Source organism: Carcharhinus amblyrhynchos, chromosome 13 (assembly GCF_965287045.1).
Source record: "Carcharhinus amblyrhynchos chromosome 13, sCarAmb.v2.hapA, whole genome shotgun sequence".
Taxonomy (NCBI): Eukaryota; Metazoa; Chordata; class Chondrichthyes; order Carcharhiniformes; family Carcharhinidae; genus Carcharhinus; species Carcharhinus amblyrhynchos.
Genome location: NC_137336.1, coordinates 48,995,468 through 49,067,556, shown reverse-complemented (window position 1 = coordinate 49,067,556; position 72,089 = coordinate 48,995,468).

The following is a 72,089-nucleotide window of genomic DNA, read 5'->3' as shown; positions in this document are numbered from 1 at the left end:
CAGTGCCTACGGAAATGTTAAAGGCTATTTTTCTAGGATGCTGGTATTTTATTTTACCCATGGGAAGCAATGACTGACTTTTCCAGTTAATGCATGAAAGAATAACATAAGTTATTAGTAACCGCAGTGAAGTATGTCACTCTGAACCTCGTTTTGATATTATTTTTACGTAGTTGATTTATCCTTTATTCACATGGCATCAGTTGCTAGCTGATTTACCTTATATAAACAAAATGCATTTTTCTTCCAGCAGCATGGCTCAAAATTACTTCCTCTGCTTTAAGTCTGCATGCCTGCTCTTTTCTTCATTGGCGAAAGCCAAAAGAAATTACTTTGTTTTATGATACTGATAGCATCAGTGTATTATTAAATTCCATGTAGTTGTCCATGCAGGGTAAACTGAACTCTTTAATGGAACATTTTCCACTTGGTACAGAGCTAATGGCTCATTTAAAATCACTGTGATCTTAAAGTTGATGTAAGAGATTTTAACAAAGCTAATTCTCATGCAATTCTGGGAAAGTTTGGTGACTAAAATCACAGAACCGTGTGGGAAAGATCTTCAGACCGTACATTCGAAACAGCTGTTGTATCAGAAGCTGAGCCAAAACATATTTTTAGGGTATGAATTCTGGGTACTTGGAAATAACTCCGAATATGTTAGTTGCAGATAATAGGGGAAAAAAAATCACAAGGTACTGAGTAAAATAACCTCTATACTTAGAATATTGACAGGCCCTGAGATGGAGGATACAGGTTCTTCAATTTGTTGTGCCATCAAGCCGCAGGATATAGGTATATAATAATGAATTGCTATAATTGAAGGCACGATAGCACCAGGGATATAAATTGGCAGAGTCTAAACAACGTTTGTTTTGTACAGCAACCCAGGCTTCTCTTGGCAGCTTATTATAGTCACTTAATTGGCTGACATAGATACCTTGTAGCGCAGCGGTAGTGCCCCTGTCACTGGTCCAGTAGCTCCAGGTTTGAGTCCAATGCCAGGATGTGTTGGCCAGGGAAGGAGTGTTCAATGCAGTTCAACAAGAAAGTAACCAGCTCAGAAATCCTTTCGCCACTTCCCCCACTATCCCTCAAAGGGTAAAAAAAAGCATGGGTGAAGATACGCTAACAATAGGCTGACATGGACAACATAATGGCACATTTTATCATGGGCACACATTTATACTTTCTCATTATATGGTATTACACATTGGAGTTCTAGCATAGTGCAGAAACCAGTGTCAGTGGCTAAAGACTTCCCTATAGGAGAAGGAAGACTATGATTTTTATAGTGTACACCCCTTGCTTCAGGATGGAATTAACTGTGATTTGGGAGAAACTTGCCTATATACATTCTCAGAGGGGGAATAATGTAGGATAGGATTTTCTGCCTGTGCTTTCCCCAAGACCGGAAAATGCCGCCTGAGGCCAACAGGCCTTTGCATGGTCTGCCCTCTGCCTACGATTCCTATGGCGGGTGAGTTGGGAAAATTTAGCCAGTAGAGTCTAATTGAAATTGGTAGCCAATGAAAAAGAAAAAAATATAAAAACAAAGCTAAAATGATGACGTTCAGGCTACAAGCTCCCTCTACAAAAACAATGTACAGTCAAAATAGACAACAGAAAATAGTGAATGATGCACAATATAGAAATGATCATTCAAAAGTTAACTGTGGTGAGTATAGTATTTTGGGAGAATTCTTGTTTGTCCACTCACCCACAATGTCAAATTTTCAGCTGCTTTTGGAATCAGCACAATCCCTTAGTTGTTCTGTGAACTGTTGAAATAAATTATCAGCATTTAAAACCCTACATTTATATAGGGAAGAACAGGCCTTGGGGGTTAACTCAATGACTTAGCTGTGGGATGGAGAATGAGTAAGTAAGGCCCAGATCAATGTCTAAGAGTTATAATAGTGCATTCTGATTTGTAGAACAGGAGTGCTGTCTTTTATGAGGTAGAAGTGCACAAAGGTAGGTTTTGAGAAAATTGCTGAAAACATAGATGTTACAGAAACAAGTGAGAGGACTTTGTTACAAATTATTAGGAAAATGACTGACTTGCAGAAAAATGTTAAGGCTGAAGTATGGTTTTGAATTCTAAGTGCCTGACTCAGAAATTGTTACATCCTGATAAACTGAAAATAGTTTTATGCTGAACCATCTCAAGATTTAATAGGTTGTCAGCTAAAGTGTTAGCTTGACCCAGCCGTAGCATTATTTATGGGTCAGAAGTCATTTGATTAAACCTGATTTCAGACGCTTAGCTTTTGGTTAGGCTGACATGACAGTGCAACAGTGAATGAATGCTGAATTAAGAAGATGCTAGTTTTCAGATGAGATGTTAAACCAAGGTCCATCTGCATCTCTTGGCTGGGATGCATCTCTCAACTAATGCATAGGATGTTTCTGGGATCTCTCTGTGCACAGAATATGACTGCAATGCTTCATGACAAAACTACACTTCAAAAGATAATTCGTTGACTTTGGAGTACAACAAAATGAAGGACATTGTCATCAGTAAGTGTAGAGGAGAGCATGCCCCTGTCTACATCAATGGAGATGAAGTAGAAATGGTCGAGAGCTTCAAGTTTTTAGGTGTCCAGATCACCAACAACCTGGCCTGATGCCCCCATGTCTACACTATAGTTAAGAAAGCCCACCAATGCCTCTAATTTCTCAGAAGACTAAGGAAATTTGGCATGTCAGCTACGACTCTCACCACCTTTTACAGATGCACCATAGAAAGCATTCTTTCTGGTTGTATCACAGCTTGATATGGCTCCTGCTCTGCCCAACACTGCAAAAAACTACAAAAGGTCATGAATGTAGTTCAATCCATTACGCAAACCAGCCTCCCATCCATTAACTCTGCCTACAATTCCCAATGCCTCTATAAAGTAGCCAGCATAATTAAGGACCCACACACGCCAGGCAATCTCTCATCTTCTTCCATCTGAAAAATTACATAAAATCCTAAGATCATGTACCAACCGATGCAAGAACAGCTTCTTCCTTGCTGTCATCAGACTTTTGAATGGACCCACCTTGCATTAAGTTGATCTTTCTCCACACCCTAGCTCTGACTTTAACACTATGTTCTGCTCTCTGTCTCGTTTCCTTCTCAATGAACAGTATGTTTTGTCAGTATAGCACGCAAGAAACAATATTTTTCACTGTATGCTAATACATGTGATATTAAATCAAATCAAATCAAAAAAGCAGGGAACTCATGTCAGAGTTGTACAGCACCTTGGTAAGGCCACAGCTCGAGCACTGTGTGCAGTTCTGATTGCCACGGCACAGAAAGAATGTGATTGCACTGGATGAGGTGCCGAGGAGATTCACCAGAATTCTGCCTGGGATGGAACTCTTAAGTCACGATGAGGTTGGATTGTATTCGTTGGAGCAGAGAAGACTGAGGAGCAGCTTGATTGAGGTGTACAACATTATGAGGGACATGGACAGAGTGGATAAGGGGCAACTGTTCCACTTAGTTGTAGGTTCTGTCATGAGGGGGCATAGATTCAAGGTGAGGGGCAGGAGGTTTTGGAGGGATGTGAAGAAAAGTTCTTATAGCCAAGGATGATGATGGTCTGGAATGCGCTGCTGGGCACAGTGGTAGCGGCGGATTGCCTCACATCCTTTTAAAAGTGTCTGGATATGCACCTGGCCCATCATAACCTTCATGGTTATGGACCAAGTGCTGGCAGATGGGATTAGGTGAGAGTTCAGGTGTTTCTAATGTATCGGTGTGGACTCGATGGGCTGAATCTGTGCATAATGATTCTGTGATATGATTTCTCTATTCCCCATTATGAATTCTACTGACTCCACATGCAATAGACTCATAAATTGTCAGGACCCCCAAAGAATGACCCCGTCCTCAACACTAAGTTCATCTTTCTTAATAAGGTAGGGTTTCATTTCTTTGGAGAGTTGTCCTTGGAATCCTTGTGTTGTCTGGTATCATGTGCCTTACTTTCAATAAGAGGTCACATGACACCAGGTTACAGTCCAACATGTTTATTTGAAATCACAAGCCTTCAGAGCAGCTCCTTTTGGGTATTAGGTCATTTATGCAACATACTTATCTGTCTTGCAAGTTTTCATTAAGAGGAGGTCCGAATTCACAGTGTTCAGCTAGTTTCTGCAACCCAGCCAAGAACTCAGTGATAGGTTTCCCAAGGGTTCTCCCAGCCATGTTGAAGTAATAACTCTGGAAGATTACAGAAGGCTTCAGATGGTAATAGCTTTTCACCAGGTCGATCAGAGAATTCCTACAATGCAGAAGAAGCCATTTGGCCCATCGAGCCTGCACTGACAACAATCCCACGCAAGCCCTATCCCTCTAACCCCTGCTAATCCCCTTGACATTAAGGGGCAATTTAGTATGACCAATCTCCCTAACCTGCACATCTTTGGACTGTGGGAGGAAACCGGAGCACTCAGAGGAAACCCATGCAGACATGGGGAGAATGTGCAAAATCTACACAAGCAATGACTCCAGGCTGGAATTGAACCTGGGTCCATAGTGCTTTAAGTCTGCAGTACTAACTACTGTACCACCACGCTGTCTACTAACTTATTAAAAGTTTTTGAGTCAGGGGATCCAGAATAGTGAGACCTTTTATCATGCTGAAAGTCAGACCCTGCATGCCGTTGACAATATCACCTTTTTTTATCACCTCCTTCAGTGTTGTTAACACAGAAGAAGTAACACATGCACTCCATATATTCCTCCACAAGTTCCCCACTTGTGTCATGGGTTTCATGTTTCCCGAAAAGATGCATAATGGTTTTTTTCTTCCCAGAGAAGACTCTTGAATTATGGAGGCAGTCTAGAGAAAAAAAGAATTCTCCTCATCACCAAATGCCTGTTTCCTGTCACCAAACACCCTTTATTGTGGAGCTTCTAGCAAGGCCATGCATTCAGCTCACAGCTGAGACAGTCTACAACTCGGGACCTACAACACCAATCTGGGTTGGACAGCAGGTTTAAAACCCCTCACTGACTGCTACTCATTGGGCGATACCCCACTTGCTCAATAAGAAAGCTCGTACTATAAAAATCCCACGGGGAGATCCATCAGCGATTCCCCCGTGACTTTCTCGGCCATCATGGTTGTTACTTTGAATCCATGCAAGCAAGCCATGTTCTTTTCTTTATTGCCTGCAACTCCAAACATAGTTAGGACATTACATCCATCCAAACAGAAACCACATTTTTTTCTTTCAACCTCAGTCCCTTCCTTACCAATGTATTCATCCCATCCCTTATTGTCAGCACAAATCCACCTTCTTATCTTTTTTTCCTGTCCTTCCTAAGCGTTGAATAAACTTGAATATTCAGTTCCCATTCTTGGTCACCCTGCAGTCATATTTTTGTAATGGCAGTTAGATCATGCCCATTTACCTCTATTTGTGCCTTGAGGCATCTACCTTGTTACAAATGCTGCATGCATTCAAGTCAAGTGCACTTAACTATACCTTTTTAATATTACTTTGCATTCTAACTCCAGTTGGTGCTTGCCTTCATTTTGCCTGCCTTCTACTTTTACTGTCTATGTTTCTACATCTTGTTATTAGCTTTACTTCCTTCCATGGGTGAGCTATTCCATGGGTTCCCAGTTCCTGGCAAGTTTGGTCAACTCTTCCCAACAGTACTAGCAAATCTCCCTGTGAGGATATTGCTCCCAGTCCTCAGGAATCTGATGCCTTCCACCTACACCAATTCTCCAGCCGTACAGGCCAGAATTCTCTGGCTGTTCGTGCCTGCAGTGCACTCACCCACCACCTCCACCCCACTTCCCCGCCAATGATTTCCCACCACCATGGGGTGATGTCAGTGGGAATTCCCATTGAGAGCAGCGGAAGCAGAGAATTCCGCCACCAGTAAACGATGCACCACCTCCTATGGCAGGAAGCACGTGACTGGGAGGCCAGAGAATCTCTCCCATTGTGTTCAACCACTCAGTCACCCTATTCCTATGCTTATTAGCACATGGCACTGGGAGTAATCCTGAGATCACTGCTTTTTAATTTCAGTCCTAATTTCCTAAAGTCTGGTCTCAGGACCTTATTCCTCCTCCAACCTGTTTCATTGGTGCCAATGTGGAACTGGACCTCTGGCTATTCACCCTCTAAACACAGTAAAAAGTCTGACAACACCAGGTTTTAGTCCAACCGATTTATTTGATAATACTCACAAGCTTTCGAGGTTTCCCTCTTCGTCAGGTGAATGGAGAGTTCTGGCCTCAGACAGAGCATATAAAGCACAGACAGTTTAGAGATTACTGATTAGAATGCGAATCCTTACACCTAACCTGCTGTTCAAGACCTGAAGCGGCTGACAATGTGAGTGGAAGGAGCACTGATCACAGGTTAAAGGGATGTGTATTGTCTCCAGACAGTACAGTAAGTGAGGTTTTGCAAACCCAGGCAAGTCACGGGGGTTACAGATAGTGCGACATGAACCCAAGATCCCTGTTGAGACCGTCCTCATGTGTGCGGAACTTGGCTGTCAGTCTCTGTTCAGCGACTCTGCGCTGTCGTGCGTCGTGAAGGCCGCCTTGGAGAATGCTTACCCGAAGGTCAGAGGCTGAATGCCCGTGACCACTGAAGTGTTCGCCAACAGGAAGGGAACAGTCTCGCCTGGTGATTGTCGAGCGATGTTCATTCATCTGTTGTCGTTTTTGGGCATACAAGTCCAGTCGAGGGCAGCGGCCTTCCGGAGGAGTCCAATTGGATTCCTTCCTCTTAGGTTGTTGCACTGCGGATCTCTCTGTCGGTTGTTCTGGTTCATCGGCTGTCTCATTGTGTTCGCTGTAGGCCTCTTGGGGTTTGTGGAAAAACTCCCGCAGCCTCATTCGCCTGATGAATTCCTCTGTGTCCGCTGCAAGACTGATGGGATCCATTTTGGTGTTGGGGCAGAAATTGAGCCCTCGGCTGAGAACTTCGATTTCATCTGGTTGAAGTGTGTAGTCCGACAAGTTGACAATAGACCTCCCTGCATCATATTCACCCTCTCCCAGAAAGATATCCTGCAGCAGTTCCATGACATCCTTGGCCCTGGCACCAGACAGACAACACACCATTGCAGAGTCATGGATATTGCCAGAGAGACACTGGTCTGATCTCTATCAAATTCCCTTTCACTATCGTTCTTCCTTCCATGCTGTGCAGCGGAGCCTAAAATAGTGGGATGGGCAGATTTATGGAACCCACAAGAGTGGGAAATGTGGTAACCTAATTAGGTAGGAGAACTTTCAGTTCCCCAGTAGCAGATTGAGATGTAGAAATGAAGTAAGCAGCATGTCTGCAGCCTGTCTAGCCTCACACCAGCCTGTGGTGGGTTCATACTTGTAATTTGCATTCCATGTATACTCCTTAGTGTAAAACATTTTAAAAATTATGTCCGACCTTCAAATTAAGTCAATGGCACATGAGAATCTGTGGCACCCAGTTGATGTTTGTTTCAAAGTGACATGTAACAGTCAGCTTTGTGCAGTTGTGTCTGAGGTCAGCACTGCTCCTTGTTTCATTCATGGCATAAGGGCAGGGAGCAGGAGGGTAGCAGCTTGTATGGAGGTCTGAGACCATCATGGGTGAGTCAGAAGTAGGGATGGGAATTTGGGGAGGAGTGGAGGGGGTTGGGACACGAAGGAATGAAATGGGAAAGGCCTGGCATCCTGAGTTTGGTATGGAAAAGGGATGTTGGGAACAGTCAGTTAAAGTTTGCATGATACACAGTGCAAAATGAACTGATCAGGGTAACCATTATCTTGCATCAAAGGCATCCTGGCTTCTTCACTGAGCAAGTGGCTTGATTGTTAAACTTTTCCTATATTAAACAAAATGTTTTTGATCCCTACTGGATTTCACCAACAGCTTATGGATTGGATCAAGGATCATAGCATATGAATAAAGTAAAAGCAATAATTTGGAATATTTGTAAGTGAAATTTAGTGTTGAAAAAACCCTTTATGCTGTCAAATCTTATGTTAACGGCAATGATGTTAGGCAGAAAAGTTTTAGCTGTGATGTCGGGGCTCCCTGTTTGACCAGGGCATACTTTTATAGCCTATCCATAACTGCAGTATTGTCAGCTGACAGCAGATTTTATCAATGAAAAGCATCCTCTGCCACGTGATTGTATATGACTCCCGTGCACACTGCCTGCACTTTAAATTTGGAAAGTAATCATGTGGGAAATCGAAAAAGAGAATGGGAGTGATGCATGCATCCAGTTACATCACTGGGGGTGACACATGATTAGCAATGTCTCCTGCATCCCCCCTTCCCACCCACCATTCGAAATGTGGACTCACCAAAGCCTTGTACATGTAATAAGAATTATTTAGCCCTGCATTCCAATCCTTTTGCAATAAAGGCTAACATGCCATTTACCTTCCAAATTGCCTACTGTACCTGGATGCTAACTTTCTTTGTTTCACGTACAAGCACTCCAAGTATCTTTGCACAGCAGCATTTACAAATTTCACACTTTTAATATTCTGCTTTTTTATTCTTATGACTAAAGCAAATGACTTCACATTTCCCATGTTAAATGGATGGCACAGTGGAACAATGGTTAGCACTGCTGCCTCAAGTGCCAAGGACCCAGGCTTGATTCCCTAACTTGAATCACTGTCTGTGTGGAGTCTGCATGTTCTTCTCGTGCCTGCGTGGGTTTCCTCTGGATGCTCTGGTTTCCTCTCATAGTCCAAAAGAATTGCTGGTTAGGTGCATTGGCCATGGTAAATTCTCCCTCAGTGTACCCAAACAGGCACCGGAGCATGGCAACTAGGGATTTTCACAGTAACTTCATTGCAGTGTTAATGTAAGCCTACTTGTGACAGTAAGAAACAAACTTTAAACTTTTAAGCTTTAAACTTGCTGCCCACTCACTTAACCTGTCTATATCTCTTTGCAGCCTCTCTGTTTCCTCTCCACAACTTGCGTTTCAAAGTACCTTTGTATCACCAGCAAACCTAGACACATTACTCTTTATCTCAGCGTCAAAGACATCACTATAGTTAATAAATGGTTGAGGCCCCAGCGCTGATCCTGGCAGTACTCCGCTATTCACAGACTGCCAACTTGAAAAATGCTACATTTCTGCCCACTCTCTGCTTCCCATCCCTTAATAATCCTCTATCTGTGCTGATGCATTACCCAACTGCATAGACTTTTATCTTGTGTTTTAACCTTTTGTATGGCACCTTATTGTATACCATTTGGAAATCTGAGTATACTACATCCACTGGTTTTCCTTTATCTGCCTTACTACTTACATCATTAATGAACTCTAATAAATTTGTTAAACAGGGTTTCTGTTTGGTAAAACCATGTTAACTTGTTCTAACCATACCATACTTTACTAATTGCATTGTAAAGACTTCATTAATAATACATTCCAGCATTTTCTCAACAATCGTTGATAGGCCAACCGGCCTGTAGTTTCTTGTTTTCTCCATCTCTCCTTTCTGCAAAGTGCCAAACATTTGCCAATTTTCAATCTTATGGGACTGTTCTTGAATCTAAGGAATTTTGGAAAATCATAGCTAGCACATCCACTATTTTTGCAGCTATTTCTTTTAGACTCCTAGGGTGTAGGCCATCAGGTTCCAGGGATTTGCACATTTTAATCCCCTAAATTTCTCAAAAACTTATTTTCGGCTGATGTTAATTTCCTGAATGTCCTCACTCTTTGTAGCCCTAAGTTACCCTTTTCTTCTGGTGTGCAACCGTAAAGATAAATATAAAATATTAATTCAATATCTCTGACATTTCCTCATTCCAAATGATGATTTTTCCTGTCTCTGTTTCTAAAGGACACGTGTTTATTTTAGCTACCCTTTTCCTTTTCATATATTTATAAAAATTCTTAAAATCTTAAAATTCTTAAATTCTTAAAATTTTTATATTTCTGGCTAGTTTACTTTCATATTCTATTCTTCCCCCTTTTATCAACTTTCTGGTGACCCTGTGCTGGTTTATAAAACACTCCCATTCCTCAGATTTATTACTGTTTGCAACATTTTAAGTCTCTTCTTTTAACCTAATACTATCCCTAAGAGGCACCAAATCTGGAGAGGAAATTGATCAGTGTTGCTGGAGATTTTCACGTCACTTTTCTCGCCAGAACTGACACTTTGCCAATTTCTGCTAAGACCACCCCCAAAATCTGTTTACCCATATTTGTATCACATGTTCATTTGTCTTATTGCCGATTTTCTGTGCTTTCAGCTTAAGAGCCTTTGATTTCATTTATATACTTGTATTCATTGCAATGACCTTATTCACTGAGACATAATTTATATTAAATTCTCCATCCTTTCCTGTTGGTCTTTACTTGTCATTGCGCTTGTCCATTGCCTTGATCTTTCCCTTTGGATTGTTTATTTATTGCAGTTTTCAGGGGATTTATAAGTTTGGAGCTCAGGCCTATTGTAGTTCGGATTAACTCACATAATGTAAAACCCAACAGCTTTCAGAAAGAACAGATGGAGCTGCTTATTTTAAATCTCAATCCAGTAAGTATGAAAAACTGGACCCATAGTTAAACAAAATTATTACAGTTAACAGCTGAAAGAGATCTAACAAATACAGGCACAGATCCTCTCCACAAATCCAAGTAATAAATGATTTAAAAATAAAGCAACACATGTTCCATCAGGCAAGTTTAATAATATGTTTCCTGTCACTTACCGCAATGCTTTCATGATTAATTTGTCTTAAATACAATGAGATTTCACATCATAAATCATAAGTGTTAGTGTGTTGATATTTTAAAATATTTTATTAGCCTTCAAATGGAAATAAAATATTCTGTGTAAATGCTGAAGCTCTGCAGATTAAACTCCTGTCTTCCCAATGAGATTTGTGCTGGAGTACATTAGGCTGAAGCAATGTGGTTCATGCCACTGCAAACAACAGCACCCTGCATTGATGTGGTAAAACGTCCCAAGCCAAGTCACAGGAGTGTTACCAAACAAACATTTGTCATACTATTTGACAATTTATCGCCTATATCACCCATAAATAGGGCGGAATTTTCCCATCCTGCCCAGCACAGGAATCGGAGCGGGTGGGGAGGGGTTGCAGCATGCAAAAGTTCGTTAACCTCTGGCAGGCTTTTCTGGGTTTGAGGCCAGCACGGCTCAAAAATCCCGCCCAGATGGGACTGCATGAAGTTGAAGAAACATTTTCATTGTGGGGGCGTGACCATTATTTTCAATTAGATTCTTGTCATAAATTGACCTTTGACCTGCTTTTTCTTTCTGCCAGGGTGATGGAAGTGATTTGATTAGTCTCTGGTTTTAAGGTGATTCTGGCTAAATTATTCACTGGCACAATTGTTTTTTTTTGTTCCATAAACTTGACCATCGATTGTGATGATGACAATTAACCTGAATATAAATGCAAAACAAATACGTGGAAATGATCTCTACAGGAGAATAGAAGAGAGCAATAGTATAAACTCATCCTCTAGGGACATCTAAAGTTGGCGGAAAGGTTACAAAGAGGAGGCTGGATTTCCTGAAGGGAGAGGGCTAGGTGGGGTGGGTATATTGTTCTCTTCGTCTCCTCATCACCCGCCTCCCCTCTCCCCGCCCCCACCCCACCACCCTGCAACCCCACCCCACTACAGCCATAGAAAAGTCATACCTGCCCTGCAATGGGAGTAGTTTGTACAAGCTAGCTGTGAGACTTCCATCCCTCAGGGAAAAGAACTTGTACCCTCAAGAAGCAAGGCATTATCACTGCTGGGACTGCAAGGAAGATCCCTGGAAGAAGTGTGTCAGGGCAGGGAGGAATGAGGAGCTCTAGGGAGTGGGAAGATGAGGGATGGGGGGAGGAGGATGGGTGGGATCAAGTTTTGGAGGCCCCGGGGAGTTACAAAGGGGAGGAGGCATCTTGGGAGGGAGGGAGGCAGAGGTCTGGTGCATAAAGAACACTCCCCCGCCTTTCCACAACCCAACTACATGAAAGATACCTCCTTCCTTCCCGCCTTTTTGCCTCTGATGGTGAATAAGTGAGCTGGTCACTTTCCTCTGCATTCCATCATCCACCCTTTATGATGGCAGAGATGGAATTGGGCCTTTAACTGGCTCTTAAGTAGTCATTTAAGGGCCTCAATGAATATGAGGTTGGATGGGCTGACTGATGCCTTACCTGCTCACTCTATCATGGGGATCAACCTGTAAGTGGATGAGAAGGCAGTTGGCTCGCTACCCGTCCTATTTTAAATGCCTTCTCTCCACCCAGCCTCAAACCTACCTTGCTGGGAATTGCAAAGCTCCCCCTAGAGGATTAGGAGACAATTCAGGAGGAATTTGTCTTACAGATAGGAAGAAACCTGATCTAAAAGAAACCTAAAAATAAAAGATTGCACCGTCAGATAAAGTAGGAGTGCTTCAGTTGCTTCACAAGCATTGCTGTTAATTTACTCCCGGCAAATTTATATTAAACTTGTGCAAACATTCATGAACAGCACATCACACCCACGATAAATTGAAACATTGGCATGTGTTTCCCATTAAATATATATACATTGGCTTCAGGCCTGATAACCTGACAATGCCGACAGCACATAAAATTGTTTAGCTATAACACTTTAGGAGCTTTGGTCACAGGGGAAAATTAATAGCCCATGTAAACAATTACAGATCCCAAAGTACGGCTCTGCAGCATCTCCTGTACAGTTCCTAATATGTGAGGATTTATTTCCATTACATTGTCAGCGGGCACCGGTTGAAACTGATCAGAAATGAGGCAAAGTGTAAAAAAATTGATGCACCAAATGGTGACATTTAAACTTAGTTCTGATTCAAGTATTTTTTTGTATGCAATATATGTTTTTTTATGTTGACATCAGCAATTCAAGGTAGAGTTTAATTCTAACCACTTACAAGAGGGGTTACTGATAACTGAGAGAATTGGAGCCTGATTTGTTTCTTCCTCTCTCTATTTTAGGGGCACAATGAGCAATTTTCAGGGGCACTGTTGTTAATAGTCCCACAGTCATCACAGCTCTGGGAATGAACTCAGGACCTTCTTGGTGAGTGTCATGTCACACCATGTCTACTGTGCAGGGAGCGGGGGGAAGTTGGAGTGGCATGGTGGCAGGGTGGTTAGCACTGCTGCCTCACAGCATCAGGGACTCAGCCTTGGGTCACTGTCTGTGTGGAGTCTGCACATTCTCACAGTGTCATAGGAACATAAGAACATAAACATAAGAACATGTTATGTTCTTATGTTCTTATGTTTCCCAGTGGTGGAAATGCAGGCTGCGATTGGAGCCTCCCCCCATCAATGTTGGGACAAGTTTATTGCTCTTGAACATGGGGAACACCAGTATAATAAAATTGCAACTAATTATAGAGGCCACATGTCAGAATTATTCCCCAACTCAAATTTAAATCCCACACTAGCATGGGAATGGTGCAATGCACAAATTGTTTCAAAAGGCATGCATCTGGCAAGCTGAAATCTGAGATGCTAGCATGACACTTGCGGATCTCAATTCGAGGAAGCAACTCGACGTATTCGGTTAGGGAGGTGTCACAGGCAAATCTTCACAGCAGCTTCTTGGTTGTTGCCTTGTAGGTGTCATGGCAAGGGGAACTCTGCAGGCCGGAGCACGGGGAACTCTGCAGTGGACAAGGGAGGCGAGAGAGCCCCGAGGCACAGGGAAATCTATAGGGGGCAAGGGAGGCAAAGGAACACTGGAGGCACAGGGAACTCTGCAAGGAACAAGGGAAGTGAGGGAACGCTAGGGCTAACCTAAGATGTTGGTGAAAGCTGACCATCAGCGTAAGTAAAGCTGGCAATACTCTCAAAAATCTGACAGCTCTAACGTCAAAGTAACTGTCGCCTCTATGACACATGATGACCAGAGTTAGGCTCCAAATGCAGCGGGTCAAAGAATTGTCATTATTCAACTCGGAAGTATATCAAAACATTCAATCATTTCTATTGCAATGGGGGAGAAAAAATCTGGTTGTGCAAAATCACAGTTGCACCTGTAAATAATTTAGAAATTACTTAGAGGGACATGCAAATGTTGAAAGCTTCACATTTATGTTCCAGTGAAGCCTGGGACCATGCCTTTGCCCCTCCACCACCAGCACAGCAGCTGGACACCAGTATTCCAAAGATTTCTTTATAAAAATTGGAAGGAATCATATTGAGCAACGTAGGTCGCGGCCACTGTCTAGAGAGCTGGATGAGTGATGGCAGAGAGGTGGGGTGTGTGTGGGGGTGGAGTGGGGTGGTGGGGGTGGGGGGGGGGGGCAGGAGTGGGGGTTGGTAAGCCAACAGCAAGCGCAGGGTCTGGCACTCAGTGTCTCTCTCTCTCCATTTCCCAATAATAGATCCGTTGATCAGGCATGAATGCCCCTGGAAGCCTGGAAGCAATCCCACATGGGTTTGCTTGCAGTGGTCCCTGCAAGGCCAGCACCCCCCTGCACCTACCACAGGGTTAATACCACCAACAGAGCGGAGAGGCCCTTAAGTCAACATATGGCTCAATTGGCTTTTATCCATATATTTTACTGTACCACAGCTGAAATGGATGAAATATTCAGTCATCATGTAGTTATTTGAGAAGCTGACAGAGAGCACAAATACATTCTATCAACGCATTGGGAGCTCATTTTGTATAAGCACTAAAATTATTTTGAGCTGGAGACATACAAAGAGCCTGCATCATAGAATCATGCAGTGCAGAAGGAGGCCACTCAGCCAATCGAGTCTGCACCGACAATAATCCCACCCAGGCCCAATCCCGATAACCCCACATATTTACCCTGATGATCCCACTGATACTAAGGGGCAATTTAGCATGGCTTATCAACCTAACCCGCACATCTTTGGAGTGTAGGAGGAAATGGAGCACCCGGAGGAAACACACACAAACACGAGGGGAACATGCAAACTCCACACAGACAGTCACCCAAGGCTGGAATTGAACTCGGGTCCCTGGCGCTGTGAGGCAGCACTGTTAACCACTGTGCTAGCATGTTGCCCCTTAATGCTTGATGTGCATTAGTTAAAATTTCAATGATTATTTGTGTATTAAAATATTAAAGCAAAGTTCATGTTTCCTTGTCTTATTTTAAAATTTCCCTTTCTTTCCCTGCCTCACATTAGTTTTCATTTCACTATTTTATGACCAACAAGGTTATGTGCTTTCTTACTTCCCATCACTGGCAGTTGCTGTATTATTGCAGGCAATGAGACATAAGTCTGTACATCACAGCACTCACTGACTCAAGACCCAATGTGCTTTCATTTACATCTGTAGAAATGTCCTACACTGATGATCATCTGTGGACAATAGTGGACCCAAATCTCTTCCCCCCGCCAGCTACTGCCATGGTGCCATGGCATGACAAATGTATCGTGACAATAAATGATCATGCCTTTATTTGATTTCTTGGCACTTTTTTTACCTACATCTCCGCATGTTCTACTCAGGGACGTTTTTACAATGCCTCTTTTTTGTAGCCAATAAGATGCTCCACCCCACATGTACTCGTTTCTAAAATAGTTCATGACTTGTAACATGAAACTAGTAACTGCCACTGCTTAAACTGCTCCCAAAACGGTTCATTTAACAAATTGTAGCCCCTCTGTTGGCCAAGGATATTAAAGAAAATAAATATCGGTTTCCTGAACTCATAAAATGATCTTACTGTGGTTTAATTCTTTTGATTTATTATGTAGGATGTGAATTCTCTCTCTAAATCCTTGCTTCCTTGTTGCCATGAATTGTTTTTGCCATACTTTTGAACCAATATTTCAGATCAAATTCTTCCATGTCAATGTCTTGGGCAAGAATTCCATCTTCCCACCAACAGGGCACTCAAATACCAGCAACCCCATTATTGAACTCCATCACTGCTGTCGGAAATGTCAAATTTTTCTCTTTATCCACATTCTTTTCTTAATCAGGCAAGTGATTCATTGTTTTGCATTTTTAAATTGGAAATTTTCCTCCCCATTAATTTGTTTTCTTCCCTGCTTTCCCTGGTGCCCCATTTCCTTTTTGGCCTATTTTCAAGCATTCAGAGACATCTAAAGTGCTCACCCTGTTGCCAGACACTTCCAAAATGTTGACAACCTGAGTAGGCTACACCTGCTTCCGCTAACAATTTTCTCATTCACCCACCACTTGTGTCAGTTGGCTTGCCTTGCTCCTTCTTGTGTTGTGCCAGTTCTGTGCTGCTATGCCATACATGCTGAATTCCCTTCTACCACCATTTTCCTTCCTACCTGCCCTCCAACTTGTAGATCATGAAAAGGACTGTTGAGTGAAAGATTAGGGGGAAGTGGGTGGTGGTGGTGGAGGTGGGGGGGTGTGCAGTTTGACTCAGGGTGGGGAAGGGGATCAGGTCAGATGTGAGCAAGTTGCGTTGGGGGAATGTTTGGGACCTCCACTGTATGTGGTCGGCGACGTGGCAGGCTTGATTGGCAGTCGTGCTTGGCATTTGGAATGGGGCTCGTGTTGTAAGGGAGGGGGTGTCAGATTGTTGGGGGGGGTGGGGTTTGGGGCCCAGATCAGAGGGTCAGGTTGATACTGGTGGGGGTCAGGTTGAGGTAGGGAGAATGGGTGTTAGATCATGGTTGGGAGTCAGTCGTGAGTGTGGAGGTCAGGTCATTTTATGGAGGTAAAGTTTAGGGTTGTGATTATATGTAGGGTTTGCATGGATATCTTTTGGGTCAGCAGGGGGTTTCTCTTTATACTCTAAGGTGTCAAGAAGTATGGGAAGAGCATAGTGTTGAGATAAAGGATCAGCCATTATCATATTGAATGACACAGCAGGCTCAAAGGGATGAATGGCCTACTCCTGCTCCTTTTTTTATGTTTCTATGTAAATCGCTTTGTCAGATGTTTCCCAGTACAGTGCAATTGTCCAGGGGAAGTTAGCCATTCAGGACAATTGCAGCCTTTACCTTTTCCCAGCGGTACACCCCAAATACGATGCTGGGGAGCCAGGAAGTGTTGGCCCATTGACTTGAGCAGACATGTGTGACGTATCCAGCCAGCAGGACTTTAGGGACTAGTTTAATAAGCTAGAGACAGGTCATCACAGTGAAGACTTTAGCAAGAGCTTTCAGCAGAAAAGAAAAGTTGAAGAGCTCTCTCTCTCTCTTTCACTCTCTCCTGGAACAAGTGAATTAACTGGTTTGAGATGTCAACATACCAGAAATGTACCAATGAACCAAAGTCTTGTATGAATTTCCACATCTACATCTAATTACATCCAAAAAACCAGTGAGCTGGCTGCAATGTTTAAAAATCTACACCTGAAGGGCAATCAAATGATATTTAATTGTACGCTTTTTAACTTCTTAAAAATTGGAGTGGAACTTTCCTGAGCGTGTGTGTGACGTTGGAGTTTTATTATTTTCTTTCCCCGCAGGTTTAATGGTTAATATTTTTGCTCTTTCTTTTTGACTGACAAAAACCTTGTTAAAAAGGAAATACATTTGGACTAAGAAAAGTTAAATGCATATGAAAAGAAATGTAAATGTTTGTTGTGGCCATCCAAGGAGGCTGAATAGGGGGGGACGTAGTCTACTGCTTCTGATCTGATCATAATAATAATGGATATGTGGTGTGAAATGAGATTAAAAGAAGGAATGAGGTCAAAGGGAAGGGAAGGAAAGGAGGAACTGAAGGGGAGTCAGTATCCATGAATTGTTGGAGCTTGCATTCCTTTTCAGCTGAAAGGAAGAGAAAAAGTTTCTTGTTGAGGCATCTGATGAGATGAAGAATGAAATGTAACTAAGGACCAGGAAAACTCTGAAATATTGAGTTGGTGCTGTCAGAGAGAGAATTTGAGTAGGTACATGTATCAAGGTGCCCCTTGGGCACTGCCAGGGACCAGGTTGGCACTGCCAAGTTGACAATGCACAGGGGTCACCTCCCCTTAACCTCCACCTCCTGGGGGACCTCCATGGCCTCCCTTCACTCCAATGGGTCGGGCCACCATCAACCGTTAGTGGGGAACTGTTGTAAACCCCGCTGGAGTGAAACACCCCTGGTGGGGGTGGGGGGAAAGGCAGGCGGGCCTGTAGACTTCAGTCCCGGGTCCATTAATGCGATTCAAATTTGAATTTAAATATTATAATCAGCTCCACACCGATTTTGGGTGCAGAGCAGACAATGTCGCAGATGTGTGGAAGACATGGTGGTGAGCTCAGTTACAAGGCCTCTGCTTACGTCTCCAGCCTGCTGCGCTGGGAGAATCGCCCCATTAATTCTGTTTCTCTCTCTAGAGATGTTGCTTGATCTACTGAGTATTATACTACTGATAAAGATTATCTGGTCAATATCTTATTACTGATTGTGACATCTTACTCTGTACAAATTCTGCAACTTTTACATTCCTATACAAGTGACAACATTGCAAAAGTACTTCATTTAAAGCCTAAGGTCACGAAAAATATGAAATGAAGGCAAGTTCTTTCATTTCTGCTCTCATTCCTGAAAGTTTATTTTTAGCTGAGGAAACTGCTCCAGTTGATAAATAAAATAATCACTTATTCACAATTTTCACAAAATAATCGGCAGTCATATCTGACAAGCCACTGATTGAAATCCCAGTTTAATAAATTTGAATATGATACCTTCAGTCACTGAGGCAGTGGCTTGACATAATATCACAATCGTTACTGGCATAGGCAGCATTCTCTGACTCTCTGTAGCAATGCCATGAGTGATCCGCTAATATGTTATTATAAATTTTGCATAGGACACTTACTCCCTTATTGAAACCAGATTTTCCATTCTGACACTTCTTTTTCTGTCAGCATTTGCTATTGTAAATTGTCATGCCAACTATAACAAAGTAGCTGCAAGATCTGACCTCTAGTTGGAGTTTCTGAGATCTATTTCTCACATCCATCACCATTGTGTACATAAAAATCATACACATGAACTAACTGTGGATAATTCCATGGACAATTTACTAGTAGTTATTTAATACTTACTGTTGTTTACTAGTGATGTGCCACCATGCTCCCTCAAATTAAAATGTTGTGGCATAAAAATTACTGATTTGATTTGATTTGATTTATTATTGTCACATGTATTGGGATACAGTGAAAAGTAACATTTCTTGTGTGCTATACAGACAAAGCATACCTTTCACAGAGTGCATAAAGGAGAAGGAAAGGAGAGGGTGCAGCATTTAATGTGACAGTCATAGCTAGGGTGTAGTGGAAGATCAACTTAATATAAGGTAGGTCCATTCAAAAGTCTGATGGCAACAGGGAAGAAGCTGTTTTTGAGTTGGCTGGTACATGATCTCAGATGGAAGAGAGTATGCCCGGGCTGTGTTGGGTCTTTGATTATGCTGGCTGCTTTTCTGAGGCAGTAGGAAGTGTAGACAGAGCTGATGGTTGGGAGGCTGGTTTGTGTGATGGACTTGCAGTCTTGGTCAGAATAGGAGCCATACCAAGCTGTGATATATCTAGAAAGGATGCTTTGTATAGTGCATCTGTAAACACTGGTGAGATTGTTTTGGGCATGCTGAATTTCCTTAGCCTCCTGACAAAGTAGAGGCATCGGTAGGCTTTCTTACCTATAGCATCAGTGTGGGGGGACAGGACATGTTGTTGGTGACTTAGAAACTTGAAACTCTCGACCGTTTCCACTTCATCCCCAATGATTTAGACAGGAGCACGTCCTCCACTATGCTTCCTGAAGTCGATAACTATCTCTTTCATTTTACTGACATTGAGCAAGAGATTATTGTCATCGCATCAGTTCACCAGATTCTCTATCTCTTTTCTGTACTCCTTCTTATTGTCACTTGAGATCTGATCCACTACAGTGGTATCATCAGCGAGCTTGAAAATCGAGTCACAGTCATATGTGTATAAAGAGTGTAATAACAGACTGCGGATGCAATCCTGCGGGGCACTGGTATTAAGGATGATGGTGGTGGACGTGTTGTTGCCTATCCTTACTGATTGCAATCTGTGGGTTAGGAAGTCTCAGATCAGTCGTAGTGGGAGAAGCTGAGCCCCAGGCCACAGAGTTTGGAGATAGGTTTTGTAGGAATAATGGTGATATAGGCTGAGCTGTAGTCAATAAATAGGAGTCTGACTTAAGTGTCTTTGTTATCCAGATGTGTATGGTTGAGTGTAAGGCCAGGGAGATTGTGCCTGCTGTGGACCTGTTGAGGTGGTAGGTGAATTGTAGTGGATCCTTCAACCTGGGAGGCTGGAGTTGATTCATGCCATGACTTGCCTTTCAAAGCACTTCATAATGATGGTTGTCAGTGCCACCAGGGTATAGTCATTAAGGCACGCTGCCTGGCTTTTCTTTGGTACAGGGATGATGGCCGTTGACTGTTGATGTTGGGTATGACTTTGATTAATGCCTTTGTTGAAAGAGTGAACAGAGGCATATGGTGAGCGTTCACATGTCAACATCGGCAAATACTAATTTGCAAATAGAGCAGTATTGGGGGAAGTTTTCAATGGCTCCTTTAGGTGTAAAAGAGTATCAAGGTGGCCAAGATGGAGTTTTGAGCATAAACAGCAATTTAGCCGGTGTTTCTGGCCGCAGAATGCAATTTTGATACATACGTTGAATTTTGTGTTTGAAATGGCTGCCTGGAGGCCTATTTATTGCCACTTCAATTGCCTGCTACAGCTCATTAAAGAAGCTGCCCAGCATTTTGGTGAATAGTGCTTGACCTAATGCCCTGGCCTAACTGAAACCAGCTGATAGGGAGTAAGGAAGTCATTGCAGAAAATTACAAGTGCTGCTTAAAAGATATATAACCTTTCACAGTTAATTTGCTACTGAAGATTTAAAGAGGGCTTTTGAAAAACACTGGGAAACTCTGTCAACATTTCAGCGATGCTGTGTCAACATTAATTCTAGAAATCCTCTGTGGGATTCACCTAAAAAAAAGTGTTTTGCTGCTCTATCTATTAGACACCTTAGGACTCACCAAGAGCAAGGGAGCTCTCAATCATGGACATCTTTCCAGAGATCTGCCTTGATCCAGATGAAGAATGAAAGGAGGGGATTGATGTCACAAAGAATAGCACAGCTACTGCAGGAGGAACAGATGTGATATGGAGATGCCAGCATTGGACTGGGCTAAACACAGTAAGAAGTCTCACAACATCAGGTTAAAGTCCAAACAATTAATTGAGAGTTCTCCACTCACCTGACGAGGGGGCAAATCCCGAAAGCTTGTGGGTTTACTATCAAATAAATTGGTTGGACTTTAACCTGGTGTTGGGAGACTTCTTACTGCAGGAGGAATAGAAACAGGACACAGGAGGCTGAATTTAACTCTTGCCCCCTGTGGGTACAGGTGCTCATTCCTCTACTGGGTGTCCCCTACCGGGACCACCAGTGCCACATTCGAAGCTTGTGCACCAATTCTCATGCGGTTCTGCACCATCCTGAAACCTGCCGCTGAGTCAGCCCTCAGTGGGAATAGCTGCACGGAGTGGCCTGGAGTACTGATTCACAAGAATTGCTTCCAATCTGTGCTATCACTGCTGATGTCTGTTTTAATATTGTGGGGCAAGTCCAAATCACAGTAAATCAGCAATTGGGATGAAAACTAATGTGCTAAAACCAGACATTCAAACAGGCGTGTCTAATTAGCACAACATCCATTCAGTGCCTGTTTTCTTCTCTTCACGAGAATAATCTTATCAACTCATTTGAAATTATGGGGGTGGGAATTTGAACCCACACTCTCCATGGACGGGTTTTCTGGAGTGGTATCAAAATGCCGTGGGAGTTGAAAAGTGCGATTCACGTTGGCGTAATTGAGTGATTCGATTTTCAAAGCCCTTCCCCGGAGATATAGATCACGCTGGGGAAGGTCGAGAAGCTGATTTTACTACATTTACATCTCATTACCTTGCCCTCCCTGGGATTTTCACTCCTCACGGAATATTCACAGGGCGCTGAATGATATCAGGCCGGCAGCATTTACAACAGGTCTGTAACAGTGTGAACCCGGTGCCCTTACCTCAGAGAGCGATTTCGGAGGTGAGCATCACCCTACAGGATGCTCAATGCTCTGGGGACACCGGAGAGGGTGTGGGGGGGATGCAGATAGGTGTAACTCAGGGCCGGAGGGTAGGGTGCAGGGGTTTAGTCTTGTAATCTCATGGGGCAGATCTCAACTTCCACTCGCCTAAGGATGCCACCTGCCTCGAAGGGCTCTGCTGGCTGGCTTGCAGGCAGTGCCCCCCATATCCTTCCTGCTTGGCTGCTTTTCCATTCCACATCGAGTAAGTGCCCTACCTTCGCATAAACTTGAGATTGGATCACAGGAGAAGAATGCAGCAGATCAGTACTGATTCTTGATTTGATTTGATTTATTATTGTCACATGTGTTAGTATACAGTGAAAAGTATTGTTTCTTGTGCACTATTTAGACAAAGCATGCCGTACATAGAGAAGGAAACAAGACTGCAGAATGTGGTATTATAGCTATAGCTAAGGTGTAGAGAATGATCAACTTAATGCAAGGTAGATTCATTAAAAAGTCTGATGTAGCAGGAAAGAAGCTGCTCTTGTATCATTTGATCTCAGACTTCTGTATTTTTTTTCTGACAGAAGATGATGAAAGAGAGGCTGGCTTGCATGATGGATTGGGCTACATTCATGACCTTTTGTAGTTTCTTGCGGTCTTGGGCAGAGCAGGAGCCATACCAAGCTGTGATACAATCAGAAAGAATGCTTTCTATTGTGCACCTGTACAAGTTGGTAAGATTCGTAACTTACATGCCAAATTTCTTCAGTCTTCTGAGAAAGTAGAGGCATTGTTGGGCTTTCTTAACTATAGTGTTGGCATAGGGGGACCAGGACATGTGGTTGGTGATCTGGACACCTAAAAACTTGAAGCTCTCAATCTTTTCTACTTCATCACCATTGATGTAGACAGTGGCATGTTCTCCTCTATGCTTTTTCCAAACTGAGCGCCCATGTTGTGCTTTGGTGTGTGGGCAGTCGCCAAGGGAACATTGAAGGGTCTTAGTTTCTGCCATATGAGGCTTGAAGCCCTGCCAACAGGGTGGCTGCATATGTTTTGAATCCCACACTAAGGCAACAGTGTGATTTAGCTGCACAGAAGTTCAAATCCACTTCTCAGGGAGGATTATAGCAGCTAACGGGGAACATGGAGTTTGATGATGGGGGAAGAGAACATTGTTATAGGTGTTGGCAACCTGTGAGGTGGCTGAGTGAAAGAAAAATTTGGAGGTGTGAGGGGTGTGTGAGTGGATCTGGCAGGAGACTGGAGGAGGCACACTCATCCTGTTTGCATGAAAAAGATCATTCATCTTCTTGTGGCACTGCTGCCCTATCCTCTTCTGTAGTGAGCTGGCATTCACTTAGACTCTCAAGTGGGGGTGATCACTTGCTGGAAGGACATCTGTGCAACCATGTATCGAGGACATCCCACCTCTCCTGCGCTCCCTCTGAAAAGTGTGATACTGGCTTCCTGGCAGCCATTCCCTTGAATTGATCTGGGACAAGTGCTGGGAAAGTGTTTATATGTAGCTCGCCTCTGATTGCATTGATTAAGTTGACCCAGGGCAAGCAAGCACAGTGCAATTTGTGTCAGAAAGAAATATTTTATTAAGGATGCTTAAAAATCCGTGAGTGCTAACGTGATTCCTGCCATTTTTCTCATTGGAATCCCTACAGTGCAGAAAGGGGCAATTTGGTCCCTCAAGGCTACAACAATAATAATCCAGACCCTATCCCCCTAACCCCACGTATTTACCCTGCTAATTCCCCTGATACTAATGAGTAATTTAGCATGGCTAATCAATCTAACCTGTGCGTCTTTGGTCTGTGGGAAGAAACTGGAGCACACGCAGAAAAGGGGAGAATGTGCAAACTCCACACAGACAGTAATTCTGGTAAGATTTCCCTCTAGATATCCAAGGAAAGATGAGTCATAAGAGATATAAATGATGAAACATGGCATGGGGGCTCATCCTTTCACATGGAGGGACGTTAGATTTCCACAATGTGTAGAAAAATCTAAAGGATGTTCTTTATTAAAATGGTTATAATCTTATTATTGAAACGACGTACTTCCCAGCATGCTTGCAACATATGAAAGACTTTCTTTACTTTCTCTATCACTCCCTGCATTTGTCCCAGTTTCCCGTTGCCTCATATGGTTTTTTTTTGTCCTTTCTCAGGTTATCTTCCTCTTTTCCTAATGCCAAAAAGAAAAAAAAAATCCTGTTTTGCTAGAAACCCAAGGTTGTGAAATTTTACACACAGCTGTTTTAGCACATTTTTAACAGCACTTTAACAGGTCAAACAGTACATGTTAATCCGGTCACTTTGTGTGGAGTTTGTTTAAAAATTTAAAGTAATTTATGGAGAGGAAGTAATGTAGCATTAGAATTTCACATATTCCTCATCATTAACCTTCAATGCAATAAAGTTATTCAAAGAACTTTCTCACAATAGTAGCACGACATGTGCTTTACAATAAATGATAACTAAGTCAGAGACTAGAACCTTGTTTGGAAAGAAGCCAGGAAATTAAAATGCATTTTACAGCTGAAGGTGCAGGTATAATCAGCAAAATAGGTTTCTTGGTTAATTCTATGATCTTGTTCAACCAAATGAAGACTCCAATCAAACTGAGGAAAACATCTACTTTCCCATCCCTCAACTTGTTAGGAATTTTATATATTTACATCTAAAACAATTGACAAAGTTTAATATCATGTAAAGCAAAACAGTGGATGTCTGTGGAAATGACACAGAGCAAAGATCAGTATAAATAAAAGTCATTGATGGAATTAGTCTCCATAAAGGGAGAGTTATGAGAGAGACTTTGATGACCTAACTGATCCTTTCTCAGAGAGAAATAATTTTCTCGGGTGAGGGAGTTCAGACCAAAGTGGCATAACCTTAAAATTAAATCTTAGCAGTTCAGGAGTGAAGTCATTATGGCACTTCTTCAGCAAAGGGTAGTGAACACTTAGATTTCGCTCCCTGAAAAAGCTGTGGATGTTAAGTCAGATGAAAACTCAAACATTGTAATTGTAACATATTTGTATTGGCAAATATATTTATGGTTACGGAACCAAAGCAGATAAATTGAGTTAAGGCACAAATCATCCATGATCTAAAAGGTAGAACAGACTTGAGAGATTGGATTGCCTATTTGCATTCTTATGTTCCTAACTCTCTTTAAATTCTATCTTTTATTCATTCATGGGATGTGGGTGTCACTGGCTACATCAGTATTTATTGCCCTTGAGAAGCTAGGGATGAGCTGCCTTCTTGATCCGATACAGTGCATATAGTGTAGGTACACCCATAGTACTGTCAGGGTGGGAGTTCCCAGATTTTGGTCCAGTGACATTGAAGGACTGTTGATATATTTCCAAATCAGCATGGTGGACTTGGAGGGGAACATATAGGTGATCGTGTTCCCATGTTACCTGCTAACCTTGTCCTTCCAGATGGTTGCAGTTGTGGGATTGAAAGATCCTGTTTAATGAGCCTTGGTGAGTTCATGCAGTGCATTTTGTGGATTGTATACATTGCTGCCATTGTATCAGTAGTGGAGGAGTGAACGTTTGTGGATGGTGTGCCAATCAAGAGGGTTGCTTTGTCTTGAATGTTGCCTGACTTCTGGAGTATTGTTGGAGATGCCCTCATCCAGTTTAGTTTCTGGGCAATGGTAACTCCCAGGATGTTGATGTCGTGGGGGTGAAGGGGGGTGGTGGTGGTGTAAGTGGTGGAATTAAATGATGTTAATACCATTGAATGTCAAGGGGCAATGGTTAGATTCTCTTTTGTTGGAGATTGTCATTGCTTGACACTGGCCACCTATCAAGCCAAGCCTTGGTATCGGATATCTTTCAGATGCCAATTCAAATTTCAGCAAGAACTTTCTTTACATATTATCACATGAGTTTAATAGTGCAGTGCCTAGTTTAAGTTGGAATGATAGAAATCTCATAGAACCTCAGTGAAAAGTAACAGTAACGATACAATAACTTTAGGAAGGTAATCAGCAAGTATAAGTCTCACTACTGGGCTAATCAGTGTTGTGTTGGGCAGAATTCTGAGACAGCATGGGAACATATTGGATCTTAGGGAGGGATTGGCCTAGTGGTGTTATCACCAGACTATTAATCCAGAAACTCAGATAATGTTCTGGAAACCTGGGTTTGAATCCTGCCACGGGAGATGGTGAAATTGAATTTAATAAAATATCTGGAATTAAGAATCTACTGCTGACTACGAAATCATTATCGATTGTCAAAAGAACCCATCTGGTTCATTAATGTTCTTTAGGGAAGAAAATCTGCTGCACCTACCTGGTCTGGCCTACATGTGACTCCAGACATGCGGAAGGATATATTGGCCTTGGAGGGAGTGCAGAGGAGGTTCACTAGGCTGATACCGGAGATGAGGGGGTTGGACTATGAAGAGAGGCTGAATAGACTGGGTCTGTACTCATTGGAGTTTAGAAGGATGAGGGGGGATCTTATAGAGACGTATAAGATAATGAAGGGGATGGATAGGGTAGAGGTAGAGAGATTCTTCCCACTCAGAAAGGACAGCAGGACTAGAGGTCACAGCCTCAAGGTAAGGGGGGGGGGCAGTTTAGAACGGAGTTGAGGAGGAACTTCTTCACTCAAAGGGTGGTAATTCTCTGGTGGAGGCTACCTCGCTAAATATATTTAAGACACGGGTAGATAGGTTTTTGGTAGGCAAGGGGATTAAGGGTTATGGGGAGAAAGCGGGAAAGTGGAACTGAGCCACTTCAGATCAGCCATGATCTTATTGAATGGCGGGGCAGGCTCGAAGTGCTAGATGGCCTACTCCTGCTCCTATTTCTTATGTTCAGACCCACAATAATATGGTTGACTCCAAACTGCCCTGGGACAATTAGGGATGAGCAATAAATGCTGGCCAGCCAGCGACGCCCATGTTCCACGAATGAATTAAAAAATATCCGTATCTGTTCATTGATTTCATATGAGATACTAGAGGAAGCATCCAACCTCCCTTGAGAAAAGCTCCTGCCAGGGTTTAAAGGGGCCAGTTCCTCAGTGTATAAGATCTGGCCCCAGATTGCTCCTCTCTACCAAAATTGTGATGCATTTGCATCTTTCAGATTCATGCAATTAGTATCCCCTGTTCTTTGTGTATAGTTAAATCATGATACATGCAGAACTAGTTTAAAGAGATATTTTATTGTCAACATATAAATTCCCTACTTCAACATTATGCTTAGTTAAATATTTCAGAAAATGTTGAGTAAAACCAGATAATTTACACAGCTATGTATCGAGTTTATTTAATAATTCATCCAGAAATTCAATCTAAACAAGACCAAGGGAGAGCACTTAGCAAAAATATTCAGTTTATACTATGGTGAATGGATTACTAAAGTGTTATGTTCCCTATACATGAGAATAAGCAAGCAAAGGAACATTAGCAAACTCAGCGAAATTGATGTCTCAGCTGTGTAACCCGAGATAAAAATTTAGAAACTTCAATAGATTAGCCACAATTTAGATAATTTTTTTCTCTCTTTAATTTGCATTTTGCTGAATTATTGATTACTATTTAAAGCAGAGACTGCTTTATGCTAAATTATAACACAATTACCAATGGAAAACGCATCATTCATGATCTTAATCTGAATATTCACAAAATTTATATCATTAAGGGCAGAATACCAATGTTGCCTCTGCAGACTTTTCAAATGAAAACTTCTGTTTGATTGATTAAATCAGATTATTTTTTAACAGTGAAGTGTTTAGAGGGAGTGTTGTGAGCTTTCAGAAGACCACAATTTTCAGCTATTCATGACATGATTTGATGGCCATTGTCATAACTTTATTTCATTTGCAGACTTGACTACCCTAATAAATGACAGAAAACAACAATCTAACTGACATGGGTTGTAACAAATATTTGAGTAAGAGAATAGGGTATAATACAGTCTCAAAATTCAGATGGGGACACCATGTATGTTACCACCCCAAATGATAACCTGGTGCAACTGTTATTCTTGCGGCAATAACATTAATAGCTGCTGCAAGATTTTTGTAAAGCAGTATTATTCCACAAGTCCTTAACTTGGCAGCAGATATGCACAACTTTTCTGACGATGAGATGTTGATAACCAAGTAGTTAGGAGCACAGGTAGCACAGTGGTTAGCACTGCTGCTTCACAGTGCCAGGGACCTGATTTGGGTCTCTGCCTGTGTGGAGTTTGCATGTTCTCCCCATGTCTGCATGGGTTTCCTCCAGGTTTTCCTTTTTCTTCTCACATTCTGAAAGACGCGCTGGTTAGGTGCATTGACCCGAACAGGTGTCAGACTGTGGCGACAAGGGGGAATTTCACAGAAACTTCATTGCAGTGTTAATGTAAGCATAGCTTGTGACTAATAAATAGACTTTAAAAAACAAAAAGCTAGTTACCAAATCCTAGAGTCCAGTAAAACTATCTGAATCCATTTATCATTAAAAGGGAACTATATTCAAACTGGGAGGAACCAGAGAAAACATACAAATTGTTATGTGTAAGTTTATTTATTAACGTCACAAGTAGCCTTACATTAACACTGCAATGAAGTTACTGTGAAAATTCCCTAGTTGCAACACTCTGGCGCCTGTTCGGGTACACAGAGGGAGAATATATTGAACGTAGACCAATATGGCTGGATTTAATCCCTGATCAGTGATGCCATAGGGTGTCTGAACTGCAGGACCTCAAGAGAAGAATTGGTTTGGTTCCCATTTCTAACCATCCATTGGCCTCTGCTGGATGTGGTTTATAGGTGGCACCAGAAGTGGATTTATGACTCTTTAGGCTGTCCTCACCCCTGCCAGTCGAATTACTTGTCAACAATTACTGACTTGGCCCCGATTTGAAGAATGGAAGCTGCAGTCAAAATAGAGACGAGCTGCCTCTCAAACTGCCCACCATACTCAAGAGATGGCAAAGTGGATCAACTGAAAACTGAGGAAAAATGTTGTGGTGATGCCATATACAAATGACACGATGGTGTTTACGCGATAAGTAGAGTTTAATCAAATGCTGCCATTTTGCCACGTCAGGCAAACAGACAAATACATGCCTGTCAAACACTTCTTGACAAAACCTGTGCTTTAATAAACAAATGGTCTCCTATGTCTTTGATGTTAAAGTCCTTATAGTAGTGGGCCCCATTTCTGCCCCAGGGCTCCAAAGAGTGCTTGCATTGCACACTCCCTGCCACCAGCCCTGGCTATAATTAGGCTTTATCCTTCTTTTCTTTTTTAAATAATTGGAAAGTGACTTTAGGTAACCTTTGGCAGTGTCTGTACTGCCAGCACTTGAAGTGGTCCAGATTTTATTGATGCTGACTCGTTTCTGCTGCCCACTCAGCTGACTAATTGTGGTCTCATTAGTTCGAGTAGGAATAGTGCCTTAGTGTTATGTTAGTCATGCATCAGCTACAACCCAGAAACTATCAAAAGCCACATAACAACAGTATTTTTCAGGATTGTTAAGTGCAAAGTAGTCTCATTATTAACAGAAAAGTTCAACCAGGGGTGCTGTCTCAGGCACAGGGAAAATAAGCTGAAAGACCTCACGTATGTTTTTCCTCAAAAAAAATCCTATAACTCAAATGTATGGTATAGATCTGAAATGGTGAAATGAATGATTCCTTTTAGCACAATATTAAGCAAAGAGAGATCCATTTGCCAGGTCATTGTCAATCCTTTCTCCTTAAGATTTTGGTAGTAGGTAGGGCGCAGGGTTGCACGGTGGTTGGCATTGCTGCTTCACAGCACCAGGGACCTGAGTTCGATTCCCAGCATGGGTCACTGTCTGTGCGGAGTTTGCACGTTGTCTGCGTGGGTTTCCTTCGGGTGCTCCGGTTTCCTCCCACATTCTGATAGACATGCATTGACCCGAATGAGCGCCGGACTGTGGCGACTAGGGAATTTCAGACTAACTTCATTGCAGTGTGAATGTTTTACTTGTGACTAATAAATAAACTTTACATGTCAACTGTTGTTGCCTCATTTCAAATAAAATAAAAACAAATGAATGATTGCATTTAGCTGAAAATAACAACTTGATTTAAGACCAGATTTCTTATTTCTGTCCGCACTGGGCTGCTTTCTTTATTTCAGATGAAAGCCCAGTGACCTGAAAGTTAACTCTATTTCTCTCATACAGTTGCTGCCTAACTTATTGATTATTGTCCAGCATTTTCTCTTTTTATTTCAGCTATTTATTCCTTGGCTAATTTTTGGATTCCCCCTCCATCTTTCTCCTCTAAGCATTGCGGGATAATTAAGAGCTACACTACTGGAAATTTGAAAAAGAAAATGGAACATTCTGGAACCAAAGTCAGTTTTCCTCTGTATTTGATTCTCTTTCTAGCTCTGATCAGAGGTCATCAATGTGAAACATTGGTCGGAGTTTTATCGCACTGCCTGCCACAGGAATCGGAGCGAGCATGGGGCGAACAATGGGAAGGTCCATTGACCTCAGGCAGGATTTTATAGTTTTCAGATGAGTAAGCCCATAAAATCCCACCCATTAACTCTGTTTCTTTCTCTCTACTGCATATTTCCACCATTTTATTTTTCTCCTTGTTTCAGATTTTCAGCATTCTGCAATGTTTCCTTTGTGCGTCATCTTTTCATGGATTTTCATGGTCAATGACATGAACCCAAGAGAATTCTCCACTGGTATTGGAAGGTGTTTGACTGTCTTTGCTTAACCATCTACAACCACAGTGATAGGTAGAAGTATGAGCTTGGATGAGGGGCTGAATTTTACATTGGAAAAACAGGACTGCCATAGCCCAAATCTGGTGTGATGACATTGGTTGCGAGCCCCATATCAGCACAGTGGTTTGCCTGGTTATACTGGGCAGGTGGTCACCAAAATCAGCAGCTTACCCATATTCCAGTTTCTCTAGACAAACTGTAGGGCCTTGAGATATTTAATCCAGTTGGATTAATTTTACTGTCAAGTCCACCATGATGCTGTATGCTGGATGAGACTCATTCTGAAGAACAAATGCATTTGATGAGAGCAGTGGACAATTTACAGGCCAGTTATACATTTGTCACTGATCTAAGTCAATTTCAGCTTTACATCAATGCAAAGAAAATGGCTTAGCTTGCAAAGTCATTTGGGCATTTGGAGTGTGGCTACTCCAAGGAAATAGTCTCACACCATTTTGGATTTACACTAGTTGTAGTATAACTACAACAGGTGAGAAGTAAAATGGATGAAGTTTTCTTGAAGCCTGCTGCACCATGAGGGTATTTTCCAAACTTTGGACAGAATCTTCCAGTCTTATGTGGCAGGTGGGGGGGGGGGGGGGGGGGGGGCGGCTGGGGGGTGGTCTTAATTTGGCATCCGTTTCCTGCCATCAGGGTTGACTTTAAGAATTGTGTTCTCAGGAGTTTAAAGGCAGGTTAAAGATGGGTCGAACTTCCCAATGAGCAATGTTAACAATGTAGTGCGCATTCTACCAGTGAAATCACTCCAACGTGTGCTCCAGCCATCGAACTTTGACTCCAGAATGGAAAACCCTTTGTTTCTAAAGAAAAATGCAATGCTGGCAAAGAGCCAAGATCCCACCTGTTGCTGGCTAATTTTGAAAATTTAGCTGGCATTCTGAGAATTAGTTGCCACTAAAAAAGGCTGAAATCTGCAAGCACTACTTCAATCTGAACAGCTAGTGGTTTCAAACAATGTACCTGGAGTGCAGCAATGCCCTCAGAGTGTTAAACACTTCTTCCTGTTCCAGATAATTATAGTGAGACATTTTATGGTTCATGACACTGCTCAAAATTTAATTCATGCAAAGTCTAACATACTGTAATTGCTCAGGTATAATTAGCAAGAGAGTATGTTTTCATACATGTAATCTGTGAATTTACAAGGTTCACTGAATGCATTGACTACACTTAAAATAAGTGCTCACTGGTCAGGAAATACAAACATTCACAGACTTCACTTGATAATTCTTTAACTTCACTCAACTTAGCTATGATAATTCAGGCTTATAAAGTTCAAAGTAATGAAAACATGCCATAATTGCACTTTCTCTTAATTTGATTGCTCAACAATGTTACTTCTAACTTTTGCTTAAGAAGCAGAATATATTATCAGAGCAATTTGTTCAACTGCACCTTATATCTTCTTGTGCAAACTAATTATGAAACATATATGCTGGTCTCTGTGGAGTCTGTTTGCAATTTTCTAAAATCATGCTGTAATTTGGAAGTATTTCATGGCCCATTAATGTCAAATAATATTTTTTGGCAAAGCTTGGCATTGTTAGCATCCAACTTACAAACCATTATTCTTCCTGGATAATTTCATTTTAACTCTACCTATTTCATCACTTAGGTTAGAAGGGCTAAGCAGCAGGCACAGCTTGTGACCATTCCTGAGCTTTGACCAACATTGCTTATTCGATACATGACTTCTAAATATTTTCTAGCACTCACTGAGATTCGCCCGGCATATCTTTGAGTTGGGAGATCAGAAGGCGTAGAAGGCCAAACGGTATGAGTTCTTCTTATACTGTAGCTCAGTGTAAAAATGAACAATCAGACTTTGTCAAATTACCATGTCGATATGCACAATCTGCTTGGAGATCCTCTCCACTTTGAGCCTGATGAAGGGGCAAAGTTCCAAAAGCTTGTGCTATCAAATAAACCTGTTGGGCTTTAATCTGGTGTTGTGAGACCACTTACTGTGCCTACCCCAGTCCAATGCTGGCAACTCCACACTTTGTCAAATGATATAAGTGAGGGAGTCCTGAAAGGGATTTTTCTCCATAATTCTACCTGAAGTTGGACATGAGCACAATAGGAATGGGGTGAAGAGACTTAACTTTTCCTTATCATTCTACCAGGAATTCCCTCCCCTCATCCTCAGTGATGTGGAGGTGCTGGCGTTGGACTGGGGTGAGTACAGTAAGGAGTCTCACAACACCAAGTTAAAGTCCAACATGTTTATTTGGTAGCATGAGCTTTTGGAGCATGCCCCTTCATCAGGTGAGTGGCCACACACTTGATGAAGAAGTAGCGCTCCAAAAGCTTGTGCTACTCAATAAATCTGTTGGACTTTAACCTGATGTTGTGAGACTACTTACTGATCCGCAATGGAAACTTATTTACTCCCTCTTTCCCCACCTGATATATAAAAAGGAGGGCTCAACTCTAAAAGAATTATTCTCCTCCTTTCCACTTAAGCTACCATAGGGAAGATTGCTGTGGACCCTTGAAGGAAGAGGATCTTTTCCTTGACTTCCCCCACCCACCCCCATCAGCTCTCTCTGACAATGGAGAGAGTAAGTTACAAGAGCAGCAAACCCTTTTTGTTGTTAAAGATATTTTTGCAGAGAATCAATGATGACCTGCTGATGAATTAAGGACTAATGGCTGAAGTTGTTGAGCATTGCTTTCGCTCTCTCTCTCTCTCTCTATCAATCCTGGAAAGCATCGAGTTGTTTAATAAGAACATAAGAAATAGGAGCAGGAGTAGGCCATCTAGCCCCTCGAGCCTGCCCCACCATTCAATAAGATCATGGCTGATCTGATAGTGGTTCAGTTCCACTTACCCGCCTGCTCCCCATAACCCTTTATTCCCTTATTGGTCAAAAATCTATCTACCTGTGACTTAAACACATTTAACGAGGTAGCCTCCACTGCTTCAATGGGCAGAAAATTCCAAAGATTAATTACCCTCTAGGAGAAGAGGGTTTCTCCTCAACTCTGTTCTAACTTGACTCCCCCTTATTTTGAGGCTGTGCCCTCTGCTTCTTGTTTCCTTTCTAAGTGGAAATAATCTCGCTGCTTCTACCTTGTCTAGCCCCTTCATTAGCTTATATGTCTCTATAAGATCTCCCCTCAGCCTTCTAAACTCCAATGAGTACAGGCCCACTCTACTCAATCTCTGCTCATAAGCTAACCCCCTCACCTCCGGAATCAACCTGGTGAACCTTCTCTGCACTCCCTCCAAAGCCAATATATCCTTTCACAAATAAGGGGACCAAAACTGCACACAGTACTCTAGTTGTGGCCTCACCAGTACCTTGTACAGTTGCAGCAAGACCTCCCTGCTTTTATACTCCATTCCTCTCGCGATAAAGGCCAACATTCCATTTGCCTTCTTGATCACCTGTGAACTGAGTTTTTGCGATTCATGCACAAGGACCCCCAGGTCCCTCTGCACAGTAGCATGTTGTAATATTTCACCATTTAAATAATAGTCCATTTTACTATCATTCCTTCCAAAGTGGATAACCTCACTGAGCAAGACCAGCCAGAGGCATATTTATTGTGAACAGAGACCTTGTAAAATCAAAATCTGCTCAACACCCTAGTGCCAAGAAATGAATAATGAAATATACAGCCAGCTGAAAAGACCATTAAAGGAGCAACGAGTCACTGACCATATATTCTGTTTATTTGTGGATTCTGTTTTGGCCAATCTGTCCTTCCTCACTCTGTAATCTATATTCGTGTGTGTTTTGACCCTCTCTATGTGTATTCATGTGGAAGTTGGTGTGTGTTTACCCAGATCAATGAACTTGCAATCAAACTAATTTCTTTCTGTGTTATTAACAAAGAAACCAGTTTGATTGGTTATTTTATAATCATAGAACATAAAGAGTTAAACAATTGCGGACTTGGCAAGTACATGCTTTTAAATTTTAAAAACTCTGTTACGTTGAAACGAGATGTGGGAAAGGGGGGAATCATTCAACTCCTCCACCCCTATTTGCAACAGTGATACTGAAAATGTAAAGAGTGCTACAACAGAGGTTAACTGTGACACTGATGAAATAATTAACATGCATCAACAAACATTGAAAAAATAGGAGTAGGTATAACTTGATCCTGAACATTTTGAGAGTGGCATTGCTTTACTGGAGAATGATTAGTAATATCATATTATAAAAATTGTAAAGTTTATTTGTTCATGCCACAAATAGGCTTACGTTAACCCTTCAATGAAGTTACTGTGAAAAGCCCCTAATTGCCATATTTTGGTGCCTGTTCAGGCACACTGAAGAGGAACTTAGCCTGGCCAATGCACCTAACCAGAACACTTTTCGTGAGAGGCAGGTCTAATAAGATCTTAACAAGATCTGAGGAAAGGGCAGAGATAGGGAATGAATAGGTCCCACAGAGAAGTGATATAAGAGTAATGGATATCACATTTGATAATTTCTGTGATGGTGTAATCTTACAGCACTCTTCTGCATAAGTCTGCTCACAAAACCAAAAACATCAATGCAAACCTAAATGGCAGTTAGCTGTTCCTACCATGTTAACACAGTGAGTACACTGTCCAATCATTACTTCGAGAACACGGTCTCATTCACTTTTCTTTTTGTGAATGACATCTTATCCATTTTTCCTCACTTGACTCTTGTCAATGACATAGAGAAGGGGCTTGCACTCCTCATTTTAAAGAACAAATAGAAATTCCATTCCTATCCCTGGCAACTGTCTGAGGTTGAAACAAGCAAGTTTATGAAAACTTGGCTGTCATATTTGAGACCAGGATGAGTTTTTGATTACATATTTGCACCATCACTAACACCGCCTATTGTCACTTGTAACATTGGCTTGACTCCACCCCTGCTTCAGCTCATCTGCTGCTGAAATACTTATTAAAACCTTGACTAGCTGGCTTCTTGCACTCTTAAACTTGAACACATCACTCTTTCCTTCTCTGAGAGTCTCCAGTAAACCTACCTCCTTGGCCAAGCTTTTGATCATCTACCTAGTAAGATCCTTAAGTGACTGGATGTTGAATTTGTTTGTTGAAGGCCCTGTGAAACAAACACTTTGGAACATTTTACTACACAAAAGGCACAACAGAAATTCTTGTACGTGCTCTTCCTTTGTTCTAGCGTTCTATTGGAATCTAAACTGCAATTGTTTGACTTAGAATTAGACTGGAACTGTTTTAATTGTCTACAAAATTTGACTTGAATCATTATAGTTGAAACAAAGAGGAATCATTTCAGACGATTTTCTGGCATTCATCCTTTGGAAATTTTGTCTTGTACCAATTGTATACAGCCGCTTTCAAAGTATTTTTCTCTCCTGAGAGCTAATTGTTTACACACCCACCCACCATCTGAACTTTGGTAAAACAGGAATGGCTGTGATTAAGATTCTTCAAATTTTACCTTTTTAAAATATTTTGTAGGTAGATGCAAAAATGAGCTCCTCTAGGTTTGTTGCATATGCATACAACGTTATTTTTACCCTTTTGAAAACATTTTTTCTCTTCTTCTGAAGATGCAAAATTATTTGTATCACCTTTCCACAGATGCCATAGTCCTGTGTTGACTACGGCATAGTCATAGTCTAGTTGACTTTCTAAATACCCTCTAAAGCAGCCTATTTCCTCTTTTGTTTAATTTAACATGGTGAGAAGAGATGCTGAATAGGATAGTTCAGGGAAACAACAATTCTTTCAGTCAGAATATTGAACGGGCAATGCAAGAATGGGAATTTCAAGTAGGGAAATTTCACAGTAACTTAGTTGTAGTGTTAATGTAAAGCTTACTTGTGACTAATAAATAAACTTTAAAAAGAAAACCCAGCCTGAGACGATAGTGTTTCCTCAGTCTTTTGAAGGAGTCTTTTTCCTCAATTCTTTGAAAATGTGACTAAACACATTGACGAAGGAAGAGCAGTGGATGTGGTTTATGTGGACTTCAGCAAGGCGTTCGATAAGGTCCCCCATGCAAGACTTCTTGAGAAAGTGAGAGGGCATGGGATCCAAGGGGCTGTTGCCTTGTGGATCCAGAACTGGCTTGCCTGCAGAAGGCAGAGAGTTGTTGTGGATGGGTCTTTTTCTGCATGGAGGTCGGTCACCAGTGGAGTGCCCCAGGGATCTGTTCTGGGACCCTTGCTGTTTGTAAATTTCATGAATGACCTGGATGAGGAAGTGGAGAGGTGGGTTCGCAAGTTTTCCGACAACACGAAGGTCAGTGGTGTTGTGGATGGTCTGGAGGGATTCAGAAGTTGCAGCGTGACATAGATAGGATCTAAGGCTGGATGGAGAAGTGGCAGATGGACTTCAGTCTGGATAAATGTGTCGTGGTCCATTTTGGCAGGTCCAATGGGATGAAGGAGTATAATATCAAGGGGAAGACTCTTAGCAGTGTAGAGGATCAGAAGGACCTTGGGGTCTAGGTCCATAGGACTCTTAAATCGACCTCGCAGGTGGAGGATGTGGCCAAGAAGACGTATGGTGTACTCGCCTTCATTAATCGAGGGATTGAGTTTAGGAGTCGGGAGATAATGCTGCAGTTTTTTAAGACCCTAGTCAGATGCCACATGGAGTACTGTGCGCAGTTCTGGTCCCCTCATTACAAGAAAGACGTGGAAGCTATTGAAAGGGTGCAGAGGAGATTTACAAGGATGTTGCCTGGATTGGGTGGCATGCTTTATGAGGATAGGTTGAGGGAGCTAGGTCTTTTCTCCCTGGAGAGACGAAGGATGGGAGGTGACCTGATAGAGGTTTATAAGGTGTATAGAGTTTATAAGGGTATAGATCGGGTGGATTCTCAGAGGCTATTTCTCAGGGCTGAAATGGTCGCGACGAGAGGACACAGGTTTAAGGTGCTGTGGAGTAAGTACAGAGGAGATGTCGGGGATAAGTTTTTCACTCAGAGGGTGGTGGGTGAGTGGAATCAGCCATCAGTGGTGGTGAAGGCGAACTCATTGGGGTCTTTTAAGAGACTTCTGGATTAATGGGATTAAGGATTATAGATAAGCCTAGTCGGTAGGGATATGATCAGCGCTACTTGTGGGCCGAAGGGCCTGTTTGTGCTGTAGTTTTCTATGTTCTATGACCATTTTAAACACATGACAACTGCAATCCACTTGTCCATTGCAGCCAACTAAAATGTCCCAACAGTTCCATTATATATTGCCTTGCATGGAAATATCACACTTTTAACAACAAAGAACAACAACAAAGAACAACAAAGAACAACACAGCACGGGAAACAGGCCCTTCGGCCCAACGAGCCCGCGCCGCCGTCCCATTGTCTCAGTGACCTATTCATGATTTTAGTCTACGCCTAATGTGCAAGGATCAGGGAGGTCCAATATAGGGACAATTTGTTACCCAATCAATCAGCCTAAAAGCGCATCTTTGGGATGTGGGAGGAAACCGGAGCACCCGGAGGAAACCCACGCAACCACGGGGAGAACGCGCAAACTCCCACAGACACAGGCCCAAATCCATGTGTCCGCACAGCAACAGAGATAGTCTCGGAGCTGTCATGTTGCCCTCGAGATGGTCCAGTTTAAGCACACTAACGACATGAAGCAATAGGCAACTCCCGAAGCAACATCCAAGAGCAGCCCACTACAACCTGCCGCATGCATGCCCCTTGCTGGTCAACAAGGTGGACTTAAATGCCTGTGGAGACAAAAAATTCATTATTAAACAGGCAAAGACTGTAACATCCCTGAGGCAAAAACGGAATCCCAAGCCTACAATGTTTAGTAAGGCCTGCTATATCCCCCTATATGTAGACCGCTCATGTGGCTGTCTAAGTGAGTCTTAAACAACCCTAGCGTGCCTGCTTCCACCACCTTACTCGGCAGTGCATTCCACACCCCCACTACCCTTTGCGTGAAAAACTGCCCTCTAATATTTGTCTTATACCTAGCCCCCCTCACCCTAAGCCCGTGACCCCTCGTTCTATCCATTTCTAATAGCGGAAAAAGCTTACCACCATTTACTCTATCTATCCCCTTCATAATCTTATAAACCTCTATTAGATCCCCCCTCAGCCGACGTCTCTCAAGGGAAAACAGCCCAAGTTCGTTCAATCTTTCCTCGTAAGACAGCCCTTCCATACCAGGCAGCATCCTGGTAAATCTCCTCTGCACTCTCTCCAGGATCTCTACATCCTTCCGGTAGTACGGCGACCAGAACTGGACGCAGTACTCCAAGTGAGGCCTAACCAACGTTCTATACAACTGCAACATCAGACGCCTACTCTTATATTCTATACCCCTTCCTATGAAGGCTAACATACCATACGCTTTCCTCATCACATTCTGCACCTGCACCGACACCTTCAGGGACTTGTGCACTTGCACCCCCAGGTCTCTCTGCGTATCTATACTCCGGATAGTTCTACCTTTTATCGTATAACTCCCCTCCACATTATTCCGGCCAAAGTGCATCACCTCGCATTTCTCCGGATTAAATTCCATTTGCCATCTATCTGCCCAATCTACCAGCCTGTCTATGTCCTGTTGCATTGCCAGGCACTGCTCCTCAGTACCCGCCAATCCAACCATCTTAGTGTCATCAGCAAATTTGCTGATCACACCATCTACCCCCTCTTCCAAGTCATTAATATATACTACAAATAGAAGAGGTCCTAGTACCGAGCCCTGCGGCACACCACTGGTGACAGACCTCCAATTGGAAAAGGAGCCTTCTACTACTACCCGCTGTCTCCTCCTCCCAAGCCAGTTCTCCACCCATCTACATACCTGGCCTTGTATCCCATGAGCCTTCACCTTTTCTATCAGCCTGCCATGAGGGACCTTGTCAAACGCCTTACTGAAATCCATATAGACGACATCAACGGCTTGTCCTTCGTCAACCGTTTTTGTCACCTCTTCAAAAAATTCCACTAGATTCGTAAGGCACGACCTCCCTGTAACGAAGCCATGCTGCGTATCCCTGATCAGATTGCAGCGCTCCAGATGTTCATACATCCTATCCTTGAGGATCCTCTCCATTAGCTTGCCTATAACTGAAGTCAAGCTCACCGGCCTATAATTCCCTGGGTTATCCCTCTGACCCTTTTTAAACAACGGTACTACATTTGCAATCCGTCAATCCTCTGGGACCTCACCTGTGTCCAAAGAAGAGACAAAGATTTGCGTCAGAGGCCCAGCAATTTCATCCCTCACCTCCCTTAGCAGCCTGGGATAGATGCCATCAGGCCCCGGAGATTTATCCGTCTTTATACTGTCTAAAAGTCCCAACACCTCTTCCCTCGTGATGACTATTTCCCTCAACGGATCCTCAAACTCCTCAAGCACAGCACCAGACCTCAGGCCCCTCTCCCCTTTAAAGTGATTTAATATTGTGCTGAAACATAGGAACTCACCCCTCCCACCCCAACCCGCCCAGTTGGCAGCAAATCCTAATTTGGAAACTTGATTCAAACGAGCAAAGAAAAACCCCTCCTCACTGCCAGTGTTTGTGAATCTAGCTGATTAATTGCAATATTGTTGCACCAGGACTGAACTCAGAGAGCCAGGAGCATTACCACGGCGCTAGTTTAAAACTTAGTTTACACTGGCAACAGAAAGATCATTCCTCCAGTCAGTTACAGCTAATTCAACAGGTTTACAGTGAATATGCTGCCAGATGTGTAAGACCTGCATTTTCCAAATTGGTAACACAATCACCCAACTCAGGCCAATGCCTGGCCATGTGGAAGCACCTCGATAGAATTGACAAGCACTGCACTTTGTGGAACCACATCACAGAATCCCTACAGTGCAGAAGAAGGCCATTCAGCCCACTGAGTCAGCACTGACCAAAATCCTACCCAGGACCTATTCCCATAACCCCACATATTTAACCTGTTAATCTTCTGACACTAGGGTGAATTTAGTATGGCCAATCAACCTAACCCAATACATGTTTAGACTGTAGGAGGAAACCAGAGCACCCAGGGGAAACTCACGTCGACACAGAAAGAATATGCAAACTCCCCAAAGACCGGAATTGAACCTAGGTCTCTGACGCTGTGAAGAGACAGTGCTAACCACTGTGCCACTGTGCTGGCCCAATTCAATTAGAAGACATGCCGTGATTTTATTGTGCCATGATTTTTCAGCAATTGCATGGTTGATTTTATCCTAGCTGTGCTGTTGCCTTGGAATGTTCTTCCGATCTTAGGGATAATTGAGGAAAATTAGGCATCTTTGCGTAAAAAAAAAGGGCCCAGTGAAGAACATTTCGGAAGTTTTACTTCGTGAAACAACAAACTGTCACACACACATTCACCCTATAACTCCCTGGTAATCAACTGCAAGTGATTTAGTAAAGCCCGGCAGTAATGACATTTACACTTGTTTAATGCTGTAGTGTGAATATCTTTACTTGTCAACACAAACTGTTCTGGCAGTCGACAGCTGCCCTGACCGCCCTGCCAATACAAAACAGAGTCTGAAACTCAGTGAAACTACCCCAGCTATAAAAACTGTATGTACATTGGAGAAAAGAATGATGGCATGGTTTCAGGGCAGTAATATAATCTGGCAGTTTGGAGCAGAGATTTAAACCGCTTGGGTTATGTACTTGCAGTTAATGACATTGCTGGAGCCTTCAATTAGATTACTGCATGTAATCATTTTCTCCCTCTCTCTTACGACTCTTTTCACATTAGTTAACATTATTATGACCCAGCTGTCATGTTTCAGAATTTTTTAACCTGTTTTGCACAGCAGGGATTTGGAAAAAGGTTGCGTTTAAAGAGTCTTGGACATGATGTATTGACAAACTTTTGTTTCCAACTCTCTGGACCTGAGCATTTCCAGCTTTTTTTCTGTTTTTAAGTTGTATTTAAATGCCAAGATTTAAATCTAAATATATTTACGTGTATTCTGAAAAAGAGAGCATTGATGTGCAAGGCAGTGAAAATGCTAACGAGTCTTCCTGTCCTTCAAAATTGAAAACAATAAGCAATTTATTCATCTTTCTCATTAACAAATAAATACCTCACATTGCTTGGCCAAATCTTCTGCTGAGCTCGGGACCTGGCCTGCCCATTTTGCAAACTGCACACCAGACCCACGTGAAACTTCACACACCATTTTGTATTTTCACACCTGGACTGGATTTGCAGTTTGTTAGTAGTGCTCGAACGTGTGAAGAGTATGGGTGTAGAGGTGAAAGGACTGCCTTGATTCTCCTAACACGGTATTCCAAAATCTCCTCAATTCCTCCCCTCACATCCCTCACCCCACCCTCTCCCAACCCAGTACATTTCCCAACAGTTCACTCAGGCCACCCATACCACCTCTGTGGTCCCCATGTACCCTCCATGTCCCCAGATCACCCATGTCATATTTAAGATTCCATGCCCTCGGATCGTCCATACCACCTCTAAGACTCCTCCTTTATCCTGCATAGCCACTCACACATCACTCTGTACAGTCCTCAGATTTCATTCAGTATCAATGGAAAATATTTTACATTCATTGGGAAAAAAAATCAACCCTTCCTCATCTAATAAAAACATTCATATCATGGATTCTAAAGAAAAATGCATTCTGCCATGTGAAATAACCTTGTAATACTTGTAGTACAAGAAACCAGACACCAATTCAAAGGGACAATCTGTTATTACAACTTCTTGAAACTGTTGTTCATTGTGAGATGAATGGAAAAGCGATAGTGTTGAAAACAATTAGCACTTGAAAGTCAGCCAAGCATTTTTAATAGGCACAGCTGTCCAAACAATAAACTACTCAAAGAAGGAATAGCGGTTCTCATTTCAATTTAAAAGCTGGATATCTGTCAATCAAAGTAACGGAGGAGCTCTTTAGCATTTTTCAATTATGGATTTACTTTAAAGTAGTCTAACCAGGGCCCAAATCTTTCTCTGGATTGTCAGGGATAGGTTGCATGACTGGAGATGCATGCCATGATCCTGCGAAAGTCCTGACATTCTGACCTCTCTGCGAATTTCCCAGGATGTTTCACATTCCAATGAGCAATCCCCAATGACTGTCTGTGAATATCTTTGACTTTGAGCTGCTGATAGGGACTCCTGAATAGTTAGCCAGGAAACGTTGGACAGAAAACAAATTAGTCTAATTCCAGTGTAAGTCCAGAATTGAGACTCCAATCGCTCACACTAACCAGCTTCCCCCCACCCCCCCAACCCCCAAATAGTCCCTGATTCCTTCAACTACCTCCTAATCCCCTAACTAAATGCCTGACTCCCAGAATATGCTCCTGACCACCCAATTGTCATCCCACCCACCTGCCACCCCACCAAGCTACACCTCACCTATCCTATCCACTTATCCACTGATCTCATCCACCCTGTCACCCTACCCATTCATTCATTCATCTACCCATTCACTAACATATAATAAACATAATAATCAATGACAACTAATAAATAAACTTAAAATGTAACATTCATCCATTCACTAACATTAAAACTGGACCTTTTAACTTACCAAAAAGCAGCTAGTCGTGTAAAATGTCCTGTCTTCCCCATTCCCGCACCCCCCCAGCTCTGCTGCTCTTTGATAAAATTCCCGATGTATGTTGCATTTCACATTGAGGGAAAGCCAGGCTTGGAAAACCTCAGCAAGAACTGTGGACAAGTGACAAGCCAGGGAAAAATTTGAGAAGAACAGCAATCTGATGATGACTGCTGCTCCTCAGACAATCCGGGCGCGAGTTTTTTTCATTAGTGTAGAAAAGAAGACAACATGGGTTGATACTTTGTAACAATTTTGGCTGCACTATGTTGCTTTCTCCGTTGGGAAAACAGTAATCCATATGAACAAATACACAAGAATCAACTTATCATGAAGAGTCAGATTCCTAAGATGAATCGCCGCTTAAAAGCACATCTGTTTGACAATATAGCACTTAATAATGACATCTGAACATGCGAAAACATTATACCTTTCCAAATTAGAATCCTTTCATAGATTCTTTGTAGCATACCAGGATGTCGTTCAGCCCATCAAGCCTGCACCAACTCTCTGTCAGCGTGTCTTACCCAGGCCCAGTTCACTACCCTTGCAACCCTGCATATTCACCATAGTTAATCAATCGACCTACACATCTTAGAACACTAAGGGGCAACTTAGCATGGCCAATCCCCCTAACCTGCACATCTTTGGACTGTGGGAGGAAAACCAGAGCACCCAACGGAAACTCACGCAGACACAGGGAGAATGTGCAAACTCCACACAGACAGTGACCCAAAGATCCGTGGCACTGTGAGGCAGCAGTGCTAACCACTGTGCCACCGTTATGCCCTATGTGTCAGATTCCTCAGCAGGGTCTCCATTTGCTTGATGAATTCTCAGACTGAATGTGTTTTTAATGGGCATCCAAATACCTTGCTGCACTGGATGAAAATGGTGTGTGAGATTTTCTTCCCTCACTTAAAGTGGCCAACCTGACCTCAGCAGGCAAGTGTGCACAATATTCCCAAATATTCCCAAACCGCAAAAAGGCCGGAGAGAAATGGCATGGGTCTGGGAGTGTGAAGAAAAATTTGATTTCCCCCAAATAAAAGGTGTGGTCACTTGCACACTGAAATGACCCTCCATTCCCAGACAAAAATTTGACATCCAGACTTAAAACGTTGGCTCTATTCTCCCTCCACAGATGCTGTCAGACCTGCTGAAATTTTCTAGCATTTTCTGTTTTTGTTTCAGATTCCAGCATGCACAATATTTTGCCTTTGTCAATTTTATATGTAAGTTATTTATATTTATGAGATACATAACCTTCTTATCATACAATATATAGTGTAAGCCTACACATCATAAATCAAGATTTATTTTATTGTAATCATTGGTATACAAGAAAATCATTAAGGCTTTATATAATTGTAATGAAGTGTATTATGAGCCAATGTGTTATCACCTGGAATTGGCTTAATCGAACTTCTAGCTATATCTGATTCTGAAACTCAAACTCTGGTTAAGATTCCGTTTACAATGGCATCAAAATTACTTCCTGTAGTATATGTTTCATTAAACGTCCAGGGCTCACATACAAACTGCTTAATTATATACCATACATTGACTAGATCATCGACTAATTATAAATGAGAAAGGTTGTTTCATCCATATTAATCATTCATCCATATTGGTCCTGAAGGTTCTCTTTGTAGCACTTAACCAATTCTTAAATCTTGCATTCCAACCTCCATTACACTATCCAGGAGTCTATTTCATGTATTGATTGCTCTTTGTATGAAGAAAAACTTCATGATGTCTGTCTTAAATTTGCCTTTTACTAGAATATATCCAACAAGGGCCCAAAAGTTATTTGTAAGATTTACCTTCTTTCTCCTTGTCATTATAATGTGAAAGAACTCAGATACAAAAGCTCACATGTTCTCCTTGCAGAGATGAAAAATCCAAGTTGCTCCAATCTTTCCTCAGAATTCATATCTAGAAGACTGGACACGAGCCTTGTATCTATTTCCTGCAATATTTGAATGTTTCTCTTGTGCCTCAGTTGCCAGAACGGAACATAGACTCAAAGTGTTGTCTGCATAATGTGATGACAACTTCTGGTGACTTATATCCTTTTGTTGTGTCTATGTAGTTCCACATTCTGATATCTTTAACACCATGCACATCATTGCATTTTGAGACATAAAATCTGGAAACAATGAGATTCAGTTAAGTTGTTCAATACCTTGCAATTTGAGAGTATATTAAGGTATTTCACAGAATGCATGCACACATACATTAATGCACCTTGGGTGAGGTTGCAAAGTATCCGGTATCAAAAAATGCGTTGTAAGTTCACTAATGCTTTTCAGTTCAGGATCAAAAGCACTTATTTAATTGTAGAAATGCAGGCAATTATTAGTTGCTAAATAGTGCAAACAAAGCATGCTTGTATATGTCATCACAAGGAGTGGCATAGTGGCACAATGGTTAGCACTGCTGCCTCAGGGCGCCAGTAACATGAGTTTGATTCCTTGCATAGGTCACTGTCTGTGTGAAGTCTGCATGTTCTCTGTGTGTCTGCGTGGGTTTCCTCTGGGTGCTCTGGTCTCCTCCCACAGTCCAAAAGACATGCTGGTTAGTTGCATTGGCCATGCTAAGTTCTCCCTCGGTATAACCGAACAGGCGGGGGAGTGTGGCAACTAAGGTATTTTCGCAGTAACTGCATTGCAGTGTTAATGCAGGCCTACTTGTGACACTAATAAATATACTTAAACTTATACAGGAAGTGAACAGACTCATTCTTGTGTCCTTTTTCACCTGACAGGTGGTGCTCAGTTTTAAAAACATTGATGGCATCCCAGCTCCCTAATATCTTTTCAAAAATTCTTCTTTTAGGCTGCATGAGAAAAGAAGAGGAAAAGTGCAGAGAAAAGACAGGTAAATAAAAGTAAATCAAAAAAGAAAATGAAGGAGAAAGACAGGAAAAGAGAAAAAAGCAAAAGACATTCTAAAATGTGACTCAACTATCTGCTGTGACCACAACAGAGATGTAACTTGTCATTTTTATCCAGAGTTTTGTCTTGGCATGACGTGGCACTGAAAAATATATGATCGACAATGGGAATTCCTTTAAACAGCTCTATGCTGCATTTTACTTGGCCAACAGCAGAGTGCAGCATTAGCTTCTGTTCCTTATCTGTGATGCATTCTCATGCAATTATATCCAAATATTGCCTGCAACAAATATTTTTAATTTCAACGCAATTTAAATGACAACAGCAAGTAAACAAATTGGACACATTGCTGAATGTTGGTTCTAAATTAGAGATCACACTTTGCAATGCTGCAGTATCCCTGCTGTCCCTGCAATAACGTAACTGCTCCATCATTCAAAATGGGTATCTGGCTCATCTACAAAAATAAAAAGTGAAATCATTAGTCTGTCATGTCTGTCGATCATTGGTGATACTTTTGTTGGAACCAGAGTGCCCTCTCATGGCCCTTCTTTAGGCTCAATCTGTCAATCAGTCCAGCTTGCTCTAATGAAAAACCAGATTGGCACCGCTGTGTCAAGAGTGAGGTAATATTATATCTCCTTAAAATTCTGGGAATCATACTGGTTAAATTTGCCTCTTTGTCTCCTCAGTAATAGAAAAAGGATGCCAGATGAAGCTTGTGCAAGGTAACTTGCGCAGGTTTGTCAAGAATTGACTCAATTTTTTACCAATTTTTTTACTGACTTTGCCATTATACCATTTTTAAAAATGTTTTTTTAAAGCTACACTTCAATGCTTAATTCATACTATATTTATTACATTTCCAAAATGATTTTCCTTGTGACAAAAACCATAAAATATGTGGCACAAGCCATTACACAAGTTTTATGTTTTGTGGGTCTTATGGCTACTGAGGAAGGACAAGAGGGTGATATATGTTTGCGAAATAATGAATGTGTTTTACAACACTGTCAACTCAATAAATTCCAAATAATACACTGATGGGGTGGGTGAGTGGCTCGGAGGAGCTATCGACAAAGACTTCAGTCTCTAATGTTATTTCCACTATGCAATCTTTGTTTTAACTCAGCCCAGATATATAGAGAATGGTATTGTTTTACAAATGCAAATAGAGGCCATAACATCAACCTTTGACTTCTTTTCACTGAAGAAATGAGAGCAGAATGCAAGATCACTTTAACAACAATTCCCGTTAAATAATTCTTTATTAAAATCGAATAAAGTAGCTAAAACTTACAAACACTGGCAGAAGAATGTTTGGGGTAAAAATTTTCCTTTACTTTCAAGAAAAGTCGTCAATATCACAGACAAGTTTAAAGTATGTGACATCCTATAACTTAATATGAACTAACTATAAAAAATGTTAATGGCTCTGATATGGGGTATATAATGTCACAGTTGCTTGGCCTAACACAGGGTTTATCAAAAATGACATAATGGCCCTAATGAGTTTATCTAGTGAGTAGCTCATACTGCCTGAAAGTGAGGAACAATTTATTTGTCAATGTTAGCTGGTCTTACCTGAGGATAGATATAGCGGCACTTTAATTGACCTCTAACATGGTGGAGTATGAGGGTTTGGTTTAAAACAGGATAAACTGACAATGTGTGGGGAAGACGATTACAACCTTGCCAAATTCTTCTTTATGCTTAACTACATTAGGCTGCATGTTCACAATCCTTTCAGAATAGGTGGTTCCAAATTAACACATCACTTGGGGATGACAGTGGTATAGAGGTAATGTTATTGGGCTAGTCATCCAGAGGCCTTGGCAAATTTTCTGGGTCATGAGTTCAACTCCCGCTTAGGCTTGTTGAATGTAAATTTAATTGATGATTCTGGAATGGGAAGTGATATGATCACAGTTTTTGTTATAACGGAATGGGAAGATCCCATGATGGAACCTGGCTTAAAAGATCAGAAGTTTTACTTTTTTTTGGAAAACACAGAGGAACTAAGTCACAAGACTGCTAATTATTTTTCAACAAAGTAAAACATTTATTAAATATAAAATGTTTGATTATGATACAATATTAACAAATGTATACAGTTTCAAAGATAACACCCTACTCTGAACTAAGTGGCTGATGCCACTCAACTGATCTTCCATGGATTTCTCTCCAAATTCTCTCCAGATGATTGTCATAGGAATGCTTTCAAGCTTCACTCTCAAATAATCACACTCTAAAACCTTTTAAACAATGTTTTAGTAAGAATCAACTCCAGGTTTTCTAATTATCCTTTCAAACAAAACTTCTACTCTGCTTTTAACAAGGGATCCAGTACCAATTTTTCACCTCTCCTTTCAGGCTTCCTTTATCATGAATTACAGCTGGCATCCAAAATTCTACGCATACTCAGGTCCCCAACATAATATTATTTCTTCCAACGCTAGAAATAAGGACAGCAAATCTTATAATTGCTTCAGATATCTAACTTGTTGGTTGCCAACCTTGTCAGCTCTTATCTTCCCATATCTGACTTTGACTTTAATGTGCAGAATTCTGTTCTCAAGACAGTTCCTCTTTGTTCTTTTTTACCTCAGTCCTCTTGGAGCTTCTTTCCTATTTCCTGTCCTTTAGTTCCTCTGGAGTTTGCTTTTATACACCTTACTCCATTGTATGGCTTTTTTTGCTTCTAGCAGAGCTAACAGCTGTTCACTATCTTGCTTCCTAGCCCCAACTAAAATACATCCAGCTCAAATTAAATTCAAAAATCATTCCAACCCTAAAGAAGCCCCTGGTTACTAAGCAACAACTTTATTACTTCTGCCTGCATGTTTACTTTTCATGGTATTGCCCTCTCTAAGCACAGTTTGAACTGACTAAAATCCCCACACATATGAACGCCATGATGCAGCATGAATCTAACTAGACCTTTACTCACCTTACATGAAACCACTACATTAAACACACTTAAATCTATACCTTATTTCAAATATTTAATAATACTTTAAATTAAAGTATTATTTAATTTAAAATTAATTCATCACTTTAAATTATCAATGTTTTCCTCACAAAAGCTAGTCTCAGTAATATTGATCATGAGACTATCATTGACTGTTTTAAAAGCCATCTAGTTCACTAAGGAAATCAACTGTAGTAACCTGACCTGGCCTACATCTAACTCCAGATCCACAGCAGTGTGGTTGACTTTGAAATAGCCTTGCAAAACATTCAGCTCAAGGACAATTAGAGATGGGCCAATGAAGCCCACTTATGCAAAAGGATAATTTTTAAAAAGCATAGTAATCACAAAATTTGAATGATATTTCAACTCACATTTAACAGCGGGTCCAAGGTTTTACAAGATTCCTGAAACTCAGTAGTGAGCACACAGCAACAAATGAGATAGTTGCATCAGTGTCAAGTAAATATGCTCATAAATACTCAGTCAGCATCACTGTTTTCTTACTGTAAGTGGGAAAAGGTACTCAGAATACATTTGCTGAGAATTGGCTATCTACTCTTCTGAGGCTTCTTCTATGCTTTGACAGTTTGTTCTATCACATCAGGATGGTTGTCACTTATGCTGCCTTAGACTGGACTTCAGATGAAAAGCAATGTGACATGCATTAGCAGGAGTAGCAGCCTGTTGGTCACAGACCTGTAGCTGCTCAACAGAGAGACGAATAGCAGAGTAGTGCAGTTCACAGGAGGTGGCAATAGCAAAACAGTGTCTACAGGCCGAGAATTGGAGTCCTTGACCTGTCTAAATAACAGTGTTTTAAGAGGCTTAGATTGTCGTGTCAGATGGCTGCTGACACCTGCAGCCTCCTAGAAGAAGACCAGCTCCCTGGTGGCCATGCATTATAGTGCACTGTTGCAAGTCACAGCCACCTTAGCCCCTTTAGGTCAGGATCTTTCCAGAGCTCTGGCGGAGGCATAATGAAGATCTCCATGTCTGCATCGCATTGTTGAATTCAATGTTAAGTCCTGAGGGCTGTAACGTGTCTGATTGAATGATGAGATGTTGCTTCTCTAGTTTCTGTTGGGCTTCACTGGACCTTTGCAGCAAGCCAAGGTTGGGACATGACAGCAAGATGCTGAGTTCAAATGGCAAGCACCCAGCCTGCGTTTACTCTCCTCAGTCTAGAGGAGATGGCATTATTTCAGATTTAGGTGTGGACTTCATTCAGAAATTGGACCAATGAAGCCCAACAGTGTTATACTGAAAATCATATGACTAGCAGCTGTTCATAGAATCATAAAATCCTACAGTGCAGAAGGAGGCCATTCAGCCCATCGAGTCTGCACTGACCACAATACCACCCAAGCCCTCTCCCCATAACCCCATGCATTTACCCTAGCTCATTCTCCCTGACATTAAGGGATAATTTAGCATGGCCAATTCACTTAACCCGCACATTTTTGGACTATGGGAGGAAACCGGTGCACCTGGAGGAAATCCATGCAGACATGGGGAGAATGTGCAAACTCTACACAGAGTGACCCAACCAGGAATCGAACCTGGGTCCCTGGCATTGTGCAGCAGCAGTGCTAACTGTGCTGCCCCCATGCCATCGTGCCACCTCCTGTTGTAACTGAACAACTCATCAGCACGCTCAAGATGTGTTTCAGCTGCCTAGTCTGGAAGTATCCTTCAGCCAGGGTGTCCAGAGTGTAAACATAGAAAATTGGCGCAGGAATGGCTCATTCAACCAGTTCTGCTTACTCCACGATAATCATGGCTGATCCTTGATCGCACTACATTCCACATGCTTTCCATACCACTTGACATTTTTAGAGTATAGAAATCTATCTGTTTCCTTCTTAAAGATAGTCAGTGATTTAGCCTCCACAACTTTCTATTGTAGAGAATTCAACAGGTTAACCATCCTCTGAGTGAGGGAGCTTTTCCTCATCCCAGTCCTAAATAGCCTACCCAGTATCCGGAGACTGTGACCCCTTGTTCTAGACCCCCAGCCAGAGGAAACAATGTTCCTAATATTCAGTCTCACCAACGCTTTCAGAACTATATGCACTTAAATGAGTTCCTCTGACATTTTTCATTGACGTTGTGAAGACAGGCCCTGTCTATTCAATCTCTCTTAATGCAACAGCCTTGCCACTCAGAAATCAATTTGATGAACCTTCGTAGTCCTCCCTCGATGGCAAGTATATCCTTTCTTAGATAAGACGACCCAGAACTGTGCACAATACTCCGGGCGTGGTCTCACCAAGGCCCTGCAGTAAGACATCCTTGCTCCTGTATTTACACCCACTTGCAATGAAGGCCAACATATCATTTACTTTTCTAACTGCTTGCTGTACCTGCATGCATGCTTGCAGTGACTGGTATTCTAGGACAGTCTATCACCATTTAAATGATACTTTGCCATTTTGCTTCTCTGTCCGAAGTGGGTAACTTCACATTTATCTATGTTAAGCTGCATCTATCATGTATTTGCCCACTCATTGAACTTACCTAAATCACCTGAAACCTTTTAACATCCTTCTCATCACTTGCGTGGCCATCAAGTTTCACATTGTCAGCAAACTTGGAAATTTTACTTTTGGTTCCTTCATCCAAATTGATGATGTGTATTGTGAATATCTGGAACCCCAAAAACTGATCCCTGCAATACCCCACTAGTCTATAACTGCCATTTGAAAAAGATCTGTTTATTCTAACTCTCTGTTTCCTGTCCTCTCAATCCATGCCAATGTATTACCCCCAATCCCATGCACTTTAATTTTAAACACTAACCTCTTAAGTGGGATGTTATCAAAAGCTTTCTGAAAATCCAAATACACCACATCCACTGGTTCACCCTGATCTAATTCACTGGTGACAGCCTCAAAAAATTCCAGTAGATTTGTCAAACGTGATTTCCCTTTCATAAACCCATGTGTTGTTCTGTTAAAAAATATAAATTCAGAAGCAAATGTGGAGGGGCTAGGCTCAAAAAGGTTAAATAGGCGAAGCAGGACAGTTTTTTTTATCTACAAAGGGTTATGGGAGTGGGGAAAAAAAAGTGGAGTTAATTTTCTAACATTCAGCTTTGCTAGAGTGCTTTTTAGTATTTAATTCTCTTCGACAATAGTTTCATTATTCCTTTGATGGAGTTTGTGAAAATAATGATGTTTCAACTTGGATTTTTTTTGCAATTCAAATAGTCATTAGCTTCAAATGCCACACAATAAAGCTGTCCAAAGCAGCCAAGTCTGAACAAGTCTCTGTTGACTCAAGAAGGAAGGAAGAACAACTCTTCCAGTATTCAAGTGTCACCAGTTGTATTGGGTGCTGTGGCTCAGAAAGATGAACGCTTTAAGTCGTGACACAGTCAGTAACAATAATTTTGTTATATAAGCCTTAATCATGTGTGAAGACAGTAGGTGTGAAAGTTTTGATCATGAGCTGTTCCGCATTCTTAATTGCATAAGGAAATGTGGGGAAGGAAAAATCTAACAGGCTGCAGTAACTATAATGGCCACGATAAAGAGTGAGAAGGAACTTTCAGGAAAAATGTTGGAAACTCAGAACTAATCCTGGATAGAGGCACAAGGCAGTGAACAAATATGACATTGTAGAGAGTGTGTGGAATTAAGTCACATCTTCAAAGGCAATGAGATAATTTAATATTTAATTCTCAATTGTGTTTTAAAAGCTATTGCTAAATAATGTAAGGTATTCATTCCTGCTTGTGCCAAATAAAGTCATAACTACCTATGCTCAATTGCTAGCACTCTTGCCTTTAAGGCAGAATGCTCCAGGTTCAAGTTCCGCTCCAAGGTTTCAGCATAAAAATCTAAATTGACACTATAGTGCCATACTGACTGATTGTTACACTGCAGGGTGGGTTGTTTCTTGGACTACATGTTAAACAGAGGGCCTGACTTCCTTCCCTGGTGGATATAAAAGATCCCATGGCTCAAATTCAAAGGAGTGGCGTTATCTCTAGTATCCTGATTCATATTTATCCCTCAGTTAACTTCACAAAAACAGATTGTCTGGTCATTATCACATTGCTGTTGTGGGAGTTTGCCATATGCAACAATATATTTTACATTACGACAGCCGTTGCATTTCAAAAAAGTAGTCTATTAGCTATAAAATGCTTTGAACTATTTGGTGGTTGTGAAAGGTGCTATATTAATACAAATCTTTTATTTTTAATCACAGTTGAATACAGAACCTTGGAATCACAGCACTGCACAGTATTACTTAGCAGCAAGACTTGGGCCTACAGGAAGACAAAGTAAAGAGCTCAGACTCTACTGACCCAGAGAGGGAGGAAGAAGAGGAGGAGAATAATGAAAACAATATACTCCCAGCTGCTCATATTGTTGCCCGGAAACCCTGATTCACTTAGCTTGCATCAGTGGACCCATGTCAGAAGAAAATGAAAAGGCCCACCCTTTTCATCCCAATATCAGTTACACAAAGCAGTCCTTCAGACAAATAACCACTCATAATTCCCCCTATAATTTAATATTCTCATAGTTATTATTAAACAAATGAAAAAACAACTTACCACACAGTGCCCAAAAGACAAAACAGAAATATAAAGAAAGAATATTATTTTGTGTGACATACATAAACAACAGAAACTGATGTACACATTTTCTCATTGACCCATATATCACGAAGCCTTATTCTTCCTTTGTTCCTATGTGCTGAAACTCTTATAGCTTAAGTACAAGTAAAGAACGGCTGCTCAGAACCCTGCCTGACTGCTGAAATGTTCTTTGCCATCGTCTAGGTATTGGGTCCCAGAAGGGATCCTCCAAAAACAGTTCCACCTATATCTATACATTGGCAAACTTGGTCAATGACATTTCAAGCAGCATGTGAGTTACTGACTGAAGTGATTTGAGTGGAGTCACCACGCATTTCTATTTTCCAGTTGTCATCGTCCCACTCTGCCCCCAGCCACTTTTGATGTGGAGCAGTCAGGTGCAATCGATTAGGAAACTAATCAAGATTAATTACTATTTGTGGTAGCCAACATGTTGACATCCAAAATTTGCACAGCCATGATCAAGGTGTGCATGATTTGAATGGTTAATATTCCATGCTCTCCACATGATCTTGACACATCTTTCATGAGATGTTGATATGGCTAACAATGCCAACATTTGTTGTTATCCCCACTAAGAAGATGGTGGTTAACTGCCTTCTTGAACTGCTGAAGTCCATCTGGCACAGTAGATCCAAAGTGCTGGTAGGAAGGGATTTTCAGGACATTGACCTCATGACAATGAAGGGTCAATGATATGCTTCCAAGTCAGGCTGGTGTGTAATTTGATGGTTGGCTTACAGGTTGATTATAATGTTTCCATATGTCTGTTGCTTTTGTCCTTCCAAGTGGTAGAACTTGTGGGTTTGGAACGTGCTATGGAAGGAAGCTTGGTGAGTTGCTGCAGTAAATCTTATAAATGGCATACACTGCTGCAACCGTGCACCGATGGTGGAAGGAATGAATTTGTAAGGTGGTGGATGGGGTACCAATCAAGCTGACTGCTTAATGAAACTCCGTTGATCCTCGTTGCCTCCTCCTCTGCAATTGTTAGTTGTGCAATGAGGGGGAGGTGATTTTCTCCCTCTTCCTGCTTCTCTGTGCTCTCTTCTCCTGCAAGGTGTGAAAGAAATTCAGAAGTTTTGAATGTTGTATATATTGCACTTATGAGAATCAAAGAAAGTGGAGTCACAGCACATGGGGTGGCCTCTTTTAAGGTCAAACCAAATGAACAAACTCAAGTTAAATCAGGACAAAGTAAAAGGGGCAGCTCCCCAAAAGGAAGGGGAACAGCCTGGACAAAAACAAAGTACAAAGAAAACTTGAAAACGTCAAATAAAAATGTGATTATTAGGGTAAATAAACATGGCTGGTTTAATGAGAAGTTGTTCACTGTAAAAAGGCTTGGGCTAAACTGGTGAAAAGCTCATAAAGCAGCCAATAACTTCAGAAATTAAACACATGACTAGACTCTTAAAGTGGCAGCATGGCAATGCAATATCTCCTCAAATATATAACACAAAAGAAGGGTCATTTTGGAAATGTTGAATCTGTTCCTCTCTATACAGATGCTGTCAGACCTTTTGAGTTTTTCAAGCATTTCCTGTTTTTATTGCAGATCTTCAGCAAATGTAGTATTTTGCTTTTATTGTATAACAATGTTTATTATTGAAAATAATGGATTGCAGAGATTTATTTACTCTAATCCCTGAGGGTCCAAACAAAGAAACTAATGTAATCAAGGCATTGTAAATTGCTGTCTGGATCCCCACATTAGATTATAACCTGAAAAGCACTCTCTGGTATTAATTGTCTTTCCCACTGGATGCTTTTTTGGTTTTATGCAGATCAGTTCAATTTTTTGGTTCTCTTTTGGCTGTTGCAGAGATTGAAATCCTGGACCTAGGCTGACAGCACATTTAATAAGCTGGATGTGTAATAACATCACTTAAGAGAATTTATGATGATTAGAACATAAATTTTGCAAGCTTATCAAAAGTAATCTATGGTTGAAATTGTATGTTTGGTGCTTATTATATGGGATATAATGAATACTCTACAAGGCTGTAATCACATCGAGGAGTTCACCATAAAACAATGACGGGAAGCTTTAGCAAAGTGTAAGTGTTTCCTGAACATCAGCAACTGATGTTAGTCTTGTAGTTTTGAAATTCTTCCAATGTATTAGCTGCTTTTATGAACTATGTGCTATTAAATGTATTGTTTTTAGTGCAATCAGTTTATGTTATGCTGTAACAAGAGTTATGATGAAGATTAATTTATGATGAGTCCAAGCTTTCGTCAAAATTCATAGTGAAGATACGGAAAATGGGATGACCACATGTATAAAATAAGCCAGAGAGCAGACATGCCTCTAGGGAAGTGGACTTATTTTGTCCTAAGACTGTTGTAGAATTAAATGTGAGTTCAGTAGAACACTTTTGAAAGTTGGATGAAGACTAACTGCTGAGACTGTTATTTGTGCAGAAACTCTATTTGCAGCACTAAAGATCAGGGGTCGCATTTCTGTTTTGAACTCACTTGGCAAAATGCATGCAATTTGCATTCAAAATTGTGACCGTTTTGAAATGTTTTCATTGTGAGTTTCCACCCAAATTATTTGCACATCACCAAAGGCAAAACTGCAGTAAACCAGTGCAACTGACCAGCATTTAGAAATATATTTTTTAACCAAAATATTTTTGCTTTTTAAGTTATTATTTGATGTATTCAAGAATTGTAATTAGGTGCAGCTGATTATTAGAGCTGAAAATGGATTTATCACAAAGCAAAGCATTTATAGTCACAAAGTCAGTCCATCGCCTGTGAGTAACTTGATTTTAAATGATAAAAACTCATTTCTCAAACATAATACAGAAATATTTCCTAGTTATTCTGGGGCACAGTTGTCAGTTTCTTAGTAATTAAAAAGACTAATCAAAAACAACTAAAATGTTTGTGTTCCTTCCCCAAAAGAAATAGAGTAACTTTGAGAACCTCCTCAAAGGAACACAATTAACAAACAAGCTCAATGTCAATTCATTCACACTGGGGTAATGGCAATTTTTTTTGGTGGGGTCTTCTTCCAGCTTAATAACAGAAGCAAGATTGATCCTTGTAGCCCTTGAGCTGCTCTGTTCTCAATAAGATAATGGTCAAACTTGTCAATCAAAACAACATACCTGCCCGCTCCTCATTTTTCTTGATTCCTTTACTGCCCAAAAAAAATCTCAGTCTTGAACATACCCTTTGACTGAGCACCCAAAGCCTGCAAGAGTAGAGAATTCAAATGATTCATAACCCTCTGAGTGAAGAAAATTTTCTTTATCTCAATCCTAAATGGCTGATCTCTTATCTTGAGATGCTAGTTTCAGACTCAACAGATAGAGGAAACAGCTCCCCTCAGCAACTGCCTGATCAAACTCTCTAAAAATGGTACATGTTTCAATGAGACCATCTCTCATTCTTATAAACTCCAGAAATTATAGATACTACTCAATCTCTCATACAGGACAGATATCTCACTGAAGAATCAGGGTGGTTAACCTCTGTTACAATTGTTTTCCTTAGATTAAAAAGACCAAATAGTACTCTTGATATTCCCAAAAACCTATATCATTGCAGCAGATTTTGTTACTCTTATACTCCAACTCACTTGCAATAAAGACAAATATTTTAAGCTAATGTAGAAGGTACAGAAATTCAATCTCTTAATGTAATTTGTGTTTAAAATGTTGCTATCTTTTGTGCTGGTTAGGCTGATAGGGGATAAATTGCACTGATTGTTTTCAGTTAGATTATTTTCAAACTCCAAGCCCAGATAAGGAGAACTACAGGTTCCCAAAGAATTAGACCCCTTTCTCATTATAGAGAATTAAAAGTAGCAGCTCATAACAAGGCAGTAAAGTGATTGGTAACTCCTCATTAGACTGCCAAGATTTATTTCATTTGTTCATGGGATGTGAGCAGTTCTCGCAAGGCCAGCATTTATTGCTCAGCTAATTATCCTTGATAAGGTGGTGATGAACCTCCTCCTTGAACTACCACAGCCCGTGTTGTCAAGATATTCCCACAGGTGTGATAGGCAGAATGTTTCATGATTTTGATCCAGCAACAGTGAAGAATGGTGACATATTTATGAGTCAGATGGTGTGTGACTCGGAGGGAAACTTGGAGGTGGTGGTGTTCCCATGTACCTGCTACCTTCTTGTTCTAGGTGGTAGAAGAAATCAAAATCAGATCACGGATTTTTAAATGTGCCCACTAGATAAAAAATTCTTCCAAAGGGACTAGAATACAAAAGGGTGAAAACTATAACTCTTTAAAATTCTGATATCATAATCCACATATGGTGCTGGTTGCAGTTCTGGGCACCACACCTCAGGGAAGATATATCTGACATTAGAGCTGGCTAAAGTATTCGGCAGAATGATACCTGGTCTAACAAATTGTAAAGACTGGTTACACAGATTCAGCTTGTATTTGTTTCAACATTGAAAATTATGGGCAGGACTAATTAAGACAATTAATGAAATTGCTAGGGTAGTTTGAGAGAAACTATTTTATCAGATGGGGTCATTCAGGGCTGAGGTCAGGAAGCACTTGCTCACACCAAGGACAATAGAAACCTGAAAATCTATGTTACAAGAAGCTTTTGAGGCTGGATCAATTGAACATTTCAAAACACAGACTGATAACATTTTTTTGTTAGGCAGGTGTGTTAATAGATGGAGTTAAGATACAGATTGGACACAGATCAGCACCGCTTTAGTTGAATGGCAGAACAGGCTTGAGGGGGTTGAATAATTTACACCTTCCATCGAGTACCAATGTTCTTCAAATGAAATGCACAAAAATCAAATAGTTTACTGCTATTTTATGCTAGATGATCACATCCCTGTAATCTGTTGTTCAAGCTTATTTAGTAGTGTTAGCTACAGCGACACATGTAGTGTCAATATTTTCACAGCTTGCAATGTTGGCAGGTGGAGGCATTGGTAATAGTAAGATACTATTGGCTTGGAAACGGGGTATAGGCTTTTTTTATCACAGGAAATCACTTAAGGCAGCAAGGTATGTGGCAAGCTTGCCACATACCTTGCTGCCTTAAGTGATTTCCTTCACTGTCTGCACACCCTGTCCTCCCCACATAGGAATAAATGCCAGTTTTCATGGGCAAGGCTTGAGCCATGGCCATGGTGAGTGATAGAACTGGAGAAAATGTTGTGCATGACTCCTTTGCAATTTAGCCTCTTATTTTTTCTTACTTCTATCTCATCATACACTCTCTCAACAATAAGCTGCAGCTACTTTGACTGGCACGTCATCTCTCCCTGTTCTCGATTCACACCTAAAAGAAAATCCTTCGATCTTCTCTTTCAGTTAACGTGTAGAAGACATTGACTCCACCCATGCCACTTTAAGAAGAGGAGCCAACATTCCTGGAAGTGCAGCCTCATTTGATCTGAGCTTCTCAAGAACCAGATCAGAAACTGTCAGCACACATACTTGAGAGGGTAGGCTGGAGGACAACCTTCAACTTGTGTATCACTGGCCACAAAAACCAGCAGAGGATGTCACAAATGCTTGTTCACTGGAGTGTCAGATCACAAACTAATTCTCCGTAGAGGTCTCAGCTACTGAGCTCATGGGCCGAGGCTACTGATAAAGGTAGATGGGCATTTGCCAGTAATTGTTAAATTCACTGCATAGTCTGTCAAGAAGCTTACATGGAATGAGTCAAGATACACTCAACATGATTGAAGTCTTAAGCCAAAATATGGCGAGCCAGCATTTTTGAAATATATCATCCAGTAATGTGATATGAATGAACATAAATACAATTTTAAATCTATGCTTTCAGATTGCAAAATTGAGTGTTGTGGAAATGCTGCTCTTTTACATTACAGAAGTAAAATTTTAAGTTATAAAAATGAATGAACTATTGAATTTCTCTGTAATGTGAGCAATGAATATGATCTTACAGCAGTTCTAATTCAATTCATCGCAATATTTTTAATTTCACTGGAGCTTTGTGATGGTGTTGATAATTTCATATAATGTAATATTTTCACAGTAATGACATATCAATACAGAAATTAGGAAAATAACATTAATGCATGTCAAAATATATAGTATTGAAACTTTAAATAGAAATGTTAAAGGTCTTTCAATCAGTAGTATAGAATTAAGATCTCGCCACAAGTTAAATCATAATAATCCCACTGTGTGGTCTCTAAACCTAAACCTATACATGACAGTTATTGATAAATAAAATAAAATGGGGCCAAGTTTACTTAGCCAATCCTATATACAGCTAGGTAGGGGAGTTTGACAGAATATTTAAAGTTTATTTATTAGTCAAAGTAAGGCTTACTGCAATGAAGTTACTGTGAAATTCCCCTAGTCGCCACAGTCCAGCGCCTGTTCAGGTCAATGCTTAACCAGCACATCTTTCAGAATGTGGGAGAAAACTGGAGCACCCGAAGGAAAACCACACAGACACAGGACGAATGTGCAAACTCCACACAGACAGTGACTCAAGCCAGGAATCAAACTCAGGTCCCTGGTGCTGTGAAGCAGCAGTGCTAACCACCGTGCTACTGTGCTGCCTGAATGGCTTACATGTGGCCCTGGGCCCAAAAATGGGTTTAACCTACGTTGTATCTTCCCACTTGGCCTTAGTGCTGTTGAGACTATTGGAGGTTCATCCTTTCCCGATTTAAATCGGTAGGATTTTCCTGCAGGTTTTGGTTCCTGAACTCAGGGCCAAAAGGGATCCTGAGCCCACACTTGCTAAGATATGTTTCCCTGATCCAGCCTCCTAATTGTCCACCTCTGTGCTTGTCATTCTATTAAAGGTTGTGGGCAGACTCCCGATGCTGTTGGTCAGATGCAAAGTTGACAGCTCTAAAGCCTCTGGAAGAGGTGGTGCTAAGATATAGGCGGGAGAATGCAAAAGCAACTCAAATTAGAGGGCCCTCAGAGGCACAAAAATAATTAAGTTAATCACAGGGCAGCAGGCGACAGGCTGACAGGCCTGCAGAACAGAGGGGAAAGTGCATAGAAGGAATCATTGGGCCCTCTTGGATAATCTTCTGATTTTCCATCACTGAGGCATGAAACCTTCAGACCTGATGGTGCCCTAACCTGCTGCAGATTGGCTGCTGTGTTAAGCTGGTGGCCTCTCCATGCGACGGGGTGGAGGGTGGTGGGTGGTGGGGGGAGTGTCTTCTGCCACTGACAAAATGCCGGCAGGCCTTCTCAATTACCTGCAATTGGGGCCTTAATTATTTTAATTGACTGTTGGACCCCACAGTAGAAGCAGCTGCTCTGCACTTTAGGCTACCCCTTGGGAATCCACTGGGGAGACATCCAGATGCACCTTCATTCTATTTTCCAGCGGGACCAAGGTATCCTTGTGCACCGATTGCTGAAGGTAAGCATGCAAGTACAGATCTCATAGAGACTTATAAAATTCTAACAGAACTAGACAGGATAGATGCAGGTAGGATATTCCTGATGGTGGGGGAGTCCAGAACCAGGGGTCACAGTCTGAGGATTCAGAGGAGACCATTTAGGGTGGCACGGTGGCACAGTGTTTGCATTGCTGCCTCACAGTGCCAGAGACCCAAGTTTGATTTCAGGGTTGGGTCACTGTCTGTGTGAAGTTTACACATTCTGTCCATATCTGCGTGGATTTCTTTCAAGTGTTCCGGTTTCCTCCCACAGTTCAAAAATGTGCAGATTAGCAGTTCTGTCCCACTGCTGGACAACCCGCTGTGGGGATGCGTTATCCTCTGTGGGACTGGAAGATATCGCCAGTGGGAAGGAATGGAAAATCCTGCCCACTTTCTTGTTTAATATCACAGGTATTTTTCTCATGTAGCACCATCTGACAAAATATCCTGAATATTGAAATAACTATTTCAAAGTACAGGAGTTTAAAAGCACGTTATCTTGTTTCTTGTTCTAATCTTGTTCTAAATTGTTAACATTTCACGCAGTTACAATTTAGTAAATAAAAGGGTAGCAATAAGACACCGAGGTCTCTTTTGAGACTCCATCAATCACGTTGCAGTAACATGATTAATCCTAGCCTCTGACATTCACCGAAGGGTATCATCAACACTTTCACCCTGACCAAAGGTATGGAGATTCTCTCCTAGCAATGCTGCACCTTCAGCAAAGTCAGCTGTCGAAAGCAGCAGGAGCCACAATCCTTTTATAACTCCTTGGATCAAAGTCCTCTGTTTCTCTGGGTCAGCGGGGATTAAATTTGATAATGATTGCAAACTGAGATAAGGGTCTGAAGACATGGAGGGAAGGAGTTTCAATATGTCATTAACCCACCACAGTTCATCGCTTTGCCATTTGGTGCTGCCAGCTATGTTAAATGACTGCTGCATGGACCCACCACTACTCACACTGTTTGTTGGCTGCAGGCATCAGCAGTGAAGTTAATATTGTGAACAGATAGCACTACATGAAGGCAAACTGCATCACTTAAAATGGAGATGCATTCAGGTTGCAAATTGTGTGCCATTGTGAACAAATTTTTGCATTAATATATTCAAGAACTGCTGCTCATGGAAAAGGGTTTCTGCGTTAAAGGTTATTAATAACACACTGGAGACCTTAGTACAAGATATGAAGAGAGACATTTATCTCTGAAATTTAACTTCAGAATGCAAATTACTGGAATTCTCCATTTATGAGACTCTGGTGGCGCCTTTCCCACTGTCCAGAATGACAGGATCCCAGCCAGATTCTGTGCTTGTTAATTATGCACATGGGACTTCTCCTCCCAATGATAGAGAGATATAGAAGATAGGAGTGGGAGGAGGCCATTTGGCCCTTCGAGCTTGCTCCACCATTCGTTACAATCATGACTGATCATCCAACTCAATAGCCTAAATCTGCTTTTTCCCCATAATCTTTGATCTCATTCTCCCCAAATGCTATACCCAGCTACCTTTTGAATAAATTCAATGTTTTGGCATCAACTACTTCCTGTGGTAATGAATTCCACAGGCTCACCACTCTTTGGGTGAAGAAATGTCTCCTTACCTCCGTCCTAAATGGGCTACCCTGAATCCTCAGACTGTGACCCTGGAATCTTTACCTGATGGACCAGTAGCTGATTTGTCCGCCCAACGTCAGTTGGTGAGTTCAAAGGTCCCAGTGAAAAATAAACGATGAAAAGAACCCTGTACGAGTAAGAAAGAGGAACCTAGTGTTGAGGATGGGATCATTCGTTGGGAGTCCTGAGTAATTGTCCTGCCACCAGGACCACATCCAATATTGACAGAACTACACAATGGCCACCTGGGAGCATCAAAAGTTAAGATGCTGGTTAGGAGTTATGTCTGGTGGCCCAGTCCTGACTCAGACATCACAGACTTGATAAAGTGAAGTGACTTGTGCCAGAAGAATCAAGAACTCCTGCCCTCAGCCTCCCTTCACCCATGAGAGTGGCCTGGTATGCCATGGATACTCGTGTGTGTGGACGTTGCAGAGCTCTTTATGGATTCCATGTTTTTAATCATGGTGGACACACACCCCAAGTGGTTGGCGGTGTACCCCAGGGCTCCATGACTTCCCATGTTACAATCGAGAAATTATGACAAAGCTAAGCATACACAGTTACCGAAAGTCCTCATTTTTGATAATTGCATGGATTTCATGATGGAGATTTCCAGAACTTCATGCTCCCTAACGGTATCCATCATGTCCAAACTGCACCTTATCACCGTCATCAAATAGATTGGCGGAACGGGCAGTGAAAAACTTCAAACACGCAATGAGGAAGCAATAGGCAGCATCCATGGAGACCAAACTGGCATGGTTTTTGTTCAATTACAGAACAACACCTCACATAACAGCAACTTCTGCTCCAGTGGAGCTGTTATGGGGTGTCAGCTTTATACCAGTTTGTGCCGGCTATTCCCAAGCTTGGTGGAGAGGTTGGAGTCCCAACTAGAAAACAAAAAAAAAATTATGATTCTAAAAGGGCAGAAAAAACTTTCTCAATGGGTGATCCGGTTCATGTGAGGGACTTCAGGATGATCCAAGTTGGATCCCTCGAAGAAAACAGGATCAGTAAAATCAAAGTCCAGGGTAATAGCTTGAAGAAGAACTTGGGCCATCTCAGAACTAGGTAATCTATTCCTGAGCAGGCTCCATTACCGCATGGCATAATGGCACAGTGGTTAGCACAGCTGTCTCACAGTGTCAGGGGCTTAGGTTCAATTCTGGCTTTGGGTTACTATCTGTTTGCACGTCCTCCCCACGTTTATATGGGTTTGCTCCACTGCTCCAGTTTCCTCCCAGGCTACGTAGGTGTGCAGGTTAGGTGGATTAGCCCTGGACAAACTTGGAGATAGAGGCTGAAGAAGTGAGCTTCCGGGTTGAAGTAGAATCAGATGAGGAACCCGCTTTGCAAACCTTTGAGCTCCATCTGGAAGAGAGGGTCCACTGTCTGGATAATGCTGCCTTACCTTCGCTGGATCTCTGACTGATTGTTAAGTGACATAAAGGACTTCCTGACCATAGGGGTGCTGGGAGAGAATCAAACTCAGTGGGGAAGGATGTTGGGATGGCCATGAAGCCAATAAATCTCCCTGTGGCCTTCATGGAGTACGAGCTCCTTCATTGACCAAGCAGCGACTTACCCAATAGGAAGCGTTTAGCGGGGGCTTTTAAACGTGTTACTTCACCTGAACCAATGTTGTTGATTGCACTACCTAGCTGTGAGCTATAGGAGCAGTTTCTTTCTTGGTACACAATAAAGGGTGCTTGGTGATGGGAAACTGGCATTCAACTGAATTATTACACATGACATTTCCATAATCCCCTGGCTGAAAGAATTGGACTTCCACCCAAGCAGAGTAAATGAAGCATTTTTGAGAACTGAAGTTGTAGCTAATGGTCTGAGAGTATTGTCTGACTGGTACCAACATCATTCGTCTTAAAACAGTAACTGTGATATAATACAACTTTATTTATATTAACTGCTGTATTTTTATGCTGTGGATATACTGTGAATTGTACTAGCACTTCAGCTTTTCTGTAATACTATTTTTGGAAGACACGTGCTGTTTGATCCAATCCGCCAGTGATGACTTTAGGCCCATTGATGAGATTGTGTGATATACAGCACAAAATGATCACCACAACCTCGGTTTATAAGATGATAAGGGGGATAGATCGTCTCTGCATGTCCAATCTATTTCCTTGGGTGGATGTAGCTGTTACTAGGGGGCATAATTATAAGGCTCATGGTGGGAGATATAGGAGGGATGTCTGAGGTAGATTCTTTAAAAAGTCTGACAACACCAGGTTTTAATCCAACCGATTTATTTGATAGTAAACGCACAAGCTTTCGGGGTTAGTCCCTTCGTCAGGTGAATGGAGAGTTCTGGCCTCAGACAGGGCATATAAAGCACAGACTGTTTAGAGATTACTGATTAGAATGCGAATCCTTACACCTAACCTGCTGTTCAAGACCTGAAGTGGTTGACAATGTGAGTGGAAGGAGCACTGATCATTCTAATCAGTAATCTCTAAACAGTCTGTGCTTTATACGCTCTGTCTGAGGCCAGAACTCTCCATTCACCTGACGAAGGGACTAACCCCGAAAGCTTGTGCGTTTACTATCAAATAAATCGGTTGGATTAAAACCTGGTGTTGTCAGACTTTTTACTGTGTTTACGCCAGTCCAACGCCGGCATACCCACATGTAGATTCTTTACTCAGAGTGTAGTTGGGGTGTGGAATGCACTGCCTGCTGTGATAGTGGAGTCGGACACTCTTTCAAGCGGTTATTGGATAGACGCATGGCGCACATCAGAATGATAGGAATGGGATAGCTTGATCTTGGGTTTGGACATAGCTGGGCACAACATCGACGGCCAAAGGGCTTGTACCGCGCTGTACTGTTCCATGTTCTATGTATAACCCCGACCCGCCAGAGATCACCCCCCTGCCCCAACAAAGTACCCCAGGCCGCATGGTATTCTCCACCTCCCAACCTACATGGAATTCTCCCCCATCCCCTCAATCTGAACGGGCCTAACCCACACAGGTCCAATCACTACCCCTTCCCCGCACAAGACTTGAATGACACCCTGCCAATACACCACCCCCCACCAAGCTGACTCCTTCCTCACACCTAACTCCCAACTTGAATGACACCTGCCTTCAACTCCCTTCCATCCCAAACAACATCCTCCTCCTGCCTAGAAATGCCCCGACCCAAATGACACTCCTCCTGACCACCGCCAACCTAACTGCCGCACCTATAATCCGGTTCCATGCATGTACCTGCCCATACACCTCTGATGTCTGAACCCTCCCCCCACCTGTTTGATGTCCAGCCCGCTCCCACCACCCCACTCTTCAGGTCCAGATCCCCCCAACCGTATGGATTCCCCCATGTCTGAAGTTCCACCCCTACATCCCAATCATTTATATTTATAAATTTCAATGAAATTTCACTGGCATTGAAATTCACTTTCATTCTATGGAGTTACTGATTTCCATTCCAAGGAAGTTATAGATCAATCTCCAACATTAGATGTGAATTCACAATTGGATAACATTTATGTTGTTTTGGAACTCACGATCTTTGATTTAATTTGATTTATTATTGTCACATGTACTAACATACAGTGGAAAGAATTGTTTCTTGTGTGCTATACAGCCAAAACATACCATTCATAGAGAAGGAAATGAAAGAGTGCAGAATCTGGTGTTACCATCATAGCTAGGGTGTAGAGAAAGATCAACTTAACGCAAGGTAAGTCCATTCAAAATTCTGACAGCAACAGGGAAGGAGCTGTTCTTGAGTCGATTAGCAAGTGACTTCAGACTTTTGTATCTTTTTCCTGAAGGAAGAAGGTGGAAGAGAGAATGTCCCCGAGGTGCATGAGGTCCTTAATTATGCTGCCTACTTTACTGAGGCAGAGGGAAGTGTAGACAGAGCAAATGGATTGAAGGTTGGTTTCCGTGATGGATTGGGCTACATTCACGACCTTTTGTAGATCCTTGCGGTTTTGGGCAGAACAGGAGCCACGCCAAGCGTGATACAACCAGAAAGAATGCTTTCTATGGCGCATCTGTAAAAGTTGGTGAGAGTCGTAGCTGACATGCCAAATTTCCTTAGTCTTCTGAGAAAGTAGAGGCATTAGTGGGCTTTCTTAACTATAGTGATGGCATGGGGGGACCAGGACAGGTTGTTAGTGATCTGGACATCTAAAAACTTGAAGGTCTTGACCCTTTCTACTTCATCCCCATTGATGTTCTCCTTTACGCTTCCTGAAGTTGATGACAATCTCCTTGATTTTGTTGACATTGAGGGAGAGATTATTGTTGCTGCACCAGTTCACCAGATTTTCTATCTCATTCCTGTACTCTGTCTCATCATTGTTTAAAATCCAACCCACTGCGGTGGTGTCGTCTGCAAACTTAAAAATCTGAACTGGTCTGAACTAAACTGGGTGTCGATGGTTAGCACTGCTGCCTCGCAGCACCAAAGACCTGGGTTTGATCCTTAGCTTGGGTCACTGTCTGTGCTGAGTCTACATGTTCTCCCTGTATTTGCGTGTGACTCCTCCAGATGCTCCAGTTTCCTCCCACAGTGCAAAAGACATGCTGGTTAAGTGCACTGGCCACGCTAAATTCTCCCTCAGTGTAGCTGAACAGGCGCTGGAGTGTGACAACTAGGAGATTTTCACAATAACTTCATTGAAGTGTTAATATAAGCTTACTTGTGACACGAATAAATAAACTCTAAATTAAAAAAGTAGTGGAAGCAGTTTAGTAGCAAGATTAGAAAGATAATTGGATAACTACACAAAACATAGGACAGAATCTTACAGCCATTCATGCCAGAGGGATTTTCTAATCCTATTGCAGCGAACGGAGATTTGGCTGGGAGCCAAATTTTCCATCCTCACAGCAGCGGCAGTGGGCATGAATGGCCGTAAGATTGTGCCCATAAACTTTTACAGGCCATGGAATGAACAGAGGAGTGAGAATAATTGGATAGCTCCACCAAAGAGCTTACACGGACATGTCGGCTGAAAAGTTTCCTTCTGTTCTACATCATTCTATAATTCCAGATCAGAACCTCATTTTGACTTGTGTGTATCTTCGTCTCTTTGGATGAGGCTCGATAGGCTCAGGTTGTTCTCTTTAGAGCAGCGAAGGCTAAGATTACAAGGGGTAAGGACAGGGTGGATAGGCTGTCCCCCTTAGTTGCAGGGTCAGTAATGAGGGGGAATAATCTTAAGGTGAGGGGCAGAAGGGACTCGAGGAGAAAAATGTTTTCACCCAGAGGGCGGTGGGAGTGTGGGGTGCAGTGCCTATGAGGGTAACAGAGCCAAGGAGACTCACAACCTTTAAAAAGTATGTGGATGTGCGCTTGAAACGTCATGGCATTCAAGGCTCTGGGGCCAAATGTTGGAAAGTGGGATGAGTGTGGATATAGGCCAGGATTCTCCCAAAAAAATTCCAAGCTTCCTAAGTGTGGGAAAATTGGAATAATACCCACTGCTTTTTTTTAGCGTACTAACGAAAATGAATCTCCAACACTCTGAGCATTGCAGAGTGCCTAAATGGGATTCACTCCAAAATTAAGGGCTGGGACCTATTCCCTCCCAAGAGGCTGGCAGCATAGCACTGAGCTGGCAACTGCACATGCGTCGCATGCACAGTGCCCCCCCACCATCCATGGCTGCACTTCCTGATTCCTGGCCTTCCACATAACCACTCATTCTGACCTACCTCCCAGACCTCCCCGGCTCAACCTGATGTATCCATCACCGCACCCAGCCAGCACCGATCTTTCTCCCCCTCCCCCGGCCCCCGCATCAGTCCGTGACCGCACCCCCCCCACCTCCCCCCCTACCATCCCGATTGCCAGGCCCAGTAACATTCAATCCCTCCAGCCCCCACTGATCCTTTGCAGAGTGTCAGTGGGTCCCATCCCATGATCACACCCCCAATATTCTCCTCCCCCAGTATGTACCACTCCCTCTGGCCTTAACATCCTTGACACTGCTCAGTGCCTGGTAGGCAGTGTCCATTGCCCCTTGGACATTGCCAGGCTAGCACTGCCAGGCTGACCAAGGAGCACACCCCCCATACCCTGACCTCCAGGGGTCATCAGTGGCCTCTGTTCCCTCCGGGGGTGTTGGATGTCTTTTCCGGGCGGGGATGGGGGGAGGTGGGAGGCGCTAATCAGTGTCAATTTCCATGATATTTCCACATGATAATCAGTTCCGTGTTGGAAATCGGTGATGCCAAAAAGCTGACCTTGGGAGATGGGTGGAGGCCATGGCGCCCGGCATAAACCCTGCAAAAGAGCCGCTGCTAATATCTCCTGGCTATGAGCAGAGATTGGGCAAATTGGGGCTGTTCTCCCTGGAAAGATGGAGAATGAGGGGAGGCCTAATAGAGGTGTATAAGATTATGAAGGGTATAGATAGAGTGAACAGTGGGAATCTTTTTCCCAGGTTGGATACGAAAATCATGAGGGGCCGTGGGCTTAGGGTTAGAGGGGCGAGGTATAATTCAGATGTTAGAGGGAGGCTTTTCACACAGAGGGTTGTGGGGGCCTGGAATGCACTGCCAAGTAGGGTGGTGGAGGCAGGCACGCTAGGGTTGTTCAAGGCTTACCTAGGTAAGCACGTGAGCAGTCTAGAGATGGAGGGGTACAAAAGAATGTTCTAGTTAAGGATCAAGAGCCTCAGGACGTTCCTGGGAATCAATAGATTCCTATGGGCTGTCCAACATATTGTATGGCTCACCCGTCTCTTACGTTTGAGCTACTGGGGATCTCCCGTGAATGTCTGTATAGGCTGTTGTGTGTTTATTGATGTCTCTTTTTTTACATCCAAGGGTGATTTGGTCCGCCTTGTTGGCCAACAAGGGGCATACACGCAGTGGGTCGTGCGAGGGCTGCTCTTGGATGTTGCTTCGAGAGTTGCCTAGTGCTTCACGTCGTTAGTGTACACTTAAACTGGACCAACTGACGGGCAACACGACAGCTCAGTGATTATCACTGTTTGCTGTGCAGGTACAGGGACCCAGGTCGGATCTCCAACTTGGGTTGGTGTCTATGGGAGTTTGCACATTCTCCCCGTGCTTGCGTGGGTTTTCTCCGGGTGCTCCGGTTTCCTCCCACACCCCAAAAACGTGCTTTTAGGCTGATTGGTGTTAACAAATTGTCCCTAAATTAGACCTCCCATAATCTGGCGCATGTATAATTCTCTAAATTTGTATTTATTGTGGAGTCCAAGAGGCATAGACAAAAGTCGTAGGTAGAAGAAGGATTGGAATGAGGCACTCACTGAATGTTAAAATGGGCGGCGTGGGCTTGTGGGGCTGAAGGGCCTGTTTCCTGTGCTGTGTTGTTCTTTGTTCTTTGTTCACTGCACTATTAGAGCAGTGCAGCAAGCTGGAAGAATCACCTTCATAGTGTAGTTTTGTTGGTGCAGACTCGATGGACCAAAGGTCCTCTTCTGTACTGTGTGACTCTGTGACTAGAATTCTCCAAACTCATCCACAGCTGGGATTCTCCAGTCTCGCTGCCATGAATGGAGATTTGACTGGGCGCCAAATCCTCTATTTTTACAGGCATTGGCGGTGGGCCATGAACAGATGGAGAATTTCAGCCTCTGACTTTATGAATCATTATCACACGCATATTGCCTACTTCAACTTCTCGACCTCTCATACGTCTCCCATTATATCATTATGTGTTGCAAATGAAAGTTTCCAATCCATTCTACACCAATTCATTCTATACGTAATGGATGTTTTTTTTTACAAATAATGAGCAAACATGCAGGTGTACGCAATTGAGAAGCAAACTTGTAGGAACCAACTTATTTATTTCTGCTTTGTAATATTTACATGCCTCTCACCTCCTAAATGATTTACACAGAAGTTTATGCTGGCAGAAAATGACTAAGAAGCAAACAAAACCTAATGGAGAGTCCATTAGTATCTCTTAAATTATTCAAATGACAGCAAAAAGTGCATTTAAACAAAATTCATCTCCTGCACCATGCTAAGGTTGGTTGAGCACATTATGTCCTTGAACCTGGTGCCTGTCGGAGCCAGTATTCATGAATCAACATTTCTGTGTCCTGTGAATCGCAAATCACTGTTTAAATAAGATGTACAAATTGTTTGCCAGCTTTTTCTGAGGTGGAGGGCTGGATGGGCATGTTTCAGGAAATACATAGTTGGGAATTCTTCTTTACCATCCTTTCTATTCAGGCAGCATTCTCAATTGGCCGTAGCTGTATTCCTGCAATGTTTCTTCCCTCATATTACTATCACTTTGAGTTTTGAACTGCTATGTGCTTTTTTTTACACAATCTATGTTAAAGTGTGTTATGGGGTATTTTGAGATGGCCAATTATGTTTTAACTTAAACAATGCAAAACTCTCAAGGCAAGTTTCTTTGCATAAAGAAGTAGCATTTATCTTAAAAAGACAAACAAAACAAATAAACAAGCAGCTGCCCAGAGGCCATCGAAGGGTTAAGCAGCTCCAAACTGAGCAACAAAACCTCCCTGATGGGTCTGATGTGTAAAATCAAAACCAGATCAATTATAGTTTTTCTAGTCAATAATTCCTGCCTTATATTTAGATTAAAATCAATTACATTTAGTTAACACACGCCAATATAACTCTCTCTCTCAAGTACCCCAGTCAACCACCTTCTGCCAATCAGCATAATGATATCTCATTTGTCCATTCAATCCTGGATGCTAACTCCCATCTTGGCTGAACTGATCTTCTGTTATGTAACTATGGACGTAGAGCATAGACATCCAAACAAATGTTCCCACTGGCTCACTGCCAAACTGATAGACATGTGTTTTGCGTCCAGGATCATATCTATTCTACATCTAGACAATGAATACCTTTATTCATAAAGATTCAATGTATGTTCCCTCATAAGAACTTCTGGGATTCCAGGGTTTTGACTCTTTGCAGCATCTTTACTTTTGGCTGAAGTGAACAATACTTAAAAGACATTTGAAATACGTTTAAAAAAATAGCATGTATGTTTTAAAATTATAATTACTTGTTTAATCTTTTTACTGCATTTATATATGTGTGACTATTCCCCTGTTAGCTATTAACTTGTTTCAAGAATCATTTAACTCTTTTACTAGTGTCCTGTTTTTTGAAAGACTGCATCCTATCTGAAAATCTTATTTGCTGGTTAGGCATCCCCTTCTTCAAGTGCAAGAGAAATCAAAGTTAAGAAATGGCTTTTCAATGCATCAAACTTCATTCCTTTAGTATCAT